The sequence below is a fragment of the Andrographis paniculata genome, unplaced genomic scaffold, assembly GCF_009805555.1.
Source record: "Andrographis paniculata isolate CXL003 unplaced genomic scaffold, ASM980555v1 Contig82END, whole genome shotgun sequence".
NCBI classification, from domain to species: domain Eukaryota; kingdom Viridiplantae; phylum Streptophyta; class Magnoliopsida; order Lamiales; family Acanthaceae; genus Andrographis; species Andrographis paniculata.
In genome coordinates this window covers 1,907,572-1,962,476 of record NW_026137620.1, presented here as the reverse complement: position 1 = coordinate 1,962,476, position 54,905 = coordinate 1,907,572, and the positions used below count along the sequence as shown (strand labels likewise).

The following is a 54,905-nucleotide window of genomic DNA, read 5'->3' as shown; positions in this document are numbered from 1 at the left end:
TTCAAATTACTCATTTAGATTAGAACGGATTTACTATAAAATTTCAAATGACTTGAACGGAGGGAGTATTTATTACTATTTTTTATTTATTTATATTACATTAAATATCTATTCTAATTTTCACATCGCGGCGGCCATCCCCCAACCCGTATATAGAGAATTTCATCGCCAGTTTTCTTGACCCAACCAATACTTTAACCCCATAATCACTCCCTCACTCCCTCCACAAGAATCACACACACACACAGTCAATCAAGAATCAATCCTTTTCATATCATAATCATGTCTTCATCTTCATCTTCATCTGACGACGACGTCGACACCTCCACGCCTCCTCCTCCTCCCCGAGATAAACTCATCATCGGTAACATGACCGCCGAAAGACGCCGCCGCCAACGACAAGCTGACGCCGCCGCCTCCGTCGCCGCCGCCTTCGCCTACGAAGCGCAACCGCTGCAGGCAGTCATGTCCGATCAAACAGTAAGTTTTTTCAGTTTCGAATCTCTTGCCTCATTCTCACTTTCTCCAGTTAGTTCGATCATAATTTCATCTTATTACCTCTCGCAGAGAGAACAACTTCTCTTTGAAGTCGAGAATCAAGAACCCAATAGTTATTCCGACGACGAGCCCCTCATGGAACCCGATCCGGCCCCGGAGGTAGCCAACGGCAAAAGCATCAAACCAAAGATTTCTGTCGCAACCATTCCGGAGTTCAGCGAGGTCGCCGCGGCGACACCCGCGCATTTACTCGGAGTTCTTGTCCGGCTCGTGGCGCCATCGAAGTCCGAATACTCGAATGAGCTGAAGCGCTTAGCGACCGACGTTGTTGTCGTGCTCGATATCGGTTGGTGCGAGGACGAGTCGATGCTGGATTTCATCAAGGGTGCGCTTCTTATCATCATCGACAACATGAGCTCCCGCGACAGGCTTTCAATCGTTTCGCCCTGCCCGGAACCTCGAAGACTTACGCATTTGCGGACGATGGACGAGTACGGTAAAGAAAGCCTAAGAAAAATCGTGAGCTCGCTCTTTTTCCTCGCGGAGGTAGGCGACGTCTTGGACATTCTAGTTAAGGGAGTCCGGGTGATCGACGAGAGACATTTCGAGAATCCGGCCACGAGTATAATACTCTTGTCGAACAGGAAATCCCTTATCGAGCCGGAGAACCCGAAGAAGAAAGCAAAAGAAACTGCTTCGCGATTCTACAAATTGCCGGAATCGATCGCTCCGAGGACTCGAGGGATTAACGAGTTCAAAACGATTCCCGTTCATACCTTCGGGATCGGTCCGTGCCACGACGCGCAAGTATTGAGTCTTCTATCTTCGTCTTCGCTCGGAACTTACTCGTTCGTCGAGTCCTACGAGTATCTTCCCGACGCCGTCGCCAGCTGCATTGGAGGCATCCTGAGCGTCGTCGTTAGGGACATTCATCTATCGTTTGCGCTAACGCACGGGAAGATTATATGGACCGAGACGGGGCAGTACTCGCGCGCCATTTCTGAAATGGGAAGCTTGTGCGACGTTATAATAGGCGCCATGTACGCTAACGAGGTTAAAGAGTTTCGTTTCGAGATCTCTTTACCTCGACTCAAACTCAAGGGGCAGAGCAGTGACAAGATGAGCTCGACTCTGCGCGTAACGCTGTTATACTGCGATTGTATCGGCGAAAGTCACGAAGACAGCAGCACTAAAGAGATACTCCGGCCGATAAATCCATCCCCCGAAGGCTGTACACCATCTAAGGCGGTTACGGAGAATAAAATTTACCGATCAGGCGCATTCGCCATTTCGAATGCGAAACGGAAGGCAGATCTAAACAAGTTCGATAAAGCTCGGCAGATTCTGATATCGTGTATGGTGGATATGTCTGCTAGTCTCCGATCAGGCGATCCTCGGACACTGTGGATTTACGGCGAGATTACTGAGATCGCAAAATGGTTTGGAAGTCGAGACCTGTATGAGAAGTTCGGAAATGCTTACGCTACCTCGTTTCTGTGCTCCAATGCCTATCAAAGGGGCACGACGAGAGGCAGATATGTTCCGGGAGACGACGAGGGTCTCGATTTTCAGGCCTACACCACGCCGGATATGGTGGATTTAGTGAACGAGGTAAGGTCGGAGCGACACCGAAACGGTGGGAAACCTGGGAAGAATTAGAATAGCTGCTATCGTTACACGAATTTTCTACTATGTGAAATTACTTGCAAACATGTGAAATTCTACTACGAAAAAATAAATGATTCGAAAAACTCGTGTAATGATGAAAATGAGGATACATGTAACAAGGGCTCATATTCATAGTACAATCAATTCGATCATATATCTCAAATGTGTGAGAACTATCGTTTTAATGTTTATCTTTACCAAATCAAGATTTGTAAGAAAGAGATAAACTCTTGTCTTATTTCATTAATTTATCATCAATGGAGCCACAAAACACCAAACTATGGCAACAAACAGCTATACTTTCAAGATTGAAACAAATCCTATCTTCATGGAGCTTGAAGATAACACGGGATTTGAATAAACATATATGTGTGCAGCTCAATTTACTACTCGAAAAATGGTTAATCCTGATGGAAGAATGGTTAGAAATCGAAAACTGCAACAATTTCTACGAGTGATTATAGATTGATTTACCTAGATCAAAAGGCCCCAAGATTGCAGTACATTCAAATCGATCCTCTGTGCAAAGCCATACAACTTTTCTTCGGCTTGACACAAAATAGTACAGTCGATTCAGCTCTTACTGCCTGCAAAATTGGGACGATACATTGAGTTACGACATGAACACCAAAGGACATGAATATATACCAACTCATTTACAGTTCAATATCCAATCGATCAACTTTCAAGGGATAAGGAGGCTATACTAAGAATGCACTAGAAAATCGAAAAAATGAGGTTTCAACAACAAAAGATACACACATATGAACATGTACTGACTATAGCCGATCACACTAGTATATAATCATTGAAATCAATTGAATAAGTGCATTAAAAACATGAAATTTACCAAGGAAGATAATTGTATATATCTAACTTCAAGCTAATCACAAGAATCTATGAATTAATGTAGATTGATACACTCGCGAAAATCTTGGCATTCAAGCTAAGTCATCAAAACTGTTGGATGTAAAATCATTCGGTACAACACGACCAAAACAAAATATAAGGATTGAATATGTACGGGTCTCTTGATCCATAACCTTATTATTCTAATTTTCATGTCCCTTGATCAACTACAAGTCGTTTTCTTCGGGCATTCAACATTTCATTCTGCTTTCACTTGTACATCACTCTCCATTCCTTGATTGACATATGTTTGCCAGTTCCAAAAGTTAGCCACTGTTACTGAAAATTTTTCAAACGAATCCCATGTTAAGGTCTGTAACTGAGAAGTAAAGCAGCATCTTTAAGAAGTATTAGCAGCAGCTTCCAATCTTCTCCAGGTCAAGAGTCGTCGCTCTTCCAGTTCTCCTGCTCTAGCCTCCTTTTCATCATACTGCCTCTGACATTCTTCAAATAGTTCCGTGTCCATCTCTAGGAACACTTTTCGGACATTGGAAGTCAAACCACTGATTGCCTGGTTCCAATGACTTTGCACATTCTTCTCCAATGCATCAAATATGATTGGTAAAATAACATATCGATTTTCTGTAATCAGGCCTATTATATGCTCATTGTTCCACAAGAAGAGAGCACGTTCTGCTACCTGTCATTTAGAAAGTAGAGGCTGAGGCATGCAGCAACTAATCATGTGGAAGATCTACTTTATATGTCAGCTCTTTCACCCAACACTAGAAGAAAATTACTTGAAAATTAAGAAGAAACAATACCAATCCAAGGAAAAATTCATTAATAATGAACAACTGAATTAAAAATACAACACTAGGCCACAAATTATTAAGAATCACAACAGAAATAGATCGCATTTTCAACACTGTATCATCTTATTCGAAAAGATGCAATAGAGGAACCAACAACAATAAATATGTCAATCTAAAACATGGGCTTCAAGTGTAGATGTCATAACTTCATTTAATCCTATGTATCTCCATTAATTAGCAGGAGCTTTAAAAAGTTGCACAGTTATCAGATATTGTGAGGAATGCAAGAATCGGAACATTTAATATGTATCAACCATATAAATATTTCTAGTGATCAAATTGCCCCAAGTTCTTAATCACAATTTCGTAAGCTGACAAAATTAATTCAATCTGAAATATAATCAAAATTAATTATCTGCCAGCCTATTCTTGAAAATTAGTACGCATAGCATCATAAAAAGTGCCAACAAGATGCACCCGCAAACCTGGAAATTTGGACTGTTGATGCTTCTTCCAATCTGTTTAAACAGCGGAACCATACAGCGCTGAAACTCTGCCGACTGCGTTAACTCCAAAACTTCTTCTAGTTCTCCAAGGAAGAGAACCTCCTTCCCACAGTTTGAGATAGGCCAATACTTCAGAACCCCTTTTATAACAATATCAGCCAGCCTGTAATCTTTCTCCACGAATTGTGTAATACAATGTGACAGTTGCAGATGGTATGTGGCGACGCATTTAGATTTGTGTAATGGAATAAGAATGCGTACAAGAAACAATTTGTGCTCCTCTTTCATGGGCAACACATACCCAGTTATAATACTTCCTAGAATCTCCAATAACTCAATGATACCATTGTATCGCGCCATCTCAAATATGAATCGATAGAGGATATTGTTGATAGCATTCCGTATAAAGGGTCTATGAATCATGAACCTGCCGTATATCCGGTGAAGAGCAGTTTTCAAATACTCCCTTTCTCTTGGGTCCTCAGACTCAAATAAATTAAGCAACTTCATCACAAATGAGTGATCAATATACCTCTTGGCGATCTTAGTATCTGTTTCAGAGGACACTACATATCTCAAAAGCAAATCGTACACAAGTTGCAAATGAGGCCAGTTTGGATCCATAAACATTTCATCCTCCTCAGGATCTCTACCCTCCGAGCAAGCATTCTCATGAGGTGGTGGAGGCAAGCATCGGAAAATATTCAAAGCTATCATTTTCACCATCTCCTCCTGCATTATCTCATTCATTTTAAACGATCCAGACTGCACCAAATCAACAAGCTCCGCAATGGTTTGCCTTTTGATCTCCTTCTCCCTGACCGACTTCATCATATCCGTGAAATCGAACTGTATACAACAAACATGAACCTTCCGGATAAATATATTGTGTCTCTCAGGCAAAGCTACATCCTTCACCATCGGTAAGACTTCAACCACCCCAGGGTTTTGTGGCACACTCAAACAAGGGGCCGGCTGTGGCACAGGGATAGCCGGCATACGCGATGCATGATTTACAGTAACCTCGGGAGCTGCAGCCGCCGTCGGCACAGGAGGCTCAGCTGCTTCCGATTTTGAGGGCTTTTTCTGCCCTCTCTTCATTATTTTGTTAAACATAATTTCTTCAATCTAAATCACCTCACCAATCATAGACCCAATTATACAGAATTACACTACCAACCTCATCCCTAACCTACTCCTCTATTTTTTCACGCCTCTTCCTATCGCATCTTCCTTCTCTATTCTTCAAACATTCTCATGTATCCCAACCGATTTCTGACCAAACCATCTACCAAACAAATCCTGCATCCTTTAACCGAAAACACCGTAACTAATAAAGAAACTCAAACTTGAAATTGAATCATGATACACAATCAACCATAATTGCGGAAATGATCACATAATTAAGAGTACAACCCCCGAAGTAGACGCAACAACAAATTTATATCAACAGTGAAGTGAAACAGCGAGGAATACAGAAAACAAAACGATAATTGTAGAAATCGAAGGTTTTCGAAAAGTACCACAACATGATGCAGGGCCAGGAAAGCGAGTGAGAGCTCGGGAAATTCATCAGCGTGCGTTTCGATTGGGGAAAGACAGATCCGAAATGGGTGGGAAGAAGGAAGATCAATACCAAAAGACATCATTTTTGTATTTTGAATATATATATATATATATACATACATATAAAATTAAATGGAATTTTTTACATAAAATAATTTCTTTAAAAAAAATAATATATTAAGGGTCAGCTTAAAAAAAAAAAAAAATCTCGATTTTATATATTTAAATAATTCTTTATAAAAATCAGTTTTTGAAAAGAATATTTAAATATAATAAAATAAAAAATTATATAAAAAACTCAAAAGGAATGATTCAAAGGTAAATTTACATTAGCTCACCCGAAAAGAGGCCGATGGAACTCGGCAATGGGGTTGAATATATTGGTGCGTCGAATTTTCAATATTTATGGAGTTGACAAGTTAAATGAGTAGCTAGTTGGGGTTGAATTTCAAGTATATCTAAAAATAAAATGGGGACTTCTTCTACCACGGTAAGTGTAGTCAAAATATTGTGTAATTGTCTCGTAATTGATGGTTTGGTGGTGTAGGGGTTGGACTTGTGACCGTGAAATCATGGGTTCAAACTTTCGACGCCTCAGGTCACCTGCCACATATAGTTCGCCTAGTGCGACTTTCTATCTATACGTAATTTCCCGAAAACCCGTGCTCGAAAAATATAATATACACCTACAACTACTAATGCCCTGACTTAGGGGTGGCAAAAATAAGCACGACCCGAAAATCCGGTCTGAGCACGGTACGAAAAAACCGTACTTGAGCCTCCAAAATCAGGCCTGATAATATTTGGCTGGCCCGACATGATTTTAAAATTAATATTTACCTTTTAATAAATTTATATATATATTAATGTTTGAAATAAATATAAAAATCATGGTTTAATGATAAAAGTCTTAGTTAGTATATGTTTTGTTGTGAGTTCAATTTTCCACTTATATTATTAAAGTATAATTTGTTTGAAATTAATTCAAATCTAAAAAAAAAGAAATAATTTTGAAAAAAAATGAAAGCCCGGCAAAAAGAACCGGCCCTAATTGTCACACTTACTATTATTATATAATATTTTTATAATTTTCTATTAGTATTATATTAGAATATAGTAGAAATAAAGGTAAAAAGACTAAACTATCCTTATTAGTATTGTATGATATAAAAGTAATGATATTTTTGTAATATATTGTAAATTAGAATGGTATTTGTAATGTTAAGTATATGGTACAATTACTAAAAAAAAAAAAAAAGATACTTTATTACGAAACGAACCAAAATAAAAAAATTGATAAATTGTTAAGAGAATGAGACCAGATAATTAAAAAATGCATATACAATAAGAATTAAATTATTAAAATAAAATGGTTTTTATGTACAAAACTTACTATAATATTCTATATATATTATCCAAATATTCATTCAAATCAAAGACTTATTAGGGTATATTTCTTTCCCCAAAATTTTCCAAATTTTACTATTTAACACATATGCTTTTTAATAAAAAATATTATTATTTTATAAAATATTATTTAACTTAAATATCAAATAAAAAAATTAAATAATCCAAATCAAGCAAACTCACAAGACTTATAATTTTAGTTATTTTTATGTTAAGTATAACAAATTTCTTTCAATAATATAAAAAGTTAATATTTTAAATGGAATTTTTTTTAAAAGTACTTTTAGAAAGCAAGTAGGTATTATATATATGCGGTGTGTATGTTTTATATTATATTTTTTAAATATTAATACAAAATCAGACAGGTGATTCTGTTGTTAGGTGAACACATATGTTTGAACATTTTGAATTGATTTAATAATAAAAAAAGTTTAAATAAAATATTTTTTAATTTAATATAAATAAATATTGGATATAATGTTTAAATTGTAATTAATTTTTAATAATTTATTTTAAATAAATAATGGATTTAATAGTTTTTAAAATAGTAATAATGGTTTAGATTGACTAAAAAAACTCTCCGAAGCCAAAGCCAAAATAGAATGAGAAATAAATTGTTAAAATTCCAAAAAAGAATGTGTTGTATTTTTATTAAATTTTATTAATTATATTTAAAGTATTTTGAATCATTCAGTATTATTAAACATATATTTATTATTATTATTGTAGATAAAATAATAATTTTAATTTAAAAATTATTTTACTTTTTTCAGAAATTACTCCAATGTGTATAAAATTAAATACAAATCCGTATAAAATATTTTTTTAGAAGTATGAATAAAAAATTTCTGAAATAGTGAAAGATCAACTCTTGATTCTATTTGATTTAATTTGTTTGTGGAGTTTTAATTTTGAACTTAGGAAAAAAGAAAAAAACTACTCCCTCCGTCCACAGATAAAGTATACATTTATTTTTGGCCCGGTGAGTAGTTAAAAGTAGTGTAATGACATATTTGTCCTTGCTTTTTTTTTTGTATAAAAGTAATCATGTGATGTAAAGTAAGGGTATTTGTGGAAAAAAGTGAAGTATTTAATGAAATGTTTACTTTGTAATTGGATATTCCAAAATAGAAATGTGTATACTTTTTAGCTGGACAGAGAGAGCATAATTCTAATATCATGTAATTAAAATAGGTCTTAATGTAAAAGTATTTTGAATATAAATTAATTTTTAATATAATATAAAAATGTATTATATATACTTTGCTGTTTTATCGAAAAGTGTGTTTATTTGTATTTTGAATTTAAATTTTGAATAATAAAATTTTAATTTTATTTAGTTATTTGATATGATATAAATTTGTTGGTAAAATGTTACAACAAAAAAAATTGGTGTTAGTTTGGCTATATTTTGTATTTTGAAATTTTTTTTAAAACTGTAAAAATAAATTAAAATAGATAGTTTTTTTATTCAATGATTTGAATAATCTTGAAATAAATATTTATATGATTTTTTTTTAAAGAAAATGATTAATGTAAATAGATAATTTAAATTTTAAGGCTCTAATATTTGAACTCTGATTTTTAAGGTTTTTTTTTTTTTTAATACAAATGATCTTTTTTATAAAACTTAACCACTGTTTAATTTTTTTAAACAAATTCTTTGAACTCTAATATTTAACGGAATGTGTAGAAAATTCAAACAATATTTTAATATTATTTATGACCATACTAATTTATTTAATTGTCATTTGAAATAATATTTTTAAATAAATTGTATGAGTTTGATTGATTTTTTTTTAATTTTTTTTTTTTTTGAAGTTTTGATGTAGGAGATTTTATGCATCGATTATATTTTAGACCCGCAAGGGACGGCCTGGTGCTGTGGGGCTTGGACGTGTGGCCGTGATGTCATAGGTTCAAATTTTCGACGCCTCAGGTCACTTGCCACACATAGTTCACCTAGTGTAAGTTGCCTATCGGACCTAGTTTGCAGGGTATTAGGTTCGGCTGGGGGTTTACCCTGTGCGCACTTTCGAGTAGCGACTGCGAGTTCCCACGTCGTAAAAAGAAAAAAAAAATGTATATGCAATCATTCTAGTAATATAGAAATATTAATCGTTATATAAAATCTCTCATAGTTGATAGTATATAAAGATTTATAATTCTCTATAGCTTCTATTACCTTCAACAATTGGTTTTCAAAATTTTGTTTATTGGAGCATATTGACAATTTGACATTGATGATTTAGAACAATTCAGGGAATAGATTAATATACTTTTTTCATCTAAGTCAAATAAGATAGCACAGATAAAAATAGAAATAGTCGACAAAAAATGTGGGATACAGGAAATATGTATGATATGATATACTTTCTTCATTTCAAGTCAAAGTACCCAGTGACGGAATCAGCAGTAAAAGTTTGCAGGGGCAAAATATCAATTTTTCTTTTTTTTTTATTGATTCAATGTTTTTTTATTTTATTCATAGTATACCCTGACAAAAAAAATAAATAAATAAATAAACAAAATAAAAAATTTAAATGTTTTAGAAAAAATTTCAACAAAATTACATAGCATTTAATATTTTTTACTATAAAAAATAAAATTTAAAGGCTAAAAATATAAATAAACATACAGACAAAATTTTTATGATTTTTTACATTATAAAATAAAAAATTAAGAGGAACAAATTACTATAAAATACATAATTTTATTATTTTTACACACAAAAATACATATCTATTTTGTGGGGGTCAGCTGACTCCTAGCCCCCCGTGTAGTTCCGCCCCTGAAAGTACAGTTTTACTATTCCGTACGTTCCATTCAAAAATATCTCTTTTCTATTTTAGTAAAAATAATTATACACTAATACCATAATACATTTAACTTTTGCTTAAATTACAAATATACTATTATATATACAATTACTTTATACGTAAATCGAATGACAAAAGTATCAAAATATTATGCACATTTCCATTAACCAATAAAATACTATTATTTCTTAATCTTTTACAAAATTCCAAAGGGGTACATTCGAGTTGAATGGAGAGACTATATAAATACATTAATTAATATGATATGATGTACTCTCTGTCCGTCAAATTTACTCTCAATTTTTTTTTTTTTAATATGTCCGTTAAATTTACTTCATTACTAATTTTAGTAAAGTCAACAAATCAATCGTTTAACTATTATCTTTCATTCAATACTTATTTACAACAAATATCACTGTCTTTATTACATTATCTTTCTATTTTCTTTAAGTTCTAACTAAATTTTCAAAAATACCTTCAATTATATTTGTACTTTTATTACATTTTTAATAAAATATTTATTTTTCTTAACCTCTGTCATATACCCAAATATTCTCAATGTACCGGAGGAATGAAATAGTATATGTTACCCAAATAAAGGGTAAACTGTTTTTTTAGTCTCGTAACTGACCCCCTTATCATTTTAGTCTCGTAAGTGGAGTCTGTCGCAAACTAGTCTCATAAGTGAAAAATCTTCGCTGTTTTTTAGTTATTCGGCGCCGGAGACGCCCGTGTGGGTCGCCGGAGGTGACCTGGCGGACACGTGGATTTTTTTTTTTTCATTTTTTAAAATTTTTTTAGAACTTATTTTTAATTTATTTTTAATTTTCTTTGTATTTTTTTATTTGGTCCAATTAAAAAAAATTAAAAAATAAATAAATCCACGTGTCCGCCAGGTGTCGCTGACTTGGCGTGACAACCTGGTGGACACGTCACCTCCGGCGAGCCACGCGGGCGTCTCCGGCGCCGGAGGACTAAAACAGCGAAAATTTTTCACTTATGTGACTAGTTTGCGACAGACTCCACTTACGAGATTAAAATGATAAAGGGGTCCAATTACGGCACTAAAAAACAGTAATTAAAAATTAGTAAAATAAATATTTAAAATTACAAAAAATTAGTATTATATAAGATGGGCCTACCCCCTGCCTTCAAATATATATAGGTTAAACTATCTTTATTCTATTCACTTACTCTCTTATGATTTTAGTCCACTAACTGGAACATATATTGGAAGTCTCATAAGTGTATTTTTTTGGTATATTTTTTGCCGCTTGGGGGATCAATTGTGCAAATAAAATTATTTACAGGATTATTTTTATACAAGTTTCAATTACGAGATTAAAATAATAAAGAGGTTAGTTATGAAACTAGAAAAACAATTGTTTGCAAACAAATATTATTTCACGTGGCGCTTACCTGGCGAACACATGTCCTCCAACATGCGACGCAGTCATCTCCTATGCCAGGTGACCAAATGTGCCAAGAAAAAATCTACTTACGGACTATTTCAATACAAATTTCAATTACAGAACTAAAATGATAAGATTAGTCAATTACGAGAATAAAAAAAAAATAGTTTATCCAACATATAGTAATATGATACTTCCTTCGTGCTAAACATATTGCAATATTTATTTTTAAAGCAAAAATTTAAATAGATAGTATTGAGTAAGGCCCCATTTGGATTGGCTTCTGGCGGAAGCTTTTGTCTTCTACTTCTAAAAAAAGCAGTTTGCACCTGTTTGCATTGGTTTCTGTCCAAAAGCAGAAGCAGCTTTTGAAGTTGAAAAGTACTTAGGAGTAACTTCTGAAATAAGTAAAAATATTTTTCATTTAAAATTACTATTTTATCCTTAACAATAATAATAATAATAATAATAATAATAATAATAATAATAATAATAATAATAATAATAATAATAATAAATACAATACGATAATATAATATAATATAAAAATAAATAACTTATATATATTATATTTTAATAAAAATTTAAAAATAAAATTAATTTATTATTGTTAATTTATGTATTATATTTGAATTAAAATTTAAAATTTAAATACTGAACTAAAATAGGAGTATATAAATTTTTAATTATACTTAAATTACTAAATATAATTTATACAATTTTAAAATAAATTATAAAATACAAATTATTTAATATTATATTGTAATGTTATGTTTAATTGATATATTATCCTTAAATTAAAATTTTAAAATATAAATAATCAAAATTTAAAAGTAAAATTTGTATACTTTAATTTAAAATCTTTAAATATAATTTATAAAATTTAAATTAAATTATAAAAGCGTTATAGAAAAAATACTATTATATTAACTGCATATCCTTTTAAATAATTTCAACAGTTTAAAAGCACTTTCAACTATATATCCTCCAAACAGTTTTTTACGAAAAGCTGTTTTTATAATGATTTACCCAAACACAGAATCGAACTGCTTTTGCTTTTGGCTTCTATTTATTTTTTAAGCCAATTCAAACGGACCCTAAGATACTTTAGGAATTGGTAAACTGTTTTTTTAGTCCCGTAACTGGACCCTCTTATCATTTTAGTCTCGTAAGTGGAGTCTGTCGCAAACTAGTCTCATAAGTGAAAAATTTTTGCTGTTTTAGTTCTCCAGCGCCGGAGACGCCCGCGTGGCTCGCCGGAGGTGACGTGTCCGCCAGGTCATCGCTGACCTGGCGGACACGTGGATTTTTTTATTTTTTATTTTTTCATTTTTAAAATTTTTTTAAAAATTTATTTTTAATTTATTTTTAATTTTATTTGTATTTTTTTTTTGTGCAATTAAAAAAAATTTTAAAAAATAATAATAAATAAATTCACGTGTCTGCCATGTATCGCTGACCTGGCGAGACACCTAGCGGATACGTCACCTCCGGCGAGCCACGCGGGTGTCTCCGGCGCCGGAGGACTAAAACAGCGTAAACTTTTCACTTATGGGACTAGTTTGCGACATGCTCCATTTACGAGACTAAAATAATAAGGGGTCCAAATTAAAAAAACACAGTTTACCCTTTAGGAATTAAGTAATGTGATAAAAAAATATATATATATATATTTATTTTTTTATGTGGATAATATGATAAGATAAAGTGTAAGATAAGAATTAAGTATATTTAATTATTTCTTATTTTAAAAATATTTCTGTTTGATACCGACAATATATATATATATTACATCCGTCATTGAAATATGTTTCCATTCCTTTTGAATTTTACAAAAAAATAAAAAATAAAAAAATAAGAATAAATTTGAATAATAGAATAAGTATACATTATAGAATCTTTGGATACGACATATAAGCTTCTTTTTGTGATGGAGATTGCCGGGCCTAAGAGCTAGGCCATTCATGCCCATTAGTTAAGGGGCATTCCTGGCCCTTAAAATTATTATTATTATTATTATTATGTTTTTTTAAAAATAAATAAATAAATAAATAAATAAATAAGTATTTATTTTAATAAAATAAATTAAATTTGTTAGTCTATATATATTATGTAAATTATTTTGCTATCAGTATAGTTGTATATATTTTAACATATTTTTAAAAATAATTTTATTAGTAATATGTTTATTTTTTACTTTTTTTATCTTTTAATATTCAATATATTATAATGTATTTAAGTATTATGTTCGGTTATTATATTATTTCAAAAATATTAATATATATAATACTTCTTTCGTTCCAGTGCAAGATTGTCGTTTACTTTTTGTACGTAGATTTTTTAATATTAGTATTATAATGTGTTGCAGTGAAAAAAACGAAAATACTCCTACTAGTATTGTGTAATATAAAAGTAACGACATTTGTGTAATATAGTATAAGTTGGAAGGATATTTATTATGTTAAATAGGTAATACAATTACTAAATTAGGAAATAGTAACCTTGTTTTATATATAATTACATTTCAAATCATTTAAAACAGTCAATTAAGATTTTAATTTATAAAAAAACATAAATTATTACTTAAAAAATTTAATTACTTATATAAAATGTTAAATTAAAATTATTTAAATTTAAATTATTGAAAACTTATTTAAAATGATTTTGATATCTTAAAATTATTACTCTCTCCCTCAATTAAAAGTTTGTTTACTTTACTAATTTAGTTTTCCAAAATAAATATATGTTTAAACCTTATTTAATAAGAAACTATTGATTCTTATTCAAATTTCTACCTTTCTTTTCTCATCTATTTTTACCAATAATATTGATGGACCCAATGTACTTTTACATTCAATCTATATTCAGTTTTAATATATTTTTATATTATATGATCATTTAGATATTATTATAATTCATATTATTATTTTAGTATATTATAAAATCATGAGATTAATTAATATTCTTTCTATTCTTTCAATATCATTTTTCAATTTTGATTCTAAATAATAATAATAATAATAATAATATTTTATACAAAATTAAAAAAAATTAAAATACTTATTATAAAAAATCAAATATTCAATCTAAAATAATATATAGCAGCAATATTTGTGTTTGTATAGTATTATAAAAAATAAAATAAAATGTGTTTGTAGTGAATTTATATTCTAGATTGATGAATTTCTCAAACATACCTCAGGTACAAAATAACAAATTAATTAGCGGAAGTAATAACTCAAATTAATATTAAACCAAATCGAAAAAGAAATTAAACTAATCAAAGCCAAATTAACAAATTAAAAAGCCCCTAAATCTGGGCAATTTGAGAACTCGACTCAAATGAAAAAAAAAAAAAAAAAAAAGTTTCTAAAATTAGTTTTATTTTAGCAACACATACTCCTAAATAATTGTAAAATTGGACCATAATCAAAAATAAAATTGATGTTAACGTGTTGGCTTCTTGGCATGTTACAATATTTTTTGGATTTTATTACATAATATTACTATTTATAAAAAAATTTCGTTAAAAGTATATAAAATTAAAAATATTTATTTTTTATTATCATATTATACTAAAAATAATTTAAATTCAAAATATGTCATCAACATATATTTATATTCTATTAAACAATTATTTAACTTCAATAATTTGATTATTGAAAACCTAAACCTAAAACAAACAAAGCAGAAAAAGTCTGTTTGTCTAGGAATATTATATTTAAGTTTGGGGCGGAGTTTGGGTTAGACATGCTAATGAATCAGTTTGTATCGGGTTCGTATCGAGTTGAATATTTTAAATATAGGTAAAATAAATCAATTCTAATCTGATTTGTTTGTTTTTGTATCGGATTCGTATTGATCCGTATACGTAATTTGGTTGAAATTTTTTATACAAACTCAATTATTTCATGTCAGGTTGTCGGATCATGTTAATTGTTGTCGGGGTTCTAGTGTAATGTGTATAATAAATTAGGCTGAATTATTTAAAATTAAACTTAATTTAAACTAATATATGAGCTACTTATCAAATTAGAATTATTTAATATATATAATAGATTAATTAATTAATACTGAGAACATTAATCTTAATACAACTGTTTATTATCGTGTTTAATTTGTGTTGATCTGTATACATAATTGGATTAAAATTCTTGACTCAAGCCTAATTATCTCGTATCGAATTTGTATCGAATTTTCGTGTTATGTTAATTTATATATATTGCGCTAATATACAACTATGAGTGTGCTTCCATTATGCAAAAAATGTGCTGATTTCTTCCATTATCCACTTGGGATCGAACAAAAAATATAGTCCGGAAAGAAGGATGTCTCACTATTTGATTTACATGGATTTGACATTCGCAACAAAAACGGTGTTACGGGGAATCAACTCATTTGATATTATTCATTCTTTCATAAAATATCCAATCAAATACTAATTTTTTATTTTTTTTAAACTTCCAAAATTCCAAAAACCTCCCAAAGCCCCTATCTAAACAAAGCCGATTCTTTTTCGAGGTAATACATGAAATAATGCATCAATACATTGTTGGATAATCAGTTATTTTGTAATCGATTATTTTGTGAGTGAAAATGTGACGGGCCAGTGTATCAAATTAATTAGATTAATTTGGAAAAAATAAATACATATTGTTTATTTACTGTGGATAGGGTTTGGTTAATATTTTGGCTATTTTGTCTGTCTCGAGACAAACTAAATTATGCAATCCAAAATTAAACCCGGGTATATGGCCTAAGTCGCAGTATTAATTAGATAAAATATTATCCGTTGGATAGATTTATTATAATCTCAAACGGAAGGTTTGAAAATAGAATAAATTACAATCGTTTCAAACGGAAGATTTGAAATTAGAATAAATTACGATCATCACAAACAAAAAGTTTATAATTAGAATCAATTAAGACTGCTTCAAATGGAAGGTTTGAATTCAGAATAAATTACATCGATAATTAAGGTCGTAATTATGATCGCAATTGATCCTCTACCATTTTGGTCGAGTGGAGACGCCTATATAAAGGGTCTCTCTCCCTTCATTTTAAACACCAACACAAACAACTCTCTCCTCCTTCTCTCCTCTCTTCTAGCTTTTCGGTAATTTTTCCAGCTCAGTTCCTCTCTTGTTTTGTTCGCCGGAGCTCCAACGATTAGAGGTGTCACTCTCATTGGAGACGGAAACCGTTTTATCTTTGGATTAGAATGTCAGCCACTTGAGATACTACAGGGGTGTATCTAATTTTCAGAAAATTGATTCATCCTCGACTCGGTTTCATGGTAAAATTTATTCTCGCAATACCCATATATTCCAACACATCTCTTAAAATTGCAAACCATACAAAGTATAATTAATACAAACAAACCCTAATTTATAAGCTGCATACAGACACATACAAATACCCAAACTTATATACATACATATTATATAAATATGGGGAATGAATATTTTCATTCTTATTATATAATTCTTGTGAAAATTAAAGCTCTGTCAGTTAGGACTTATCTCCAAAAAGATAGCCAAGTGATGAATCTCCGCCTGGTGGGGATTTAACCTTTGTTGATAGACGACCCTATTACCAAAAAGTACAACTCATTCATTCTTTTTATTAGTTAAAACAAAGAAATTATTAATTAAATGGTAAATTGTACTAAAATTATTTTGTATTTTTGTAAAAATAAATATATATATATTTTGTATTTTATTTATTATGTTAAAAAAAATTTTGTGTTAAATTAAAGGGTAAATTATATAACATTTTTTTTTTTATGTTTTATGTTTTATTTATTGCGTGAACCCCATTGTGTAAATAAAATGTATGAGCACTCTCTTTGTCAAAAACTGATATTTGATTTTAAATAAAGACCTAAATTACGCAAGATAAAAAATGTAATATATTTTGAATAATTTTTTAAATAAAACAAATAAATAAATAATTGATCAATCATTTATTTTTATAGATTTTGTAAAAATCAGATAATAATTTGTCTTCGAAAAACTATAAAATGAAGAATTAATCAATTATCTATTTATTTATTTTATTCAAAAAAATTACTATTTAAGATATTTTACTTTTTTTATTTGTATAAAACTTGCGTGTATTTTAGGTCTTTATTTAGAATCAAATATCACTTTTGGACAAAGAGGGTGTTTTGTGCAAATTTTACATTAACACAATGAAGTTTCACGCAATAAATAAAGCATAGGTTGTTTTATGTATTTATAGCAAAATACAAGAGGGTGTTATATAATTTACTCTAAATTAAATTATTGACAAAATACTTTGTTTTCAAAGCTGATATTTGATTGTAAATGCACTTAATAATACAAATTTTATATAAGTATAAAATATAAAATATCTTAAATACTATTTTTTAATAAAATAAACAAATATGTAATTTATCAATCATCAATATAATAGTAATATTTTAGAGACAAAGTGTTACCTAATTTTTACATATATAAATAAATAAATAATTATAAATGAAATATTGATTAATTATTTATATTTTTATTCAATATAATGCTATTTAAGATATTTAACCTATTTTATTTGTATAAACTTTTATAATTAGATGTGTATTTACAATTAAATATGAGTTTCGGACAAAAAAAATGTTTTGAGGTACTTTAATTTAATACAAAGAATTTCGTGTAATAAATAAAATATGTTATATTTTGTATACTTTTACTAAAATACAAAGAGGATTGTGCAATTTACCTATAATTAAAAGCATAATTACTCCTAACTTACTTGTGATTTGAAAATTTTACACAATCACTACGATAAAATATCATTTTTGTAACAAAATTTTTTCCTTCCTAAATTCACTTTTTCCGTTACTAATAAAATTAGAGATGGAATTGAGGATAGAATTACATTAGCTACGTGAATTTTAGCGACAAAATTCCGTTACAAATATACTATATTTTTGTAGTGAATCTTCTCTCTTGATTTAGAAGCGGCAAGAAACTTTTTTGTGTTTTAAAAAATATTACATAAAATTCTTTTTAGAAGCTTTTGTGTTTTTGAAAAATACAAAAAAAAAAATTCATGCAATTTTTACAAGATTTTATTTAATATTTTTTTAATTACAATAAAATATTGTGTAGTTTTGAAATCATACGAGAGACTTAAAATTTTTAAATTGCAAATAAATTATAAATAATTTTGCCTTAATTAAAAAATTAAATAAATTTGTTGTGGAATAATGCTCTCTTCGTTTCGTTTCAGCTAAATTGTTTTATTTTTTTTTAGCTTAGATACAGAATTTTAGATATTATGTAATTAGTAATTTTATTAGTGAAAATAATTATAATTTAACAAAAATAATTATAAATTAAGATTAAAATGATTAAATAATTTAATTAAAATAAAAAATATATATAAATTATAAATTTTAAAATATAATTAAAATATATAATTATATTTATTAAAAAAAAATAAATTATATGAAATAGACAAAAATAAAAATACTACACCAATTAAAGTGGAAGGAAGAAATAATATTAATTGCAGACTAACAGTGAGAGGTTTCCCAGAATTTAGGCCCTTATTGAGTGGGTTATTGGTTCTGTGCTGCGGCGGCGGCGGTGGCGGCGCCGCTTTCTCGTCATCAATTCCGTACGGTGGCGGCGGCGTATACGAGGTTGGAGGATGACGTGGCGAATTGACAGGTGTCTTATTCTGATTAGCATCTGGGCCGAAGAGATAGCCCAGTGAGCTCTGCCCTCCTCCTGAGCTTTCACCTCTTTTCATGATCGATGATTATATATATTTATATGTATATATACTCTCTCTCTCTCTCTCTCTCTCTTTCTACCTCTAGTTAAGGTTGTTAATTCTTCCTTAATTAGGGATTTGTTTGCCCTTTTATATGTGATGATGATACAAATGTGTATACTTAAAAAGTATTTTCTTCTTCTCGAACACTCTGCAATATATTTTTTTTTGTCTGTCTCAAATTTATATACACTGTAATATTTTCAAATTTAAAAATAATTAATAATATTTATATATATATTAATATATACTTGACTTTATTCCATCACATCACTTAAATAAAAAAATAAATAATCATTTATCTCTCCATGTCACTCAATATCTAAATTATCTCAAATTACAATATTTAATACTCTCCACCTAAATTCTCGTACCAAAAATAAATGTTTCACAGTGTTTGAAACGGAGGAAGTAACATATAAAAAAATAAATATTTCACATGTTCATTTAATAACACTTACTTTATTCTTTAATAAAAATATTTATTTTTTTATTTTAATTCGTTCAATAATAAAATATTTATTTAGTTTTTTTAATAAAAAATATCTTTACAATTTACAATATATTACACAAATATCATTATATTTTATATCACACAATACTAATAAAATTATTTTAGTCATTTCTACTTTAATTTTATTAAACTCCATACCGAAAACAAGCGGCTACATAGATATGAGACGAGGGAAATATAATATTTAAAATAATAAAATTTAGTAAAATAATAGTAATAACCTATAATTTTTTAAAATAAAATTTAATATAATTAAAAAAATTAAAAATATATATTTAAATATGTTAAATATTATATTGCAATAAAATATTATATATATAATATTATATTTTTAATAAATGTATTAAAAATAAAAAAATCTATCCATTGTTATAATTGGACTAAAATGAAAAGAATATTCAATTATTATTTATATTATTTCAATTATATTTCGTACACCACATAAACTATTTCGCCGGAAAATGCGGTGAGGTGAAGATATGTTTTAAGTGTCCACCTAACATCATGTCACATCATTTTTTCTCTGTTGATATTTAAAAAGTAACAATGATAAATAAAATAAAATATTTTTTCCATTTCATTTGTCGTATTCATATTGTCGTTTATGTTTGTTTCATATTTTATGTCACTTTTAAAATAATAATAATAATAATTACCCATTTTAATTTTATTTTAAATTTTTTAATTTAATTTTTTAAAATTTTAATTAAACTAATTAGTTATCTTGTTAATTATTTTCACCAATACATTTTTAATTATCTACTGATTATACTTATTCTATATTCCCATGTTACAGTGACCAAGACACCTAAGGTGGGACGAAGGGAGTATTACTTGTTCCTTCTCAAATAATTCATCCATTTTAGATGGCGCCGAATTTTAGATAATATATAATTAATAAATAATTAAAAAATATAATAGTAAAAATAATTATAATATAATAAAAATATGAATAAACTAATTTTTTAGTCTCGTGAATTATTTTTATTTTATAAAATATAAAAAAATTACAAATATAAAAATATAAAAATAAAAATATAAAATATAAAAGTTGAAAAATAAAATTAAAAATAAATAAATAAAAAATAAAAATTATTCATATGTACGTTAAGTCAGCGCCACCTGACTTTTAATAATTTATATATTAGTATATTTTAAATTATATTTTTTATATTTTATTTTTTTATTTTTAATATAAAAAATATAAATTATGCACGTACTTGACGGACATGTGGATAATTTTAATTTTTAATTTAATTTTTATATTATATTTCTTAATTTATTTTTTATATATTTTATGTTTTATATTTTTTTATTTATTTTTTATTTAAAAGATAATTTTTTTAAAAAAAATTACCACGTGGAGGACACGTGTCAGCCACGTGGCGTTGATCTGGCCGACACGTGTCCGTCAGCACCGACACGTGTCCGTCAACATGCCACGCATATGCCACATATATAGACATTGAGGACTAAATTGTGAAAATTTTCACGTACAAGACTATTTTAATACAGCCTTTAATTACGCGATTAAAATGACAAGGGTCCAGTTCGGGAGTAAAAATAGTAGTTTACACTAAAAATTATAATTATAAATTTTAAATGTAATTAAAGTATATAATTATATTTTTTAAAAAAAAAAGAGACAATTTATGTTGGACAGACATATCTCGAAAAAAATGACAAATTAAATAGGACGAATAGATAAATATTTTTTCTGACTAAATCAAATATATTCATTTAATTTTTGTATACGAATTTAGGTATATTAATATACCTATGTAGTGTAATATAATACTGTAAATTTTGTTTATCATCAGCATTAGTGAGGTTACAATAAAGTATAAAATATTTTAATATTTAATTGAATAATTCTTTTATCAAAAAAGAATGAACTCCAAATATTTTAGTATTCAATTGAATCAAATGTAACCAAAACTAATGGCTTTGTTGATATTGACTTAAATAAGACAACCTCGGCGGATCCTGTTAGAAACTTAGATGCTACCGCAAACAAGGAAATGAGAGATACCCTAGATGATGTTGATAACCTCAAGCAATTCATACGATAACTCTAAATAATAGTATATTTATCGCTTAATAAAATTGTGTATTTTTTGTATTTTTATATGATAATCATCACAAAATTTGATTTATGGCACACTTTATCGATCTATTTTGCTTGCTATGATCCAAATTTGTTTGTGAAGATTATTGATATTTTTAGCTTTTTTAAGCGACGATTCTAACTCAAAAATATTTAAGTATGATGAGACGAGCGATGGTGTTGCCCGTTGTGGCGAGCGAAGTTCTTTCCGCTCGTCCCCAAGCCAGTTAGCCATCCAAATGTTCACCACTGACGAGCGATGATCCTGAAGTTCCAAAGAAAATAATTAAATATAAAGTTCTCAACAGTCAGCTATCCATTACCGGCCAGCGACGATAACTTTGCTTAAGCTGTGCCAATGCCCTTCAGCCAGGCCAAGTCTAGCAAGGCGGCAAGGAATATTTGCGCCCAACTAATGTAGTCCTGCAGACAAGCGAGCAAGCTGGAAGTTATGACAGTTCCAACCATTCAACCAATTAACAGCCTGACTGTCCATCGATTGCAACAACATTTTAACCGTTCTCAACTACAGCTCTGTAATCGCTCAATTGCCGCCAACTGACAATCCATAAAATTTATAAATAGGGCCAGATTTCTTGTATAATATATCATAGATCATACTATGATACCCTGTTTTTACTCTGTTCATTTTTTTCGAGAGTTCCAATCATATAAAGAAGTTCTTTTAGTTAGACAGGAGATCAGGGGAGTGGAGATTCTCTCCTCCCCTAACCGCCCAGTGTTAGTTGCTTTATAGGCAGATTTACAACTTTATTTACTCTTTGATTATCGCTTTCAGTAATGTAGACTTACAATTTTCTTAGTATTAATTCAATATCAAGATTTTTTCATCTTCAAATTCTTTCCCAAATCCAAGTTTGTATTTGATTGTTTAAATCCGGAATTTTACTCGTTGTGGAAAGTGCATCAGAACAATTGATTAGCAAAGCCTAATTTTGCTTCATATTCATTAACATATTTTAGGTAGTTCATCGTAGTTAAGTACGCGGGAGCCTTGTCGACCTGCTTAATTGCTATTCTAAATTCAATTTTGATTAAAGAGAAGTCTTAGAAGGGTAAAACAACTCATGAAATAGATTTTCAGAATAATTATTTAGACATAGGCGTTTGTCTATCGGGTCTAAAAAATGTCTCGTGACAATAGTTTTTCTTGCTTATAATATTTAAAATATGAGTATCATTGAAGTCTTATTGTAAATCCCTTAAGGTCAAGTACCAGCGTGTCAAGAATCTGGTTTAAATGAACAAGTATGATTGCAATCTTACTTCTGTCGCTTCGCATTATATACTCCCTTCGTCCCATTGAAAGGGTGACATTTGCTTTTTGCACGTAGATTTTTTAATATTAGTATTATATTGGATTATAGTGAAAAAGGCAAAAATACTCCTATTAGTATGGTGTAATAAAAGTAATGACATTTGTGTAATATATTGTAAGTTGAAAGGGTATTTATTATGTTAGATAGGTAGTACAATTACTAAATTAGGAAGTGGTAACCTTGTTTTGGGACGGACGAAAATAGAAAATTGTAACATTTCAATGGGACGGAGGGAGTATATGTTTTGATATTCCGTTTTCATCATCTGCTCATTTCATCCATGAGAATCTAGTCATTTTATTAAAGTACAGATCACACACAAACATCTCTACTCACTCTTATCGTTGTTATTATTATCGCCCATTTACCCGCTTTCATTATCATTTACCGCTCACCAATCATCACTCATATATATATATATATATATGTATTGCACACTTGTCATCCATGCTGCTATGCTCACCAGCGCATTTAATACATCCACTGTTCGTAAATCGTCGCTCCACTCACTATCTCTGCCGCTCACACTTTATTGTTATCTTTACTTTATCGCAATTTACTGCTTTTCGGCTAACTCTCCAACGAGCCAACCTTACCACTTCTCCGATTTAGCCAAACTTAGTAATATTTCTTGATTTAATTTCATAATTTAAAATTCTTGTCTCCGACCTGGAAACTCACCAGTCAAAGAGTATAAATCAATTATGATATAACTTTTAAGGGTCTACAACAACATCACTTTCATTAACTTCTATATCTGATCACCTGCCATGTGTCAAGATTCAAAATTATTTTAATCCATAAAAAATTCCTATTTGCCGAAAAGCTAAGACATAATCACTCATTACAAATTTTAACTTATCACCATAGATGACGTTGCTCAAGAAGTTGTGTAAGAACATTCCAAGAAAAACCCTAAAAATGTTGTCTATGAGAATAAACCTACTCTTACTAATATACAAAAACAAACCTGATGGTAAAATTCATCAAAACAAAGTTCATGAAACTCTTCTGCTAGTGATGCTAATGTGACCGTGAAGAGAATCAGGCCCCTACTACCGATGTTAAAAATATTAAAACTACGGAACAATCTGCTGAAGCCCAAAACGATGATGATGACTCATCCCCTCTGAATGAAATATTTGACCACTTAATAATGAGAAAGTTTGATGATCATTCTCATTTTGAGAAGAATAAAAAGAAGAAAAAAAAAAAAGATAAATAAATAAAGAGAAAAGACTTACTACTATACTACAAATTGGATGTATGCTTGCTTTCTAGACTCTTTCATCTCATGATATTATTGCTTGCTCTTAATTTAACTAGAGATTGTATACAAAGCTTGGTTTTCATGTTTACTTGGAGAAGCAACACTTGCTATTTTGGGCTACTGGCTTATGGAGGGTTTTCCCTCGATTGGTAAGAGAGTTTTATGGCAATTTGAATTTGAAAATTCTTGACCCTACCTATTTTGGGTATCACAAAGTATATGTTCGTGGACATATACTAGAATTTAGTTATGATATGATCATGTGCTGCTAGGATTGCGTGCCAATGCCGAAACCCGAATTTCGTCGAACCTAATATAGGAGACTACCCACCATGTCGTTTGGACATTGTTTGCTGGCCAATCTACAAATTTTGGAAGAACTAGTGTCATGTTTGCTTTGCTGACCTTGAAATATCAATGCCGATATTGATTAAGGGCGGAACAAATATCTACCTGACTGCAAATTCGACCAAATCAACATCTGATGAATAAAATGTTAGAGTTCACATCGGATTTGGGGAGCGAATTAACACGATTGCCTTTTTCTACCTTGATTACATTGTTTTTGCACTCTCATGGAATACACCCGGAGGACAATGAAGAGATGATTTTTCTGCCTAACTGCTTATTTTGTTGATTCCATGTCGAAGTTGTTTGTGACTTCCTTATTTTGTTAGGCCTATATTACATTTAAAAAAAAAAAAAAAAAAATTAATGGTAAAAATCTTGCAAAAAACCTCCAACCAAATAGTATTAGTTGTATATTTTCATATCATTTTCCATACCATATGTTACATGGTAACATTACTAACATGTATAAATATATTTCGAGGTAATGAAGGTATATATGTAAATAATCCCTCCGTCCTAGGTAATTTGGGTGTGTTACTGTAGACACGGGAATTTAGGTAAAATATTATTAGTAAGTAATTAAGAAGTGTATTAATAAAAATAATTATTGTATAATAAAAATAGTTATAGATTAAGATTAAGATAACCACATACTTTAATTTAAATTGAAAAAATTATAAAATATAAAGTTTAAAATGTAATTAAAGTGTATAATTATTTTTCCAAAAGAAGATTGGACAAGTTATGTGGGACGAACGAAAATAAAAAATAGAGACAAATTATGTAGAACCGAGGGAATAGTTCACACGTTATATATCACAACTACTTTTAACATCTGACATAGAACAAATATTATGAATTTACAACATATAATAATAATAATAATTCATATAATATATAATATTATTCATCTTAACAAAAAATACATATTAATATATCACAAATATATTAATATCGGAGCCCTTCGTATGGCACAATCAAACCTATATAAGTTTATGGTAGCTTGATTGGTAGGTACATACAACACGGGCATGGATTCCATGTTGATTCGATCATGTAAATATGATGCTGATATAATCGGATCAATATATATGATATATATAACTAACATATATTATACATATCGCACATATTTATAATACAATAAATTATATCTTATTATACGATATAAAAATATATATATTTATCTTTACGGTATATACTGATTCGATTAAATTAGCACCGTACAATACATTACCGCGGCCGACACACCACTGCCTCGCATATATATGTGGTAGTAGTCGTAGTCAACTTTATTTTATGCAAGGACTAATTAAAATCTTACATATATATATATTTATTTATTTTATTATATATCAATCACGTCGATTGGAATGCACGATAAGATAATTTCTCGTACCGGTAAAATTATTGGCTGTGCGCAACGGACGGACCATCTCTTTCTCTCATTTCAAAAGTTTGAGTTTGTTTAGTAGTGGAGCATTAATTGGGAATAGAGGTAACCACACATTTTTTGTTTAGATTGTCTGAACCAAATTTCAAATTTTTAATTTAAATCAAATTTTCGGATATTTTGCTCACTCTTAATTTTTAATTGGGAATATGCTTTCAAATTTCATTTACAATTTTTTTTTCTAAAAAATGAAATTTATTTGCATTTTTTATTTCTTTTTTTTTTATAAACACATATATATATTTATTTAAAGTTCTAAAAGTTAATTTATAATAATTATATACTCCCTCCGGCCTCCATTTGTCTGCCGTAAGGGTTATATTTATATTTTACATAATTGTACTTAACATTAAAAATATTTTTATATGTGTACAATGTTTTTTTTTACAAATATCCTTCTATTAGTATCATAAGACACTAATGAAATTATTTTTGCAACTTTTTTTAATTTGTACTACGTTTTGATATAATAATTAATAACTATCAACACGCAAAAAGTAAATGAGACTCTCAGAGTAGGATAGAGGTAATATATTTTTTTTAATTTTATTTAGTAAAAAATATTATACTGTATATTTTTACTATTTTTGTATATTTCGCTCAAAAGTATATAATTCTTGTTATAGTAAGAGTAATCACATATTAAAAAAAAAAAATGAAATATCGAACGAAATCTAAGGTAACAATGTATATATAATAGATCTTTCTTCTCTTTCATTTTTTTAACATTATAATAATAAAAATTAATTTTACATTCAAAACATCACATCAACACCTATTTATATCACATCATACAACTATTCAAATTTAAAATTTTTACTATTCAAATCCCAACTCAAAATCCAAACCCCCAAACAAACACACATAATATATTTTTCTGACAATACAAACAGAAAAGAATATTGAAATTGGGTTTGTCCGGTTTAAACTCCCGACGCTTCAAATCACCTGCCACACATAGCTAAACTAAGTGCGCACTTTCGGGTAGCGGCTGCGGGTTCCCACGTTATAAAAAAAATAAAATAAAATAAAATAAAACATTGAAATTGGATTTTATTTCTTATTTCGTATTCAATTGCTTTAATTGAAGTCTAAGGCATGTTTGTTTTGTTTTCTTAGTTTTAGATTGTTTATTGAGTGTTAATATCAATTCGGCTTGGTTATTAAAGTTTTCCACGTATACTATTAATCGAATTTTATTGTTTAACATATGAAAGATAATAAACTATTTTGGGAAAAAAAAAATCTAGAACTTAGTGCTCACTTTGACCGGAAAATCAAATACACCCTAGAATAATAGCAAAAACCTAAATTGTTAGTGTAAACAAAGTTATTACTCCCTCCATCCCGAAATTAAATATTTATTTGCTTTTTGCACGTAGTTTTAGAAATATTAGTATTATATTGGGATATAGTAGAAATAAAGTAGAAATGACTAAAATAACCTTATTAGTATGCGTGATATAAAGGTAATGACATTTGTGTAATATATTGTAAGTTGTAAGGGTATTTGTAATGTTAGATAGATAGTACAGTTACTAAAAAAAGAAATGGATACTTTGTTATGGGACGGACTAAAATGGAAAAATTGATACTTTGTTATGGGACGGAGGGAGTATGTTATATTATTGTTGGACATGGGTCCAAAAGCACCTGAACAAGAAGGAGGCTCAAAGACAAAGGTGGTGTCAGAGCTCATTGGCCATGGAGCCGCTCAATAGCAATGGAGCTTCAAGCCTCGGAGCCAAAGACTGCTGCTTCCACAGAACCGAAGGCAACAGTTTCCATTTGATTGTGGTGCTTCTACAGGGCCGAAAGCAGAGGAATGTTGTCTCCACAAGATAGAAAGCAACAGCTTCCGCAGATCATGGGATAACTATCTCCGTTGGCCCTGGGTTAATAATTTCGTACTTAACATTAGTGGAGGACCTATGCACTCTCATGCTTTATTCAGAAAGCTCCATGGAACAAACCAGCAAGAGGAAAACCGAAGATTCCATTTAACTCGAGGCTATTGGGGATACATCCCCGTGGACCGGCTAGGAGTACGATGGAAACAAGTCAGAGTAAACAATATATCTAGTCCAGAGGCAAGGAAGAAGTTCAGAGCAAGTGGAACCCGGTCTAGAGGCAATGGAAGCGGCTGGGAGCTGATGGAAGAAGGTTACTAGGTGGTTAGGAGCTTATGGAAGGAGGTTACCAGGGAGCTGATGGAAGGAGGTTACGAGGTGGTTAGGAGGTAGTGGAAGAAGGTGATTTGGAAGTTGGAGGTAGTAGTGGGAGGTTACCAGGAAGTTGGAGGTAGTAGTGGAAGGTTACTAGTGGTTGAGAGTGGTGGAGAAATAATTGTACCCGCCAATTTAGTGGGAGAAGTGGTTATTTTAGCGTAGGATTACAAGTAGGAAAAAGAAACACAACACACACACGCACAACAGAACAATTCGTCTATTTTCTTACTTTTCTTTCATGTTTTACTTTCGTTGAATGCATTTTAATTCGAATTGCATACTTTTATCCACTTTCCAGTAGATGTTAGTTTAAATCCATTGAAATCGGTCGTTTAGGCTCGAAGCCTTGTGGACTATCGAAGCTGTGTAGGCTCCATCGTAGAAGCCGTCTCCAATCCGACGACGGACAAGCTCTTTGGAGTACTTCCGGAATCCACACCGACTAATAGACGAACGTTCTTGGAACCTCCGAATCGCAGGATCCAACAATTGGCACGCCCAGTGGGACCAAAGTCGGATTTTTTCGAAGAGTGATGTCGAGGTTGACATGGGGTTCATATGTACCGCCTGAAAAAAGCTACGGAATTGTTTCAGAACATCCAAAGCTTCGGGCCTTAGGGCCGGGGCAGGCAAGATCAGGCTGGAATCAACAGGGTTGGAACCACCAGTCTGCAGAAGGCTAGTTCCAACAGCCTGCGAATGGTTGGAACCAACAACCTGCAGGAAGCTGGAAGCAACAGCCCGTGGAAGGCTGGCAACAGCCTGCAGAGGGCTGGAACCACCAGCCTGCGGAAGGCTGGAACCACCAGTTTGCGGAAGGCTAGCGACAGCCTACGGAGCGCTGGAGCCAACAGGCTGCGGAGGGCTGGAACCCCGTGGCCGTTGGAGTTTTGAAGAGCAATGCTGAGCCTCCACGAGGGGCAAGCAAATTGTCAATATTTGGCATGACCCCGCCAGGGCGATTAAGCGCACAACCTATGTGGAATGCACCAACACTGCCATGTGGATGTCATGGTCCAGACGTGGCTAATCTTCAATGGAAGGGGATCATCGAAACACAAGGGCAAGGAGGGCAGGCCGCAGAGATGCAACCGCCAACCTTCCATCAGCAGGCAGCCGGAGTGCAGCCGCTGACACAAAATCAACGAGAGGTCAAGCCTCTAATGGATGTTGATATCATCGCAGATTGCATAAGGAGGGCATTTTCAAAAAGAAGGTTTGAAAAGAAGCCTAGTGCCACTTTGAGTGCGGAAAATTCGCCTTCACATGAAAAGGAATCTGTGGAGGCAGAGGTTCCAAAAGCGATGGAAGCTCCAGAGTTTGCGAAGGGAGAGACTCTAGAAGCTGTGGAAGCTCAATTCGAAAAAGAGTCTGTGGAATCAGAGGTTTCGGAAGCCTTGGAAGCTCCAAAATTCGCCGAGGCAGAGACTCCAGGGACTATGGAGGCTCCTAATGAAAAGGAGTCTGCGGGCGCAGAAGTTCCAGAAGCCATGGAAGCTCCAGAGCTTATGGAGGCAGAGACTCCAGAGGTTGTGGAGGCTCCCGTTGAAAAGGAGTCTGCGGAGGCAGAGGTTCCAGAAGCCATGGAAGCTCCAAAATTTGCAGAGGTAGAGACTCCAGGGACCATGGAGGCTCCAAATGAAAAGGAGAATGTAAAGGCAGAGACTCCATACAAAAAGGACGTTGTAGGGGAAGAGACTCAAAAGGCTATGGAGGTTCCATACGAAAGGGAGTCCGCAGAGGTAAAAGCCCTAGCGACTTCAGACGAAAAGGACTTTGCGAAGGCAGAAGCTTTGGCCATGAAATTAGCAAATGAAAAGACTTATTTGTGTCCGGAATTGAAACCGACCAAAGGGTTTATTCCTTTTGCTAATACTATGTCGGCTAAAAGGCTGATGAAAGACAGGCTTAGCACTCAGCCGTCAAAACCTTCGGTTATCTAGGACCGAAGGCACCCGCTAAAAAGTCCGTCTTTACAAGAATAATATTTGGTAAAGGCTCAAGTTTGAACATAAAGGAGCATGACCAAAGACGGCCAAGAAAGAGCCTAATGCCGATATCACCATCCCAAGTCCGAAAGCCTCAAGATTGGAGAAGAGGAAAGTATACAAAGGACCCAAGCCGGAGGCCATCGTAGCAGAAGTGAGAGCCACAAATGGGAAACGGATTTGGACTGTTACCACGGCTGACTAGATCACCATCATTCCCAAGGTGACAAAAAAGCCCCCTATCATAAAAGAGAACGAAAAATGGATTGTGAATGAGCCGAAGCTTTCCACTAGGAGGGCAATAAGTGGACTCACTAGGACCCAAAAGAGGCGAGCTCAAAGAAGAAAGTTGGAGGCTCGTATGGAGGAGGGAAGGTCGCATGAGCTGCCTCAAAAAAAGAAGCAAATTGTAAGGCCACTTCCAGAAAGAAAGCAGGCCATGGAGCCGCCAAGGAAGCAAGCAATAGAACCGCCTCTAAAACAGAAGCAGACTATGGAGCCACTAAGGAAGTAGGCCATGAAGCAGCTTTCAAAAAAGAAGCAAGTTGTAGAGCCGCTCCAAGAAAGGAAGTAGGCCATGGAGGCGCCAACGAAGCAGGCTGTAAAGCCGCTTCCAGAAAGAAAGCAGGGCATGGAGACGCCAAGGAAGCAGGCCATGGAGCTGCCAAGGAAGCAGGCTGTGGAGCCGCTTCCAAAAATAAAGCAAGTCATGGAGCTACCAAGGAAGTAAGTTGTGAAGCCGCTTTTAGAGAGAAAACATGTTGTGGAGCCGCTTTAAAAAAGGAAGCACGTTGTAGAGTCACTTTCAGAGAACAAACAGGCTTTGAAGCCGCTTCAAAAAATAAAGCAGGTTGTGGAACCACTAAGGAAGCAAGTTCTGGAGCCGTTTTCAGAATGGAAGCAGGTTGTGGAGCCGCTTTCAGAAAGGAAGCAGATAGTAGAGCCACTTTCAGCAAGGAAACAGGTTGTGGAACCACTTCCAGAAAGAAAGCAGGCTGTGGAGCCGCTAAGGAACCAGGCTATAAAGTCATTTCCTAAAAAGAAACAAGTAGATGAGCCTCCGGAAGAAGTTCAAGAGTTAGAGGAAATTGTCGTTGACGAACAGCCTATCTTCGAATGGAATGATGTGGCAACGATGATAGAATATAAGAGGCTCGGGTCTGGCAAAAATCAACATGTCAAGCCTTTGCATATTTGGGTCTCGATGAATGGCTATCCTCTTGACCAAGTTCTGGTGGACAGTGGAGCTTCTGTGAATGTGTTGGCAATTGAGACCCTACGGAAGTTCGGAAAGACTAGTGATGATTTTATTTCTACATTTGTGCGGCTTACCGATTTCGTGGGAAATTCTTACAAACCGGCAGGTATGATCACTTTGAATGTGCAGGTGGGGACAAAGGAAATATCATCAAATTTCATGGTGATTGATGGTAGGCCATTTTATTCGACTTTATTGGGACGGAATTGGATTCATGCATGCGAGTGTGTGCCTTCGACACTCCATCAAATGTTGATGTTTTGGGATGGAGATGAAGTCCAAGAAGTGAAGGCTGAGGAGGATCCCTTGTCGACAGAAGTGACCACAATTGATTCAAGTGAACGGCTCAAGGCAAAAGGATATGGGCTCAATGGAAGCAATCGCCCAGCCCTTTTGAGGAGGGCATTGTTGGACATGGGTCCAAAAGCACCTGAACGAGAAGGAGGCTCAAAGACAAAGGTGGTGCCAGAGCTCATTGGCCACGGAGCTGCTCAACAGCAATGGAGCTTCAAGCCTCGGAGCCAAAGACTGCTGCTTCCACAGAACCAAAGACAACAGTTTCCATTGGATTGTGGTGCTTCCACAGGGCCGAAAGCAAAGGAAGGTTGCCTCCACAAGATAGAAAGCAACAGCTTCCACAGATCATGGGATAACTATCTCCGTTGGCCCTAGGTTAATAATTTCGTACTTAACATTAGTGGAGGACCTATGCACTCTCATGCTTTATTCAGAAAGCTCCATGGAACAAACCAGTAAGAGGAAAACCAAAGATTCCATTTAACTCGAGGCTGTTGGGGATACATCCCCGTGGACCGGCTAGGAGTACGATGGAAACAAGTCGAAGTAAACAATATATCTGGTCCAGAGGCAATGGAAGAAGTTCAGAGCAAGTGGAACCCGGTCCAGAGGCAATGGAAGCGGCTGGGAGCTGATGGAAGAAGGTTACCGGGTGGTTAGGAGCTTATGAAAGGAGGTTACCAGGGAGCTGATGGAAGTAGGTTACGAGGTGGTTAGGAGGTAGTGGAAGGAGGTGATTTGGAAGTTAGAGGTAGTAGTGGGAGGTTACCAGGAAGTTGGAGGTAGTAGTGGGAGGTTACTAAGTGGTTGAGAGTGGTGGAGAAATAATTGTACCCGCCCATTTAGTGGGAGAAGTGGTTATTCTAGCTTAGGATTACAAGTAGGAAAAAAAAACACAACACACACGCACAACAGAACAATTCGTCTATTTTCTTACTTTTCTTTCATGTTTTATTTTCGTTGAATGCATTTTAATTCGAATTACATACTTTTATCCGCTTTCCAGTAGATGTTAGTTTAAATCCATTGAAATCGATCGTTTAGGCTCGAAGCCTTGTGGACAATCGAAGCTGTGCAGGCTCCATCGTAGGAGCCGCCTCCAATTAGGTCCTTTCAATTTGCATTTCCACACATAATAATAATAATAATAATAATAATAATAATAATAATAATAATAATAATATTCATAACTAAAAAAAATTAGGTCAAAAATTATCTACCTGTGATCAATACAATCTCTGGCGTGCCACATCAGTATCACGTCAGCAATTCCGACATTGGAGGACTATTTCTATCAAAATTTTAAATTATATGGGACTACTCCAATATAGAGTCTAATTACCGTTCTAAAATAATAAAGGTTATAATATCATTTTATTACTCCTATTTTTTATATGAGTAGTGTTGTTGTTATTTTAAATATTTTTTTAGCATTGTATCTTAATAAAATATACTCTCTCCGTCCCAAAAGAGTTGTCTTGTTTTTTCATTTTCGTCAGTCTCAAAACAATTGTCTCGTTTCCTTACTGTGATTCCCACTTTATAACAAAATTATTTCTATTTTTCCAAACTATTACTAATTATTACTCTAACATACTTTTTAAAATCCTTGAAAAAGCAAGGACATTTGAATATTTTACACTCTACTTTATACCAACTTTCAATTAAATATTATTATTCCTTAATTCTTGTTCCAACATCCAATAAGACGTCTTTTTTGAGACAAGGGAGTATAAAATATGAATATTATTTTATATATAATAAAATTTTATATAATACAAATAAATATATTTATTTATAATTAACTTAAAACTAATTTGATAAAGAATTAAGAGTTTTAAATATAGATAAAGTATATGTTTATTGAAGAGAGATAAGAATAAAAAGTTATGAGTGGATTTAATTTATATATAAAAAATAATTTAATATTTTTATAATAAAAAAAATATATGAATATAATTTTAAAATGATTTTGACGATACATTTTCTATTTATAATAGTAATAATAATAAGTTTTAAATATATGAAAATATCAAAATGATAAAGAATTATTTTTATTTTTATTTTTTTTTTAGTAAGATTTAGTGAAAAGCAACGTATTACTTTTAAACAAATCAGAAAAGCAATTATAAAAATTAGATTAAAACTATTGCTTTTATATATATATATATATATATAAAATAAACTATTGTTTATTATTTTAATAGAAAATCAATTAGTCTAACTTTTTAAAAGATTTCCGGTTGGAAGGGAGCTTGTAGGGCTAGTTAACTTGTTTCTATTATTATTATTATTATTATTATTATTATTATTAGTATTAGTATTAGGGTAAACTGTTTTTGCTTTTTTTAGTCATGTAACTGGACACCCTTATCACTTTAGTCCTGTACGTGGAGCATGTCGCAAACTAGTCCCATAAATAAAAGATTTTCGCTGTTTTAGTCCTCCGGCGCCGAAGATGCCTGCGTGGCTCGCCGAAGGTGACGTGTCCGACAGGTGTCGCTGACCTGACGGACACGTTTATTTTTTAATTTTTTTTCATTTTTTTAAAACTTATTTTTAATTTTTTTAAAATTTTTTTTTGTATTTTTTTTATTTTGTCTAATTAAAAAAATTTAAAAATATAAAAAATGAAAAAAAAAAATCCACGTGTCCGTCAGGTGTCGCTGACTTGGCGGGACACTTGGCGGACATGTCACATTCGGCGAGCCACGCGGGCGTCTCCGACGCCGGAGGACTAAAACAACGAAAATTTTTCACTTATGAGACTAGTTTCCGACAGACTCCACTTACGGGACTAAAATGATAAAGCGGTCCAGTTACGAGACTAAAAAAAAGTTTACCCTTATTATTATTATTATTATGACTTTCGTATCTTTGTTTGTTCGGAGGATTGGATTTTAAATTCACTACTCATCCTATTTTTTTCCCAAAATATCAAATCAAACACCTATTTTTTATATTATACTAAAAATTCATTTTATATTCAAAACATCACATCATACAACTATTTAAATTCAAAATTTTTACTGTTCAAATCACAACTTAAAATCGAAACCCCCAAACAAACACACCCAAAATTATATATTAATAATTAATATAGGTAAATTGCCTTAGTATTATTGTTTAGTTTATGTTTTGGTTTGAGTTTGAGACTCTTTAAGCAAGAGTTTTGGAATATTATTTTGTTAGAAAATATTTTAATTTGATTTTTTTTAAAAAAAAAAATTGAAAATAGTATTGGAGTTTGAAATGTATTTAAATAGTAGAATATTTTGGATGATTTTTGGAATTGTAATGATTTAATCATTATTGTTGATTGATAATGTGATATAAAATTTCTTATAATATATTTGATAAAAATAAATTAAATTTGTGTATGATATTATTTTAAGAAGGATATACTAAAACAAATATATCAATATCTATTATATTTTATAGAAACTAAAATTTTATATAAACAAAGATTTAAAGTAAAATAAACAGTTTCAATTTATTATAAGTAGAAATTAATTTAAAACAACCTAGTGTGTTTTTGTTTGAGAAATTTTGTAAGATTTTTACTATTTTTCAATTTTTTTTTTCATAAATATAAAATCAAATGCATATCTTTATTTTATAGATTTTATTAAAAAAATAAATTTTAAAAATATTACATTAAATAAATATTTAAATTCAAAATTTTATTATTTAAAATATAAACACTCAATCAAACATATACTCAAAACTCCCTCCGACTCGGGTAAGATGCCCATTTTGTTTGGATACACTGTATTTTAAGCAGTGTAATTTAATAGTTAATAATAGTAGTTATAATATTATTTTATTATTTTTTTTTTATATAAGTAGTGTTGTTATTATTTTTAAAATAAAAATTAATATATATGATTAAATAAAATTTAAAATAGGTATTTAAATATTTTAAATACTATATTTCAATAATACTCTCTCCTTCTCATATCTATCTATCCATTTGTTTTTTCACATAATTTTATAAATATTAGTATTATATTGAAATTTATAAAAATAAAGGTAAAAAAACTAAACAAACCTAATATCCATTTCCCGTTGTTGTTGCTATCTTCCTCTTCCTCATTTTGGTACATGATTTTTTTCTTTTAATTTGTTTGCACTTTCAAATTGATTTTCTTGCTTTAGGTTTAAACTTTGTTGCTTTAGGTTTAAACTTTGTGGTTCTTTGTAGTAATTTCAACGTGTGCTATTATACTTTGGATCTTTTTTTTTTCATTTTGAATTTGACTACATTTATATTCAATTTATATTTTCTCTTTCAATAGATTGATTTTTTTTTTCCTTTTTCATAAAACATATGCATATACAAGGTTTTTGACATTAATTAGGTGATTTAGGGTTCTTTTATCGGTATTTTATATGTTTATCTTGTTTATCTATGTGGGCAGTCTAAAATTGATTAATAGTTTTATATTTCATTGTTTTGTTATAGTATGTGAAAGAATGAATCATTCATTTTATTGTGATTCACTTTACGTGATATATGGATTTTGATGAACTAGAGATGAATAAATCCTCATCATCTCGTTGATTAGATTTCACCGATATAAAAAATGAGTTTGAAGGAATTGGTGCAAATAGAACAAAGATGGAAGAAATTCCTCGAATTGGAATGTTGTTTGATACTGAGGAAGAAACATATCAGTATTATTTAGCTTATGTTAAAGACGTAGGCTTTGGTATTAAATGACATAAGATATATAAAGATAAAGAGGGCAAAATAATATCTAGATCATTTGTATGTAATGCTAAGGGGAAGCGGGGGGAAGATAAGAAGTATCATTGTGAAAGCCACGCCCAATAACGAGATTTGCTTGCAAAGTTAGGATGAAAATTTGTTTGAAAGAAAATGCAAAAGTTCAAGTTGTTGAGTTTATTTCTGAATATACGCGTCATCTTACCAATCCTCAGAAAACACATTTCTTTAGGTCGCACAGAAAGATAAATGATGCTCATGCTGCACAAATTGAAATGGCAGAATGTGTGGGACTTACTCCAAAAGTCTCGCACAATCTTATGGTCAAAGAAGCTGGAAGCCGAGACAACCTGAGATTTATCATACAAGATTATAACAACTTTTTGCGTTCGAAGAGAACAAAATATATAGAGGTTGAAGATACTGGTAGAGTTCTTGAGTATTTGCGGGGGGATGCAAAGTAAAGATTTAATTTGCGTATTCTATTCAAGTGAATGAAGATGGCTTGATAACTAATATATCTTGGGTAGACAGCAGAATGAAAGCATATTATACTGATTTTGGAGATGTTGTGAGCTTCGACACCACATATAGAAAATATAGAGAAAACCGTCCTTTTGGATTATTTTTTGGTGTAAATCATCATAGACAAACAATAATTTTTAGCGTTTCACTCTTATATGATGAGACAATATATTCATTTAAATGGTTGTTTGATACTTTTGCAGACACCATAGGTGAAAAAAATTCTATCACTATTTTGACATATCAAGATCATGGTTTGACAAATGCGTTGGCTGAAAGGTGGCCGGACACTTGTCACAGGTTATGTATTTGGCATATCTATCAAAATGATACATTTAAGTGGGATGTTTAAAAAACATAAGTATTTTGCACGTGACTTTGGGAGATGCATTAATGGCTGTGAAGAAGAAGAAGAGTTTCTACACGAATGAAAAAAAGGCTGGAAAAGTATGATCTATTAGAAAATGATTGGTTGAAAAAGTTGTTTAGGATAAAAGATAAATGGACATTGGTATATGGCCGCCAGTTCTTTTGTGCTGATATTACTACGACACAATGTAGTGAGGGTACTAACAGTGTCATCAAAGCATATGTAAGTGCTAAGAATCCTTTGCGAGTATTTTTTGAACAGTTCAAAAATTTGATTGATTCTCGCCGATATAAAGAGTTGACGGCTGCTTTCAAAGCAAGTACAAGTACTTCAGTCCTTCCTATGCCCCTTCAACTCTTGAAGCATGTTGCTCGTGTGTATACCTCTGAAGTTTTTAAGATTTTCATAAAGAACTAGGGAATGCTTTTGATTGCGTGGGGGTTCTTACTGAAACTGATGGAACAATAGTTTGATATCATGTCAGTTATCTTGGAAGATCAAAGTATGATGTTGTGAAATTTAACTCTTTAGATGAATTGTTTCTTGTAGTTGCAAACAATTTGAATTTGGAGGACTGTTATGCGCTCATGCGTTGAAAGTCCTCATAACTAATAATGTTTTGAAGATTCCAGAGCAATATGTGATGAAAAGGTTGACAAAATCAGCTAAGGTAGGAGGAATGGTTCTATTTGAAGATAATGTCGATGATCCGAAGAAAGCGATGAGTACGAGGTATAAGGATTTGAGTTTGTTTTTCAACAAACTAGTCATTAGGGCTTCAGAAACAAAAGAAACGTATGAGTTGATGAAAGAATCGTTCGTGAAGGCCGCTGAGAAGATGAATAAACATTTACACAAAAAAAAGTTATTTTGGATCAAGGATCATATGTGATAGATAGTCACTTAGATCTAAGGATTGGAGGGGCTACCGAGAAAGAAGACAATGTACTCGTGAAAGGGGATAAAAACAAAGCAAGAATACGTTCCGGTAAAAGACCCAAAAGTGGATTGGAAAAGAAATCTAGGAGAAAAAAATAGGGGTATAAAGAAATTTACTTTATTTTACTTGATATCAATATAATTATATTATTTCTTATGCAGTCATCCATAAATAAGACATATGTTGAAGGACGTGACATTGCGTTACGACAAGATCAAACTACCTCACAATAGGTTTATTTATATATTTTTTATTTGTAGAGTTTGCAGTTCATTTTTTTAATTGTTCTTTGTTTTTCTAATTCATATTTTTTATTATAGGTTGAGACACTTAATTCATTGTCATCCATACATTCTCAATAATGCTTGCAACAGGATTCTTGAAGAGCCTTTTCTGAAGAATCTGACCGGCAATCCTCAGCCCATCCACAAAATTGGTTGGTTCTCCGGCAACGAGACTGTTAGCGTGAAATTTTACATTTATTAGTTCACTATAGTCCATCGGGCGAAGGTTAGATAATCTGTAAGGCGACTTGTTGCACGAAACTATAGAGAGCCGGTCCCTCGGGCCTAAGTTGTTTGCGACAAATTTAACAGTATTTTGCACAAGACGAATGTTTATTCTGCGAATATAATTGCTGATATCCACGACCATAACAAGGTCTAGAGGAGCGCGTTGATACCATCCCGGATAGCTTTCCAACTTCGGTCCTTTCATCTCAAACAGAACATCAATGTCCGAACTGGATTGACGCCCTTTAATTATCATTTCAGGTATTGGTGTTTCCAGCATTACTTCACCATACTCCAAAATAATGTCGCTAGGGGCAGCAGACGGAGATTGATTATCATAAAAGCGAGGGTGCTGACGAGGGGCTGAATGCGAAGGTCCAGCTGACGTCTGCTATTGCAACAAGATGAAATCAACATAAATGTATGATGACGATGACTAACAGGTGAACATGATTCACAATGTAGAAAACTATTTCTCAGAAAGATATATAATGATTAGATTACATTTGCCAGAAACTGATTCTTTAGATAAAATTCTAAAGACTTCAAAGTTCTTGATTATATGGATAACAATAAGAACTGATTAAAATTAATAGTGTTTGGAAACATAAATAAACTGGAAAAAGACAAGTTGCATTGTCGATATAAATCCATTCAAAAAATATCAGGCCAAGAAAATTAACTTACATGATCAAGAACAGCTGCAGGACAACATAAGCTAATTGATCCAAATAATGTGAATTGCATATGATAACAATGAATATATTTTAACAGGAAATTAATTAAAAACAGAAATCGTTTGTCCTAGCTCTGATCTGCACAACTTCCATAAAAATGTAATTCAAGAACATGAATGCATTGAATGATTATACACGAACTGATTAATTAAACATAAAAGGCATGAAAGGTTTTAGGAATGAGTAGATATATGGTTAAGAAGTAAAGCAGAACTCACATCCATATTTGATTTCTTCTTATCAATCAAATGTTGGCTTCTGAAAAATTCTTCGTCTTCTTGGGTGAAAAGTACCGATTGATTCTCTAATTTTGGAGGTTATATCTGATGAGTTTTGGCAGTTGAGAGTACTATTAAATCTATCTTTCACAGTGATACTATATATGCATATATTGGTGTTTCAAATTTACTGAATCTGTCCCTAAAATGGTGAGAAACTTTTACTAAGAATAAACCCTAAAGTAACACTTCCTATTGGTCAATGAATTGTTTGGAATGCGTGAATATATGTAGTGCAATAAATTACACTATCCAAAAACTTGTGAATGTTATTGATTTATCCTTTTTTTAAAAAAAAATATTTTATTATTCAAAATTCTTTTTCCTTAAAAAGATATTGCATGCCACTACAACAAAAAAAAAAAAACAAAAAAACAAAAAAGATGCGCCATATTGTGAGGAATACATAATCCCTTGTAATTTTCTATGGATTTTAGGGAGACAAAAAATAACATATTGTAATTTTAAAGTTTCGCTTAGGGATATTTTTGATTATCACAAATGTGTTCGATTTACTAGGCATTAAACAGGAAAGGGAATTTGTGATGGATTTGTACACCCTCACAATATTTAAATCCCTAAACGGGACAAGGTAGACAGAGAAAAAAACAAAGAGTTACTGGAAAATTGATTTTGGGCATAACTTTGTTTTGGTGTAATTACGAAAAATTTGGTGAAAAGGGGTAAAGAAGAAGATGTGTAGGGTATTTGTACATAGTGAAAAAAGAAAATGGGAAATTTCCACGCAAGAGAAAACAAACCTCTCCCACTTAATATAAGTTTTATTGTCCATTTATCAATAAAAATTAATTGAATTGAATTGAGCCCAACTAAGCTTAAGGTCTAGCTTGGGAATTTTATTAGGTTATCAATGAAATGGTCGGATATAACTCTGTATCGTGATGAACTTACTTTTCAAATACAATATTTTGACCAAATTCCTACCAAGGGTTACACAAAATTCGTATTGGGATAATACAAAGTTTGATCTCGAATTCTGGTAGAAAATATCGAGACAAGGCGAACTTAGGGAATAAAATAAGTATGAAGGCTATAATTTCTTGCAAGGATAAAACACTGATGTGTTTTTCTTTTTTTTTTTTATTTTATCAATTGATATATCTGCAAATGAAACCAATCCATCTATTTATAGATCATAAGCAACTTTTCATTCAAATTGAACAGACACAAAGATTCAATTTAAATTTAAATTTCAAAATGAATGGGTGTGTTCTTTCAATTCAAATATTAATTTGAATTCAAAATAAATTGATGTATTGATTCAATTTAAACAAAAGTTTGAATTCATTATTTAAATATTAGTAGTCACATCAATCCATAAATCAACACAATTTTTTAAATTAAAATTCTAGAAAAATTCCAGAATAGCTTGTACGACTTAGTCATGCCCATGACTAAGTTGGCTATTATATTCTGTCCCATAAATTTAATTACAGAACTTCCAGACTTGTAAACGACAGACTTAGTCATGCCCTTGACTAAGGCCGTATCAACAATTTGTCCTAGAATTTGTGTTACTTGTCAAAAATATATCGAAATTAGCTTCTTCGAGTGTGCACTCCACGCATCCCATCCCGAAGTTCACTTAATCCCAACATTCATTGGTCTCGAATAAATCCAATTACGCTAAAATTACCAACAATCCTCCCTCATTTTAGTGTAATCCTTGATTTATTCACAAATTAAATCACAGCCATACAAAATAAATCTATGCATAAATGAGAATGTCACGAAGATTGAATTTTTGGATTAGTACAACACACGTTACAAATATTTAAGAATCAGGGTGTCGCTAAGGATTGAACCATTTCAACTCATTTGAATACATGTAGGAAAAGTACACACGAATTTATAATTCACTTGGTTCTAACTTGACAGTTTTCAAGCCATATGTCCATATCCATTCGCGAGCACATCGAAAACAAGTCCGAACTTTCTTGAAGCGGAAAAACTTCATGCTCGTATAGGTATCTCCTTTAGTCTCGCTACTGCACAAGCAATTTTTCAAATGAGTTATTAAGAGATATGATCTCAACCTACGGTTCTTGCAGGTCTAAACGCATACCCGGGATGTTTGAATTAAATGCGTTCCAATCTTTCCAATATGAGATTTCCACATTGAATTCAGCTTCTAGCATCATACTAGAAAAGAATTGGGTGTCTTACACTATGAAGATTTAACGGACTTCAATCCCATCCCAATCGACGACTTGTGCACTAAGTCTCTCGCCTACCCATTTGTCAAATAGTCGGCTAATTTATGTTCCAACCGAATAAACTCAACCGATATCACCACATTCATGATTAAATCACGAATCATGCTATGTCTCACATCTATGTGTCGAGACTTAACATTATAGATTTCACTATAAGCTTTAGACATTGTTGAGGCGCTATCACAACGAATAGATATGGGTGGTACCGGTTTCGGCCATAATGGAATCTCATATACCAAGTTATGAAGCCATTCAGCTTTCTTTCCAGCCGCGGCTAATGCTACAAATTCAGGTTCCATTGTAGAACTTGTGATACACGTTTGCTTCTTAGAAGCCCAACAAATTGCACCTCCCCCAAGCAAAAACGTCCATCCAGTAGTGGAAGAATGATCTTCTGCATGGCTTATCCAACTCGCGTTCGAGTATCCTTCAAAAAACGAAGGAAAACCAAAATATGACAAACCATAATTAAAAGTATTTTAGTATTTATCCCCCACACAATTTGAGAAACTTCCCCAATTGCAGTATGGGTGTGCAGATTGTTGCTACCAGACAATCTGCACTCTTGTTGGCATTTCGAACGCTACTAATGATATAAGACAATATTGGTAATTGCCACTTAATCTAGTAGCCGACAACAATCCATGGAGAATTCGCATCCATTTCAAGTTCACTCATAAGGTTATAAAAATCAGATTACTAATAATCTCAATAACCTTATTTGAAAATTATTTTGTATAAAATTCCAGATGTTTCAATTCATATAATCTCAATTGCATCAATTTCATATATTGGAAACATCCATATCACAAACTTCAACCATAAAATCAAACAAACATTTTAACCGAATGTAAGTAAAGTAATTTAACATTAACATGCTTGAATTTACAGCATACACTCGACAATCTACGCAATGTCGATCATATATTATTTATATACAAACATGTCTTAATCATTTAAGACATTAAATACTAATTACTTGCAGTAATTATTATCAACTATGTATACAATGTCTTGAGACTCAAGATATAAACCACTAATTATTTACAGTAATTAGAATTCATTCGACTTATTTTTCTTTGCACGGTGATTCCCCTTTTCCAACTCCGCAATCACGTTTGAGGTGACCGGATTTTCCACAAATCCAACAAGCCAATTTTGACTTCTTCATGAATCTTTTGTTGGATTCAGAATGCTTGCATTTCTTACCATGACTGAACTTGGAATTCTTTTCTTTATGGTTTAATGGAATAAATTGTTGCATTTTTATTCAAATACTAACACCAACATCTATATAGGTTCAAGTACCCCGTAGTTATGGAGTTTTTTCATGTAGTATCCCTGGCTTTTGGTGATTTGTAGTAATTTGGTAAGTACTTATACTCATTAATATTTTTGTTTTATCTTCGTGATTTGATTTGTGGATGAAACCTCTCTTATGTTCATTCAAGTATTTTGTAGAAGATGTTGAGAAGTGATGCAGTTGTCTTAATCACAATATGAGAAAAATTAGCTCAACTGAAAATGGACTTATCATTGTAGGGTTGCATCAGGTTCTTGTGATTCCATAGTCAAATTTTTATAGCTTTGGCTGGTGATGTTTTTAGTGTACCAGTTTCAAATTTTTTTGGCTTTGGTTAGTGATGTTTTTTTATGTACCGTTCAGAAAAATTTTTATTCATGTCAAAAAGTGGCAACTCTGACAAGTGCAATATTTTCTATTTTGTTGGTCACTTCAATCACTTGCCTTATGAATTTTATTTCTCTCTAATCTTTTGGGTTGTGTTGTTGATATTATAAAACATTTTATTGTTAAATACATGCTCTAGGTTTTTGGTGCATATTTGTTGTTGTTTTATTGGTTTTATTATTATTATTATTATTATTATTATTATTATTCTTATTATTATTACCTTTTAGTTTAATTTTTTTAATATTGAATTATTCAATTGCCGTATACTAATTTTGCTTTGATGAATCTTGATTTGATTACATGATTCAATTAATTTTAATAACTTACTAATTAAACATTCTCCAATTTTATATTAATGTTACTACAAATTACATAGCCATTTGTCATTACAAAACCACATCATGCAAAGATAGTATCATCTTGATAAAAAAATCCACAACTTCGATAAGATAGAGTTTATTGAAGCAACAGTTTCACATTTCTAATTTTTTCAATAACTATAAAACCACAGCACATACAAGTCGAACAACGTCTTGCTAAAAACTTCACAACTTCAACAAGATAGAACTTATCGATGCAAAACCTTCACGTTTCAACTAATTTAAATAGCCTCGAAAACAAACCTTAGGTTGTCAAAAGAGAAGTACAACTTGACTATAAAACAGGTGGGACGTGTATGTGCGGAACACTTATCATATTATCAACATCTTGAGAACCTTCGAACAACTGGGACATTTAGAAGCGTGCATTATTCACATGGAACAACAAATTTAATCATTTTGGGAGGTAAGAAAAACTCTATCGCAATAATTACTTAAAATGTATAATTATATTTTTTAAAAAGAAAAGGACAAATTATGAGTAACATACCGAAAAGAAATAAAAATGGACAAATTATATAGAACTAATTAGTAAAAAACATTAATATCAACAAAATGAAGTTCTTGTAAGACAATAAAATAAAATAAAATACCTCCTTTACAATAAAATATTAAAAATGAATTTGAAAAGTATAAAATTTTATTTTAAAAAAGTATATTTTTTATATGAAAATAATTTAAATTAATATACTAATTTTAGGAGGGTTGATTTAAATAAGGTAATAAGATAGATAAAAAAAATACTTCATCCATTTCCGCTGTAAATGATTCACTTTGTTTTGTATGTTCCACAAAACATTATCTATTTTTATTTATAGCAATATTTTACACTTAGATCACTTTATTTCTATAACTCTCTTAAATTAATAAATATTTTTATTTATTTTTTATACTGCTCATTTTTTATAAAACTAATTATAAATAATAAAAAGAACTTTGGGTTTGTTTGTTTGTGGATTTTAGTTTTTGGATTTGAATTTTTAAATAATAAAAAATTCGAATAATTATTTAATATGATATAAATATAAATTGATGTGATATTTTAAATGTAAAAAAAATTGTAATATAATATTGAAAAATAATAATTGTTTGATAGTGATATTTTTGTTGAAAAAACCTCCTTAAAACCAATAAAAGAACACACCTTTGTGTCTCGCAAGGGATGACATGCAGGGTGGTCTAGGGGTTGGACTTGTATGTTAGATTGCGCACTTTTGTGTTATAGTTTGAATTTTATTTAGGTATAAGGTAAAAAATTATATAGATAATATAAATGTGAGTAATGTAAATAATATATTAATTTTTTTTAAAAAAAATTATATGAACATTTTTTCTACTAAAAGAAACTCACCTCAAATCTTAAAAACGATTTTTAAAAAATATAATATAAATTCATTAATACCCAAACCCTCCTCGTCTTCTTCCCTTTCTTGTTCTTCTCTCTTCTTCTGAGTCGCGACGCCGCCTTTCTTCCGGATACGAAGTCCTCCGCCACCGTCGTCGCCCGCTGAAATATCCAGGGAAAATGGTAGGGTTTTCTATGCAGCCGTACGGTATACAGTCAATGCTGAAAGAGGGGCACCGGCACTTGTCTGGACTGGATGAGGCAGTGCTCAAAAACATCGACGCTTGCAAGCAACTGTCAACAATTACTCGCACATCCCTCGGCCCCAATGGTTTCACTCTTTGTTTTATTTTTTCACTTCGAAAATTTTATCTCCTCTGCTTTTCGTTTGCTATATAGGAATCTAGGGTTCTTTTTGGAACTAGTTGATATCATAATTCTTCAAAAAACTTGATATAAAAAAGCAAAAGTTCTTCTGTGCACCATTTCTGTGCTCTTAACGTATTTGAGGACGGAAATGGGTTTCGGTTGTATTCGCTTGAAATCAACTAGCAATTTTCGCAAGTAATTATGCACTTTAGTGCTAGCTTTTTATGATGTATTGGTGTTCATTCAATCATTCATTTATCTGTGTTAAGAGACTATGATGATTACGGGTGTAGTGTTTCTTTGTTAGATATTACATTTTATGCAGTTCACTTACAAGCTATGATTTTAAATATTTGTAGATCATTCTATACTTCTTTCGTTAATTATACTCATATATCCACATTTTCTTGTCAAGGCATGAATAAGATGGTTATCAATCATTTGGACAAACTCTTTATCACAAATGATGCTGCAACTATTGTAAATGAGCTGGAGGTTCAGCATCCTGCAGCTAAAATCTTGGTTTTAGCCGGGAAAGCTCAACAAGAAGAAATTGGGGACGGAGCGAATTTGACAGTCTCGTTTGCTGGAGAACTGCTTCAAAATGCTGAAGAACTCATCAGGATGGGATTGCACCCTAGTGAGATAATCATGGGATATACAAAGGCAATCAATAAGGTTTGAATTTTGGTTATCACTGAACATGACGGGCTTCTGGGATCATACATTTTCTATTGTTGATCCCTGTCTTGGTATTTCTTTATTGTAGACCATTGAGGTATTGGAGGAGCTTGTTGAAAATGATTCGGAAAATATGAACGTCAGAGACAAAGAAAGTGTCATTTTACGAATGAGATCTTCAGTAGCTAGCAAACAGTTCGGACAAGAGGACATACTATGCCCCCTTATTGCAGAGGTAAATTTCTTTCTACTGATTTCTATTTTGATCAACATGTGGCATTATTGATTTGCAATTCACTTTTCTTAAAAGGCTTGTATACAAGTTTGTCCGAAGAACCCAGCAAACTTTATTGTGGATAATGTAAGAGTTGTAAAGCTATTGGGCGGTGGTCTGCATGATTCTTCTGTGGTTAGAGGTATGGTGTTGAAGAATGATGCTGTTGGGTCTATAAAGAGGATGGAAAAGGCTAAGGTGAGTATTGAAACTGTAACTATTAGTTCATGGTTATTTTGGTCTTTCATTCCCTTTTGTCTCATAAAGCCAAATGCTGATGAGTTTTGGTCATATTTTGCCTTTTGGTTTTTTCAATCTGACATATATTGGATAGCTATAATTTGTCAAATTCTGTTAAGTGAAGCTGCTATCTTTTTGGCTATAACAATAGCTGAATGTGAAAATATAATTTACAAGATCGACAATCGATGCATGTGGTTGTGCAATATGTGAACTTTCATAGTATTCATTGGTAAACTAAAAGCAAATGACATAAAATACTGATAGAGGGATCTTTTAAGATTATCAAGCAAGGAAAGGAGGGGAACACAAGCAATCACCTGATGAGACTTAAGTTTGACATTCAGAAATATCTCCTTTCTCAGTAGTGTGCTAAATTGATTACTCAATTGTATTGAATGTTTGTGTCTGTCTGAATGGTTGTAATTCTCAATTGCATTCCACCTCCCTTGTAACGAACCATTTTATATTTGTTTATTTTTTCAGGTTGCTGTTTTTGCTGGAGGTGTTGATACAACTGCAACAGAGACAAAAGGAACTGTTCTGATTCATAATGCCGAGCAGGTATGCCTGAGAATTTCACCATTTCAATTTTTGGGTTTGTTGTTTGTGGTAATAGTATAAATTTGAAATGAATTAGGGTTTTGATGAGATGTAACCCCTAAGAACCCTCTTGTGATCTTTTTGCTACAGAACATGTTATATTTAAAAACCCTATTTATTCCTGTGGTAACTTTTTAATATTGTTCTGCATTTGAATGAGAGGCAATTTGGCTACTATTTGCTATGGTAAAAATTTTCTGAAACACAGTTGCATGCACAAACACACATAAAACTTTGTTCTCCTATTACAGTTTCTCTATAGGTGCTTTAATTAGAGTTAATACCATTAAAGAATTATTGTAGCCATTCTCATGTGGGCATACTGGTTTTTCCTTTTTACTTGAAGCTTGAGAATTACGCCAAGACAGAAGAAGCTAAGGTTGAGGAGCTAATAAAAGCAGTTGCCGATTCAGGTGCAAAAGTCATTGTTAGTGGAGCAGCTGTTGGGGAAATGGCATTACATTTCTGCGAACGTTACAAGTACAACCTCAATTGATCTGATTAATTTATTCAATTGAATTTTCTGTAGCAGCTCATTCCAAAAGTTCTCTTTAATTGTGGCATACTAATTTTGGCTTGTGGTTTTTGATGCTTTGTATTTATTCTGTGCAACAAGTTGAAGGTTTTTATTTGGTAGTGTTAATAAGTTGTCTCCTTATCTTGTATATATCTGAAATTATCTTTTAGTTGTTGTGTACAATATCATATTTTAGTGGGTTGGAGAAGATATCTTTCAGTCCGTTGATTACTGTTTGTGCTTTCATGCATATCTTCATTTCTTTTATTACTTTCTTCCATTTTCTTGCTGTTTGACTGTAAGCTTTGGTTTTTGTGATTGTGTATTCTCTGAAAAGTTGGCACAGTTGTTGTTGTTGTGGTTTTTTCTTCTAGTTATTCAATATATTTGCTCTATCTTTGGAAATAATTGATGATTGAACTTAGTTGGAACCTTACCCTTACATTAATGGATTAGGATTCTTGCATCAGGTCTCTGAATTATCGGTGCTTTGAGAGCCCCTATTGGCCAAAGTAGCTTCTATTTGCTCAATTTAATTTTTCATTGGATGGTTTTCTTTTCTAAAATTTTGTAGTCATAATTTTAATGTTGCACAAGAATGGTTTCTCCCTCCCACAAGAAAATAAACTTCAATGTTATCTTTTGCAGGCTCATGGTTTTAAAGATCAGCTCTAAATTTGAACTACGGCGGTTCTGTCGCACCACTGGTGCTGTTGCTCTTGTGAGTCAACAATTTTAATTGATATAAGCTTGGTAATTTTGTCTCACCAACCACTTGTTTATTGTGACATAACAGTTAAAGCTTAGTCAGCCATCACCCGATGATCTTGGTTATGTGGATTCCGTTTCTGTGGAAGAAATAGGCGGGGCTAGAGTATGACAACCATTTCTTTTTTTTTTGTGCTTCAGTGTTTTTATTAACCCTCTGTGACCATTGATTTATTTAATTTCATGTAGGTAACAGTTATAAAAAATGAACAAGGTGGAAACTCTGTGTCTACTGTTGTTCTACGAGGAAGCACTGATAGCATATTGGATGACCTTGAAAGAGCAGTTGATGATGGTGTTAATGCTTATAAGGTGTTCGATGTCCCATAAATCTATGAAGTTTTCTCCGACTTCAGTTCTTTTGGTGAATAAAATTATATTTTCTCATCATTCGAAGTTTATATATCTCATCCTACTTTGTAAATTCTTGTCGCTAGGCAATGTGCAGGGATAGTCGAATTGTGCCTGGTGCAGCAGCAACTGAAATTGAACTAGCTAAAAGACTGAAGGAGTTTTCTTTCAAAGAAACAGGGTATTTGCTCTTATATCTTTAAACATATCTCATAGTTCCATTTATGTTTTTTGAAGTATATATTCCTTTAGTGTTTAGCACACTTCTCTGACCGCAATATTCCTTTCAAATCAACTGTTAACGATGATTATGTTGGCTTATTAAAAGAAAATTTTGTTGTATTACCCTAAAGGTACTTAATCTCTTTCTTCTCTAATAATTGGTTAAATTATTTAGTCTCTCCTGGGGACTACCATAATTACCACAACCACCACTAAATTATTTAGTCTCTCCTGGGGACTACCATAATCTCTTTGTGGAAATATATATATTTCCTTAATATTAAAATTTTGTTTTGGATTGTTCTATAGCAAGCTTCACTTTTTGCAGCGCTTGGGCATTGCAGTTATACATGAATTCATTTTTATTCTGTTTATGATCCCAAAGGCTTTCAGTTTGGTTGTGAGATTAGTTGGGAATATGTTTATGCCCAAAGCATGAAAAGGTCTTTGCAGATTTCTATGCTTTGCTTTCTTATTTTTTGCTTAGATGTAATTCCTTCCGTATAATTCTATGCATGTTTAAGTGCTTATTCACATTTACACAATTTGTAAATTCCAGATTGGACCAGTATGCCATAGGAAAGTTTGCTGAAAGTTTTGAAATGGTTCCCAAAACATTGTCTGAGAATGCTGGGCTTAATGCGATAGAAATTATATCGTCCTTGTATGCTGAGCATGCTTCTGGTAACACCAAAGTGGGCATTGATTTGGAGGAAGGTGCTTGCAAGGATGCGTCGGCCATGAAAATATGGGATCTCTATATCACCAAGTAAGTTGTAGGTGCAGAATTTACTTGTCATTTCTTCTGTATTAATTGTTGCTGTTTGAGATAGGTAAATATATTATCGGTTACATATGGTGACAGATCACCCCATTTTTCTTTCACGATGTCCATACCACTTTGCCTATCATTTTTTCTGGCCACTTTTCATGGTTGATGCTTAGTTTTTTTATACTTGTTGAAATATTATATTAAATTGTAAGATACGTAAATTATGGAAATTCTTAGTGCAGTGTAATTAGGACAATGTAAACTTTCTTGCCTTCTCATCGACAGTGAAATTGCTGTTCCAGCCTACGCAAACTTGTTTTTAAATTTATAAACCCATCCAATCAAGTTTTTGTCGTAGATGCCTCTCAAATTGATCTTTACTGTCATCATTGTCATGGTACCATTCTATAGGTGGGTCTCACCATTTTGCATGGACGTCATCTATTTGGATGTCAATAATTTAACCAGCCGAGTTGGTAACAGCTCTCGTTTAGTAGTTTATGATTTATTGAATGTTTGTTTTTGTGCAGACTCTTTGCCCTGAAGTATGCAGCTGATGCTGTCTGTACTGTTCTGCGTGTCGATCAGGTAAAAAGAACTTTCATTATGTGGCTATGCCTTTATTTTTTATTATTTCAACTTTGAAGCTTGCTTCCCTTTCAATTTTTACTCAGCAAACTGATATTTCTCTAAAAAAACGTTCTATTACAAGATGTGCTCTAGCTATTTTGTGGATATGTACTATATATATATATATGTATGTATATATATGAGTGGTAAATTAATTGAACAATCATATGGTTAAATTAAAGACACATTGTTCTCAAATTTGGTACTCCATCGGTTTCAAATAATTTGTTCACTTTTCTATTTCTGACGGTCCCATATAATTTGTCTTTTTGTTTTTTGAAGATATAATTATACACTTTAATTATATTTTAAATTTCATACTTAATTTTTTATTTTAATTAAATTATTTAGTTATTTTAATCTTAATTTATATTTATATTTATTTTTATTATATCATAGTTATTTTTACTAATATACTTCTTAATTATTTACTAATTATATAATATTTAAAACTCCGGCCACAAATTAGTTGGAATGGAGGGAGTAATAGTTAATTTGACACTTTTAAGATATGTTCTCACTTGATTCACCGGAGGCACGAACTATAATTGACAAATCTTTTACATGAAAGCAAAAGCGTCGAATCATTCTACAGCAATACATCGAGCAAAAGTTAATTGATTTTAGCGGTATCATAACATGTACATATTAACATGACATTCGGTGCCAGAAAGAGAACTATTACAATTTTATAGGGTTGTAAAAATCATTAATTCCACGTAGAATCTGCATCCACAGGTCACTTGTTGTTCTTTGTTTTCTAAAATTTGTTTGCAAGACGATTTCTTTTTCATTTTCCTGCCCGGGTAAATTGTCCGTAATTTCATCATCTTGTTTCGCATGCAGATCATAATGGCAAAACCTGCTGGTGGTCCGCGGAGGGACCAGGTTGCAGGGGGGATGGATGAGGATTAGGTTAGGTTAGGTTAGGATCTTTTTGAAATGGTGTGTGACCTTTAGATTTTTATTAGCTTCTACTATCCTCAGGCATTCCAAATTTGTGATTCTGGAAAGAGGATGGGTGCTTCAGATGATTATTCGGTTGGCAAGATTACGTAAAATCTTCTGAGTTTTTCTTTCTTTATGCTACATGATGGAGAAGGTTTATTTTTGAAGAACATGAGTGTAGTTAAAATTTACTGTATTAATATACTTGTTAAGTCTGGTTGGTCCAAGGGATTTTGGTTACAATTATTGTATTATTTTTATTATTAATCTTTTTAAGTATTTATTGCAAGAAAATATGAGTCAAAAAAGAAAAAAAAAAGCTCATTTACTTTGCTGTGGGCACGAAATTTGTAAGATTTTTCCATCTGATTTTTAAATATTAATTATTATATGAAAATATAATACAAAATCAAGCGAAAGACAAAAAAATACTACTATTAGTCTTATACGACTATGAGACTCTTAAAGATATAATTTTTTATCTTTATAATTAAAAATAAATTTATTAAAAAATACTCTCTTCGTCGTAGAAATGTGTGTTCATTTAATCGGACACAATTTTTAATAAAAATGAATAATAATTGTTACTTTTTTTTATAGTAAAAAAATATACAAAAGTATAATAATTTTTTTTACTTAAAATGAAAACCATAACTTTTTTTTTTTTTTATGACAACTCAAAAAGGAAAGTAAAACATAGATGGATGTCTTATAAAATAAGCACATCTATTATTTTATAGTAACAAAATAGAATTATCAATATTATTATTATATAGTAAAAAATGGAATTATTAATAATATTATTATTATTATCATTATTATTTTATGATAGAGTAATAAGTGTTTTAAATTTAAGATAATTTAAATCGTCTTAGTAATATCAAGATTTGTTTAATATCTGTAAATTATTTATTTAATATAATTGAAATCTGACCATGCGATGCGCACGGTAGCTGAGTTTAGGGTTTAGGGTCCAAAACTATTTCTTAATTGCAATCCCCCAAAAATAATAAAAAAATATAAATATCTTATAAAAATAAAAATAAAAACTTCAAATATTTATTATAAAAAAAATTATTAAAAAAATTAAAATAATATATTTTATACTTTTATACAATTTTTCATGCATACACAAAAAATTATTTTATGTTTTAAAAAATTATTCTATGTAAAACATTGACTGAACAAAGTCATTATCTCACTAAAAATAGATTATACGAATATATTGATATACTAAAAGAGGTGTATTCAATATAAATTTTTGTAGTATTTTGTTGGATTTTTAAAATCTGGTTATTTAATCAAAATTTTTAAAAGTCTGTATTTGAAAAGTCTTTTAAAATTTAGAGGTAATGTTCAAATATTCAATAATCCATAGAGTTTCAAAGTGTATAAATTTTAATGGAAAATTGTGAAAATTTTGTATAAAAAAGAAGAGATTTCGATGGATTCTTAAAATAATAATAATAAATATTGTTGTATATGTGGTCAATAATATGATAATATTTATTACTATTATTATAATTTTTAATAAAAATAATAATTTAAAATTAAAGTGTATTAGCAAATTATTATGATTTTTTTAAATATATATTTTTATATTATAAATATAATTTTAAAAAATATTATTATCATAATAAATATTTATTACTGTCGTCTTTTCGTCTTTTCTTTTAAATAGATATTTTTTGTTGAACCGTTAATTTATATTTATTTATTTTAATATTTTTTTCAAAATTTTAAATTATATTTTTTATTTTACTTATATACGAGTTTACTTTTTATGTGAAAATGTTATATGAATAATAATACTAACTAATAAAGAAATATAAAACTAATTTGACGAATGATAATATAATACTAAAATTATAAAATTTGTTATTTGATATAAATTTATATAATTAATATATATTTATAAAAAAATTATTTTACAATCCTACAAAATCCATATAAATCCATAAGAAATTTAATAAAATCCTTACTCTGGATTTTCTAAATCAATATAAAACTTTTTAAAATAAAAAAAAAAATCCATTAAAATCACCGACAAAGCACTTCGCCGTCGCACATCTCCGTCAATCCAAGAATTCATTGTTGTCGTCTTATTCAGACATGTTTGCTTTTATGTCCGTAGAGGACAAGCATTCCATCTCTCTAAAATCAAAAACAATAAATTGAAGCCAGTGGGCAGTGACCTCGAATGCTCGGGATTAGACGACAACAAGATGTGGCAATGCTGTGATGGCCTAATACTCATCTCTTCGATTACTGGTAGAACTTGCTCTATCATCCTCTGGAATCCATCTGCCAGAACACAGAGAAATTTGGGATTCCCTTTTCCGGATATATACGCCTTCAAATGTTGCATCGGTTTTGATTCATTATCGAAGGATTACAAAATACTTGTGGTCACTAGGAATATGAAAGATTATAGTGTGTCTAACACCAGAAGCTGGAAGACGTTTAAAAGGGCGGAGATAAATGAGTTAAAAAGCTTCCATTTGGATGATCATATGATCTGTTTGAGCAGTCGGATAATGCATGAAATTGATCTATCTAGTCTGAATATTACAATATATTTCTTCAACACAAGGGACGATAAAATTTATCAATTTATTTATGACGCAGGGCCAATAAC

General features: G+C 31.4%; 5 protein-coding genes across 9 annotated transcripts; 3 read left to right on the top strand and 2 right to left on the bottom strand.

Moving 5' to 3' along the window:
- The first annotated feature begins 282 nt into the window (after positions 1 to 282).
- Positions 283 to 2,310, top strand: LOC127241407 (uncharacterized). The gene is made up of 2 exons (XM_051260440.1): positions 283 to 480; positions 568 to 2,310. Exons 1-2 carry the CDS (start codon positions 283 to 285, stop codon positions 2,155 to 2,157), a joined length of 1,788 nt encoding a protein of 595 aa, XP_051116397.1. The 3' UTR covers positions 2,158 to 2,310.
- Positions 2,005 to 5,977, bottom strand: LOC127241408 (serine/threonine protein phosphatase 2A 57 kDa regulatory subunit B' beta isoform-like). 5 transcript variants are annotated; one of them, XM_051260443.1, is made up of 4 exons: positions 5,860 to 5,971; positions 4,316 to 5,645; positions 2,641 to 2,753; positions 2,005 to 2,143 (listed from the first exon to the last, which is right to left on the bottom strand). In XM_051260443.1, the coding sequence occupies exons 2-3, from the start codon at positions 5,450 to 5,452 to the stop codon at positions 2,673 to 2,675; spliced, it is 1,218 nt and encodes a 405-aa protein (XP_051116400.1). In that variant the 5' UTR covers positions 5,453 to 5,645; positions 5,860 to 5,971; the 3' UTR covers positions 2,005 to 2,143; positions 2,641 to 2,672. The 5 variants fall into 5 exon arrangements, 4 of the variants coding, with proteins under 4 accessions (XP_051116400.1, XP_051116399.1, XP_051116398.1 ...); XR_007836519.1 differs by lacking the exon at positions 2,005 to 2,143 and adding an exon at positions 3,210 to 3,715 and having other exon boundaries at positions 2,344 to 2,753; XM_051260442.1 differs by lacking the exons at positions 2,005 to 2,143; positions 2,641 to 2,753 and adding an exon at positions 2,826 to 3,715 and having other exon boundaries at positions 4,316 to 5,638; positions 5,860 to 5,977.
- A 10,516-nt stretch (positions 5,978 to 16,493) lies between these two features.
- LOC127241451 (protein SPIRAL1-like 5) lies at positions 16,494 to 19,380 on the bottom strand. Its single transcript, XM_051260504.1, has 2 exons — positions 19,083 to 19,380; positions 16,494 to 17,129 (listed from the first exon to the last, which is right to left on the bottom strand). Exons 1-2 carry the CDS (start codon positions 19,314 to 19,316, stop codon positions 17,052 to 17,054), a joined length of 312 nt encoding a protein of 103 aa, XP_051116461.1. The 5' UTR covers positions 19,317 to 19,380; the 3' UTR covers positions 16,494 to 17,051.
- Positions 19,381 to 29,547: 10,167 nt separating this feature from the next.
- LOC127241227 (uncharacterized) lies at positions 29,548 to 31,105 on the top strand. The gene is made up of 3 exons (XM_051260158.1): positions 29,548 to 30,537; positions 30,635 to 30,745; positions 30,797 to 31,105. The coding sequence occupies exons 1-3, from the start codon at positions 29,548 to 29,550 to the stop codon at positions 31,103 to 31,105; spliced, it is 1,410 nt and encodes a 469-aa protein (XP_051116115.1).
- Positions 31,106 to 45,958: 14,853 nt separating this feature from the next.
- On the top strand, positions 45,959 to 52,510 carry LOC127241412 (T-complex protein 1 subunit theta). The gene is made up of 13 exons (XM_051260448.1): positions 45,959 to 46,223; positions 46,677 to 46,939; positions 47,031 to 47,177; positions 47,253 to 47,414; positions 47,943 to 48,020; positions 48,406 to 48,539; positions 49,225 to 49,297; positions 49,373 to 49,450; positions 49,534 to 49,656; positions 49,782 to 49,876; positions 50,477 to 50,686; positions 51,220 to 51,277; positions 52,166 to 52,510. Exons 1-13 carry the CDS (start codon positions 46,073 to 46,075, stop codon positions 52,232 to 52,234), a joined length of 1,641 nt encoding a protein of 546 aa, XP_051116405.1. The 5' UTR covers positions 45,959 to 46,072; the 3' UTR covers positions 52,235 to 52,510.
- The last annotated feature ends 2,395 nt before the right edge of the window (positions 52,511 to 54,905 follow it).

Excerpts from the sequence above, each read along its gene's own strand:
- LOC127241408 (XM_051260442.1), bottom strand. The coding sequence starts at position 5,452 with ATGTTTAACAAAATAATGAAGAGAGGGCAGAAAAAGCCCTCAAAATCG. Across the intron at positions 3,716-4,315 it reads TCAACAGTCCAAATTTCCAG|GTAGCAGAACGTGCTCTCTT; the intron begins GTTTGCGGGTGC and ends TCTAAATGACAG.
- LOC127241407 (XM_051260440.1), top strand. The coding sequence starts at position 283 with ATGTCTTCATCTTCATCTTCATCTGACGACGACGTCGACACCTCCACG. Across the intron at positions 481-567 it reads CAGTCATGTCCGATCAAACA|AGAGAACAACTTCTCTTTGA; the intron begins GTAAGTTTTTTC and ends TACCTCTCGCAG.
- LOC127241412 (XM_051260448.1), top strand. The coding sequence starts at position 46,073 with ATGGTAGGGTTTTCTATGCAGCCGTACGGTATACAGTCAATGCTGAAA. Across the intron at positions 46,940-47,030 it reads ATACAAAGGCAATCAATAAG|ACCATTGAGGTATTGGAGGA; the intron begins GTTTGAATTTTG and ends TCTTTATTGTAG. Across the intron at positions 48,540-49,224 it reads CATTTCTGCGAACGTTACAA|GCTCATGGTTTTAAAGATCA; the intron begins GTACAACCTCAA and ends TATCTTTTGCAG.
- LOC127241451 (XM_051260504.1), bottom strand. The coding sequence starts at position 19,316 with ATGAAAAGAGGTGAAAGCTCAGGAGGAGGGCAGAGCTCACTGGGCTAT. Across the intron at positions 17,130-19,082 it reads ATTCTGGGAAACCTCTCACT|GGTCGTCTATCAACAAAGGT; the intron begins GTTAGTCTGCAA and ends TTTTGGTAATAG.
- LOC127241227 (XM_051260158.1), top strand. The coding sequence starts at position 29,548 with ATGACCCCGCCAGGGCGATTAAGCGCACAACCTATGTGGAATGCACCA. Across the intron at positions 30,538-30,634 it reads CTCAGCCGTCAAAACCTTCG|ACGGCCAAGAAAGAGCCTAA; the intron begins GTTATCTAGGAC and ends GCATGACCAAAG. Across the intron at positions 30,746-30,796 it reads CGGAGGCCATCGTAGCAGAA|ATCACCATCATTCCCAAGGT; the intron begins GTGAGAGCCACA and ends ACGGCTGACTAG.